The following is a 70,717-nucleotide window of genomic DNA, read 5'->3' as shown; positions in this document are numbered from 1 at the left end:
AGAAGGCGGAGACAGTACAGGTGCATCAAAGCTGGGACCGAGAGACTGAAAAACAGTCACCACTAGCCGGCCTCCGCCCAGTACCCTGCCCTGAACATTACTCACTGTTACTAACCAGACCACCCGGTACTCTACCCTGCACTCTACCCTGCCCTATGTACATAGAGTTTTGAACACTGGTCACTTTAATAATGTTTACATACTGTTTTACTCACTTTATATGTACACTGAGGAACACCTCCCCCCCCCCCCCCCCCCCCCCCCCACCCCCACCCTTTTGCCCATGTTGACTCCAATGCTTCCCACAGTTGTGTCAAGTTAGCTGGATGTCCTTTGGGTGGTGGACCATTCTTGATACACACGGGAAACTGTTGAAGGTGAAAAGCCCAGCAGCATTGCAGTTCTTGACACACTCTAACCAGTGCGCCTGGCACCTACTACCATACCCCGTTCAAAGGCACTTCCATCTTTTGTCTTGCCCATTCACACTCTGAACGGCACACATACACAATCCATGTCTCAATTGTCTCAAGGTTTAAAATCCTTCTTTAACCTTTCTCCTCCCCTTCATCTACACTGATTGAAGTGGATTTAACAAGTGACATCAATAAGGGATCATAGCTTTCACCTGGATTCACCTGGTCAGTCTATGTCCTGGAAAGAGCAGGTGTTCCTAATGTTTCAACTCTCAGAGAATATAATGTATTCTAGTCATGGCTCATCCTATATAACTGCTGCTGTACACACCTTGCAACAAGCTCTCTCAGTCTCACTGCAGAATTAGACGTTCATCCACGTTCTCCAAAACGTCACATTTCGAAGTTAAGGGTTAAGTTTAGGCATTCATTCCGAATGGTTAAGGTAAGGGTTAAGGTTTGGGATAGGATCGAACACACAACCTTCTAATCTAGAGGCATGGGATTACACCACCCCTGTCCAAGCCTGCTTAATGGTTATAACGCTCTGTGTTGCCCCTAGTGGCCGGTTTTTAAGGCATTTACCGACGTCCTCAGGACATTGATAGACGTCCAATTTCGACTTCAATCTAGAACGATCTCCCTGCACCTTTTCCATTCATATACTGTCCACACCGTTTTATATACAGTGCCTTCGGAAAGTATTCAGACACCTTGATGTTTTCCACATTTTGTTACGTTACAGCCTTATTCTAAAATGGCTTAAATTGTTTTTTTCCCTCATCAATCTACACAGAATATACCATAATGACAAAGCATAAACTGGTTTTTAGAAATTGTTGCTAATATATATAAAAATAAAAACTTAAATATCACATTTACATAAGTATTCAGACCCTTTACTCAGTACTTTGTTGAAGCACCTTTGGCAGCGATTACAGTCTTCTTGGGTATGACACCACAAGCTTGGCACACCTGTATTTGGGGAGTTTGAGGTCGAAGGAATTGTCCGTAGAGCTCCGAGACAGGATTGTGTCGAGACACAGATCTGGGAAGGGTACCAAAACATTTCTGCAGCATTGAATGTCCCCAAGAACACAGTGGCCTCCATCATTCTTAAATGGAACCAAGACTCTTCCTAGAGCTGGACGCCCGGCCAAACTGAGCAATCGGGGAGAAGGGCATTGGTCAGGGAGTTGACCAAGAACCCGATGGTCACTCTGACAGAGCTCTAGAGTTCATCAGTGGAGATGGGAGAACCTTCCAGAAGGACAACTATCTCTGCAGCACAACACCAATCAGGCCTTTATGGTAGAGTGGCCAGACGGAAGCCACTCCTCAGTAAAAGGCACATGACAGCCCGCTTGGAGTTTGCCAAAAGGAACCTAAAGACTCTCAGACCATGAGAAACAAGATCCTCTGGTCTGATGAAACCAAGATTGAACTCTTTGGTCAATGCCAAGCGTCACGTCTGGAGGAAACCTGGCACTATCCCTACGGTGAAGCATGGTGGTGGCAGCATCATGCTGTGGGGATGTTTTTCAGCGGCAGGGACTGGGAGACTCGTCAGGATCAAGGCAAAGATGAACGGAGCAAAGTACAGAGAGATCCTTGATGAAAACCTGCTCCAGACTGCTCAGGACCTCAGACTGGGGCGAAGGTTCACCTTCCAACAGGACAACGACCCTAAGCACACAGCCAAGACAATGCAGGAGTGGCTTCGGGACAAGTCTCTAAATGTCCTTGAGTGGCCCAGCCAGAGCCCGGACTTGAACCTGATTGAACATCTCTGTAGAGACCTGAAAATAGCTGTGCAGCAACGCTGACAGAGCTTGAGAGGATCTGCAGAGAAGAATGGGAGAAACTCCCCAAATACAGGTGTGCCAAGCTTGTAGCGTCAAACCCAAGAAGACTCAAGGATGTAATCGCTGCTAAAGGCGCTTCAACAAAGTACTGAGTAAAGGGTCTGAATACTTATGTAAATTTGATATTTAAGTTTTTATTTTTAATATATTAGCAACAATTTCTAAAAACCTGTTTTTTCTTTGTCATTATGGAGTATTGTGTGTAGATTGATGAGGGGAAAAAACAATTGAATCAATTTTAGAATAAGGCTTTAACGTAACAAAATGTGGAAAAAGTCAAGGGGTCTGAATACTTTCCGAAGGCACTGTATATATATATTCCGGACTCTGACATTGCTCATTCTGATATTTCTTAATTTATTTAATTTTTACTTTTTGGATTGTGTGTGTATTGTTTTGTATTTCTAGTTTTTTTTTACTGCACTTTTGGAGCTAGAAACACAAGCATGATATAGGTAGGGTGACTGAGTTTAAGTATTTGTGGTTTAAAGAGAGGTTTATGTGGAAGAGACATGTTGAGCATATTGAAATAAAGTGTAGGAAGGTGCTGAACCTCATGAGGCCAGTGGCAGTATACGATTGGGGTCGGAGAGACAAACACAGTTGTATATGTACCAGGCATTGATCAGGTCATCTTTGGATTATGGGTGCTTTGTAGATGGATCGGCAGCCAAAACGGTACTAGATACTAGGATACAGTCAAGGGCCCTGAGATGGTGTGTGGGATCCTTCAGGACAACACCTGTTGAGGCATTGCAGGTGGATAGTGGGGGAACTGCCACTGGGGATAAGGCAAAAAACGAAACGTGCATTAGCGTACTGGGTGAGGTTGAAAACGGAGTTCAGAAGGACATCCTGCGGTCACGGCAACTGGGGAATGCTGGGAGCAAGGAGTGGGTAAGTAGAGGGCGTGCGGGTGGACGATCGGGCAGAAGGGTGGGTAAGCAGAGGGCGTGCGGGTGGACAATCGGGCAGAAGGGTGGGTAAGCAGAGGGCGTGCGGGTGGACAATCGGGCAGAAGGGTGGGTAAGCAGAGGGCGTGCGGGTGGACAATCGGGCAGAAGGGTGGGTAAGCAGAGGGCGTGCGGGTGGACAATCGGGCAGAAGGGTGGGTAAGCAGAGGGCGTGCGGGTGGACAATCGGGCAGAAGGGTGGGTAAGCAGAGGGCGTGCGGGTGGACAATCGGGCAGAAGGGTGGGTAAGCAGAGGGCGTGCGGGTGGACAATCGGGCAGAAGGGTGGGTAAGCAGAGGGCGTGCGGGTGGACAATCGGGGAGAAGGGTGGGTAAGCAGAGGGCGTGCGGGTGGACAATCGGGCAGAAGGGTGGGTAAGCAGAGGGCGTGCGGGTGGACAATCGGGCAGAAGGTGGTAGAATGTGGACTGGGGGAGAGAGAGACGGGGCCGGCAATTGGATTGGAGAACGTTCCTCCGTGGCTGTTTTCCCGAAACCAAGTGTAGACGTGGATATGATTGAGGGCAGGAGAGAACGGGGTGAGGACATGAGACGGTGTGTGGAGAGATATATAGATAATCAGTTTTATTCGTTTTTAAGGCGATATATACAGATGGGTCAAAAGATCCAGTCAGTGGTAGGGTGGGGGCACGGGTGTATATCCCAGATGTTCAATGTTAGAGTATGTAAGCAGTTAACTGATTATGTGTCAGTGTTGATGGCCATGATTATAGGTTTGAGATGGGTGGAGGAGGAGGTGAAACCTCTCAGAGTGGTGACCTGCTCTGATTGGGCTGCAGTGTTGAGCAGTGTGGAGACGGACAGGTCGGATAGGGGAGACTTGTTAGTGGAGATGATGGTGCTGGATGATGGGATTGGAGAGGATGGGAGTGGTGGGAAACTTTTGCTGGGTTCCAGTCCATGTGGGTGTGGAGCAGTGGAGGCTGCTGAGGGGAGGACGGCTGATAATAATGGCTGGAACGGAGCACATGGAATGGCATCAAACACATGGAAACCATGGAAACCATGTTGGATGTATTTGATAGCGTTCCACTCATTGCGCTCCAGCCATTACGACGAGCCAATCCTCCCCAATTAAGGTACCACCAGCCTCCTGTGGTGTGGAGGGTAATGAGAAGGCTGATGTGGAGACTGAGAGTGCTGTGAGGAGAGAGGGGAGTAGATATTCAGGGTCCCACTGGGCCGCAGGGAAGTCAAGTCCTTTATCTGGGCAAAAGGGCTTGACCGTTGGCAGAGGGATGCAAGTAGTAAAGGGGAGGTACCGGTCAGTAGAGGAAGAGGAGGGGACTATGGGATGGAGGAGAGAGGAAGTTGTGTGGAGTAGACTACGGTTTGGGCACACAGGTTTGAATGCCACGTTGTGGATGATAGGAAGACATGAAACAGGTGTGTGACGAGTGTCCGGTGGAGGAAATGGTGGAACATGTGTTGATATTTTGTGAACTGTATGACATAGACAGGGAGAGCTTCTGTGAAAAGGTTAGAGAGACTGGACTGGGTTGGGGTTTGGGTGGTGTAGTGGTGGAGGGTTAGAGAGGCTGGATGGGGTTGGGGTTTGGGTGGTGTAGTGGGGGAGGGTTAGAGAGACTGGACTGGGTTGGGGTTTGGGTGGTGTAGTGGTGGAGGGTTAGAGAGACTGGACTGGGTTGGGGTTTGGGTGGTGTAGTGGTGGAGGGTTAGAGAGACTGGACTGGGTTGGGGTGAGGGTGGTGTAGTGGGGGGAGGGTTAGAGAGGCTGGATGGGGTTGGGGTTTGGGTGGTGTAGTGGGGGAGGGTTAGAGAGGCTGGATGGGGTTGGGGTTTGGGTGGTGTAGTGGGGGAGGGTTAGAGAGGCTGGATGGGGTTGGGGTTTGGGTGGTGTAGTGGGGGAGGGTTAGAGAGGCTGGATGGGGTTGGGGTGAGGGTGGTGTAGTGGGGGAGGGTTAGAGAGACTGGACTGGGTTGGGGTTTGGGTGGTGTAGTGGTGGAGGGTTAGAGAGACTGGACTGGGTTGGGGTGAGGGTGGTGTAGTGGGGGAGGGTTAGAGAGACTGGACTGGGTTGGGGTGAGGGTGGTGTAGTGGGGGAGGGTTAGAGAGACTGGATGGGGTTGGGGTTTGGGTGGTGTAGTGGGGGGAGGGTTAGAGAGGCTGGATGGGGTTGGGGTTTGGGTGGTGTAGTGGGGGGAGGGTTAGAGAGGCTGGATGGGGTTGGGGTGAGGGTGGTGTAGTGGGGGAGGGTTAGAGAGGCTGGATGGGGTTGGGGTTTGGGTGGTGTAGTGGGGGAGGGTTAGAGAGGCTGGATGGGGTTGGGGTGAGGGTGGTGTAGTGGTGGAGGGTTAGAGAGACTGGACGGGGTTGGGGTGAGGGTGGTGTAGTGGGGGAGGGTTAGAGAGGATGGACTGGGTTGGGGTTTGGGTGGTGTAGTGGGGGGAGGGTTAGAGAGACTGGACTGGGTTGGGGTTTGGGTGGTGTAGTGGGGGAGGGTTAGAGAGGCTGGATGGGGTTGGGGTGAGGGTGGTGTAGTGGGGGAGGGTTAGAGAGGCTGGATGGGGTTGGGGTGAGGGTGGTGTAGTGGGGGGAGGGTTAGAGAGGCTGGATGGGGTTGGGGTTTGGGTGGTGTAGTGGGGGGAGGGTTAGAGAGGCTGGATGGGGTTGGGGTGAGGGTGGTGTAGTGGGGGAGGGTTAGAGAGGCTGGATGGGGTTGGGGTGAGGGTGGTGTAGTGGGGGAGGGTTAGAGAGGATGGACTGGGTTGGGGTGAGGGTGGTGTAGTGGGGGGAGGGTTAGAGAGGCTGGATGGGGTTGGGGTGAGGGTGGTGTAGTGGGGGAGGGTTAGAGAGGCTGGATGGGGTTGGGGTTTGGGTGGTGTAGTGGGGGGAGGGTTAGAGAGGCTGGATGGGGTTGGGGTTTGGGTGGTGTAGTGGGGGAGGGTTAGAGAGGCTGGACGGGGTTGGGGTTTGGGTGGTGTAGTGGGGGAGGGTTAGAGAGGCTGGATGGGGTTGGGGTGAGGGTGGTGTAGTGGTGGAGGGTTAGAGAGACTGGACTGGGTTGGGGTGAGGGTGGTGTAGTGGGGGAGGGTTAGAGAGACTGGACTGGGTTGGGGTGAGGGTGGTGTAGTGGGGGAGGGTTAGAGAGGATGGACTGGGTTGGGGTTTGGGTGGTGTAGTGGGGGGAGGGTTAGAGAGACTGGACTGGGTTGGGGTTTGGGTGGTGTAGTGGGGGAGGGTTAGAGAGGCTGGATGGGGTTGGGGTGAGGGTGGTGTAGTGGGGGAGGGTTAGAGAGGCTGGATGGGGTTGGGGTGAGGGTGGTGTAGTGGGGGAGGGTTAGAGAGGATGGACTGGGTTGGGGTGAGGGTGGTGTAGTGGGGGGAGGGTTAGAGAGACTGGACTGGGTTGGGGTGAGGGTGGTGTAGTGGGGGAGGGTTAGAGAGACTGGATGGGGTTGGGGTTTGGGTGGTGTAGTGGGGGAGGGTTAGAGAGACTGGACTGGGTTGGGGTTTGGGTGGTGTAGTGGGGGAAGGTTAGAGAGGCTGGATGGGGTTGGGGTGAGGGTGGTGTAGTGGGGGGAGGGTTAGAGAGGCTGGATGGGGTTGGGGTTTGGGTGGTGTAGTGGGGGGAGGGTTAGAGAGGCTGGATGGGGTTGGGGTTTGGGTGGTGTAGTGGGGGAGGGTTAGAGAGACTGGACTGGGTTGGGGTTTGGGTGGTGTAGTGGGGGAGGGTTAGAGAGGCTGGACTGGGTTGGGTGAGGGTGGTGTAGTGGGGGAGGGTTAGAGAGACTGGGTTGGGGTGAGGGTGGTGTAGTGGGGGAGGGTTAGAGAGGCTGGACTGGGTTGGGGTTTGGGTGGTGTAGTGGGGGAGGGTTAGAGAGGCTGGATGGGGTTGGGGTTTGGGTGGTGTAGTGGGGGGAGGGTTAGAGAGGCTGGATGGGGTTGGGGTGAGGGTGGTGTAGTGGTGGAGGGTTAGAGAGGCTGGATGGGGTTGGGGTTTGGGTGGTGTAGTGGGGGGAGGGTTAGAGAGGCTGGATGGGGTTGGGGTGAGGGTGGTGTAGTGGGGGGAGGGTTAGAGAGGCTGGATGGGGTTGGGGTTTGGGTGGTGTAGTGGTGGAGGGTTAGAGAGGCTGGATGGGGTTGGGGTTTGGGTGGTGTAGTGGTGGAGGGTTAGAGAGGCTGGATGGGGTTGGGGTTTGGGTGGTGTAGTGGGGGGAGGGTTAGAGAGGCTGGATGGGGTTGGGGTTTGGGTGGTGTAGTGGGGGGAGGGTTAGAGAGGCTGGATGGGGTTGGGGTTTGGGTGGTGTAGTGGGGGGAGGGTTAGAGAGACTGGACTGGGTTGGGGTTTGGGTGGTGTAGTGGGGGAGGGTTAGAGAGGCTGGATGGGGTTGGGGTTTGGGTGGTGTAGTGGGGGAGGGTTAGAGAGGCTGGATGGGGTTGGGGTGAGGGTGAGGGTGGTGTAGTGGTGTAGTGGGGGAGGGTTAGAGAGGCTGGACGGGGTTGGGGTGAGGGTGGTGTAGTGGGGGAGATTAGAGAGGCTGGATGGGGTTGGGGTGAGGGTGGTGTAGTGGGGGAGGGTTAGAGAGACTGGATGGGGTTGGGGTTTGGGTGGTGTAGTGGGGGAGGGTTAGAGAGGCTGGATGGGGTTGGGGTTTGGGTGGTGTAGTGGGGGAGGGTTAGAGAGACTGGATGGGGTTGGGGTGAGGGTGGTGTAGTGGGGGAGGGTTAGAGAGGCTGGACGGGGTTGGGGTTTGGGTGGTGTAGTGGGGGAGGGTTAGAGAGACTGGACTGGGTTGGGGTGAGGGTGGTGTAGTGGGGGAGGGTTAGAGAGGCTGGATGGGGTTGGGGTTTGGGTGGTGTAGTGGGGGAGGGTTAGAGAGACTGGATGGGGTTGGGGTGAGGGTGGTGTAGTGGGGGAGGGTTAGAGAGGCTGGACGGGGTTGGGGTTTGGGTGGTGTAGTGGGGGAGGGTTAGAGAGACTGGACGGGGTTGGGGTTTGGGTGGTGTAGTGGGGGAGGGTTAGAGAGGCTGGACGGGGTTGGGGTGAGGGTGGTGTAGTGGGGGGAGGAAAGGGGAGGGTAGTGATGCCTAGGGCTCTGTTTCACTTTCTTAGAAGAACAGGACTAATGAAGATAATTTAATGCATGTAGGCCTTGACTGGCCTCACACTCCAGTACAGTAGGTGGCGGTATATGCACCTTAAAAGTTGGATGCGATCCGCCAACCCAATCTCAAAGAAGAAGAAGAAGAAGAAGAAGAAGAAGAAACACGAGCATTTCGGTGCGCCTGCAATAAACGTTGATCCGGTCGATAGTCTCCAAGGTGACAGAAACGATCCGCTCGAACGCGCCCTTTTGCTTTAGTGGTCACGTGACTTTTGTAAACACACGAGCGCACCGGAGGAGTAAGACCGGGTTTTTTTTGTTTGTTGCGGTTTGTTTCCTGTATCTACCAAAGTATTTACGTGGAACTCAAGCATACGGTTCTTTGTGATAGTTACGTAGCTATTTGAACAATAGTGAACATCTGAAAACAGCTGCTGTCCTTGGCCGATCCCGTCCAATCTGTCCCAGTGCTAATGCTAGCTAGCTAGCGCTGTGCTCTTATCTTTTGTAACGTTTCGGCTGCAGTCACTTTCTCCGACATGGCCTCGCCTGCACCCGGAGCGGGTAAGTCAAGAAAGGCAGGGTAGTATAGCTAGCAGGTAGCGCTGACCCAGGGCGTTTTGTGCTGCTTGCTGATGGCGAGTCTTCTTCAACAGCACTGCACGTCTGTAACATTACTTTGTTGATAATGTTTTTTTTCCCCCCTCTACTCAGGATTTCAGAACAAGAACCGTGTTGCCATTTTGGCTGAACTGGACAAGGAGAAGAGACGCTTGATACAAAACTCCTCCATGAATAACCCTGGAGCCAGGTATCTGGAAGCATCTTGCGCGTCAGTGATATAAACCTTGCTTGCGTCCCATAGAGTTAACTCCTTTTGACCAGAGGCCTATGTGCCCTGGTCAAAAGTACTGCATTTATATAGGGAATAGGATGCCGTTTGGGACATAGGCCCCAGTGTAGCCCCTGACCCATATCTCTCCATCCCTCTCTCCAACAGCATCCCTCTCTCCAGACCAGCCCTGAATAAAGACTTCAGAGACCACGCGGAGCAGCAGCACATCGCTGCCCAGCAGAAAGCAGCTCTGCAGGTGAGACCTCATTCTAACATTTCAGAAATGCACCCCTTCCTTCCTTGTTTCCTTGGACTAAGCATAGATCTGTAAGTGATTGGACGGGTGTGAGCGAGGTGACCACACTATTACTTAAACCAATCCAACCAATACAGATCTGGGATTTCTTCAAGGACAGTAGGATGAAAGGATGCATTTCGGAAGTTTTTCAAGAGGGTCATAGGTGGCTCCAGAGCCATTCTGCATGATCTCTATATATACAGTAAGGCAGGGTTCGGCAACATGCGAGTGATTTATTTTATTTTTTAAATAAAGACTGTAAAATTACTAGGAATTCAGCTAAAAATGAGTTTAATTTAGGAAATCTGTTCCCAAATATTCCCACGACAAAAAAATTAAGCGATGTGATCGTGTCAATGTAATCAAGACATCAAATGAATGTTATTTTCAAATACAATCTATTTTGGGGCTTACAGTGCCTTGCAAAAGTATTCAGACCCCTCTAAACATTTTATTGTTACAAAGTTACATTTTTATTATAAACAATTTGATAAATAAAATATAGTCGTTACATAAGTATTCAGCCCCTTTGTTTAGGCAAGCTGAAATTAGTTTAGGAGTAATGTTTGGCTTAACAAATCACATAAAGTTATATGGACTCACTCTGTGTGAAGTAATAGGGGTTGACATGATTTTTAAAACGACTCCCCCTTCCTCTGTCCCCCATACAAACAACATCTGTAAGGTCCCTCAGTCAAGTATTGAATTTCCAGCACAGATTCAACTTGAAGCTGGAGTCTTATGGCTTGGGGGTAGAAGCTGTTAAGGAGCCTTTTGGATCTAGACTTGGTGCTCCGGTACCGCTTACCGTGCGGTAGCAGAGCGAGAGAACAATCCATAACTTGGGTGGCTGGAGTCTGACCATTTTCAGGGCCTTCCTCTGACACCGCCTGGTATATAGGTCCTGAATGGCAGGAAGCTTGGCCCAAGTGATGTACTGGGCCGTACCGTCTGTAGTGCCTTGCGGTCGGAGGCAGAGCAGTTGCCATACCAGGCGGTGATGCAACCAGTCAGGATGCTCTCGATGGTGCAGCTGTATAATTATTTGAGGATCTGAGGACCCATGCCAAATCTTTTCAGTCTCCTGAGGGGGAATAGGCTTTGTCGTGCCCTCTTCACGACTGTCTTGGTGTGTTTGGACCATGATAGTTTGTTAGTGATGTGGACACCAAGGAACTTGACGCTCTCGACCCACTCCACTACAGCCCTGTCAATGTGAATGGGTGCGTGCTCGGCCCTCCTTTTCCTGTAGTCCACGATCAACTCCTTTGTCTTGCTCACGTTGAGTGAGAGGTTGTAGTCCTGGCACCACACGGACAGGTTTCTGACCTCCTCCCTATAGGCTGTCTCATCACCGTTGTGTAGTCAGCAAACTTAATGATGGTGTTGGAGTCGTGTGTGAACAGGGAGTACAGGAGGGGACTAAGCACGCACCACTGAGGGGCCCCCGGGAGGGAATGGCCGGAAGGGATGTAGCTCAGTTGGTAGAGCATGGCGTTTGCAACGCCAGGGTTGTGGGTTCGATTCCCACGGGGGGCCAGTATGAAAAAAAGAAAAAAGAATGTATGCACTCAATAATTTAAGTCGCTCTGGATAAGAGCGTCTGCTAAATGACTAAAATGTAAATGTAAATGTAAATGTTGTTGCCTACCCTTACCACCTGGGGGCGCCCTGTCAGGAAGTCCAGGATCCAGTTGCAGAGGGAGGTGTTTAGTCCCAGGGTCCGTAGCTTAGTGATGAGCTTTGAGGACACTAAGGTGTTGTTATGATGATTTGATATACAACATTCATTAATGAATGTGCAGCTCATAAGCTGTATGTGGACACAGGACAAGGACACACCATGTGTTAGTGGTGTCACGAGGGAGGAATAGAAGGTCAGTGAGCCAAGATAGATTGGGGGGCCACTGGTGCTAATCTTAGGATGGGTGCGTGATGGAATGGCCTGGCTAGGGTGCCACACTACACCAAGGAGGTAGATTATATGGTGGTGGATGAGTGACAATCAATAATGGGTAGCAACTGTGTATGGGATAAAAGTAGATACAAGCTCAATGCATATAGTTGATTTTATTAAAACAAATAGGGTGTGTCTATATATGGAAATATACACGTTTACATTTTTCTAGCAATCTATTGCTTGAAAGAACAGATGACTTTCGGTTGATGAACTTTTTTGTTGTTGTTGTCAGGGACAGCCCTAAGGTATTTACTTAAAAAGTAGCCACAAATATTATAATTTATTAAAACACTTCAAATAAATAGTTAACGGTATTGAAAAACCATCCCGTGGCTATTTCCAAATACCCCGGTATACGGTATACCGCCCAAGCCTATCCTAAAACTCTTTGCCATTCATAAATCAGCATGGTTATATGTCCACGGCATCTGGACACCAAAGGATTTCCTGGGTTTCCTTTCCTAGGATGTCGGGGCTTTGCAGAGAAGTGAGTGACTCTCGTCTCGTCAACCGAATCACATCGGTGAGGGAGATGTTCATTTGGTTCCCTAATTTTTACTACTGGTAGGCCTAGTCTTTACTACTGGTAGGCCTAGTCTTTTTGATAATACATCTATTATGTTATTAATTATCTGCAGATAAATCATGAAAACATTCAATGAAGATGGTGAATCATCACTGCAGGAACAATTGGTAGTGGAGAATGGGGGCGGCAGGTAGCTTAGTGGGTAAGAGCGTTGTGCCAGTAACCGAAAGGTCGCTGGTTCTAATCCCAGAGCCGACTAGGTGAAAAATCTGTCGATGTGCCCTTAAGCAAGGCCCTTAACCCTAATTGCTCCTGTAAGTCGCTCTGGATAAGAGCATCTGCTAAATGACTAAAATGTAAATGTAATGAGAATCTCATTCTGGTCCAAGTATTTAGGGCCCTCACGAAATCCAGACATTAAAATGGAATTCAACAATATTAAAATATGTATTTACCTTTAGTAGGGAATTAACTAAATGTGTTGAAAATGAATTAATTTGCCCAAGTTTATCATAAGACATGATCAGAATGCATCAGCCATTCACATTTCCTGAACTTTCTGAAGAGGCAACGAGAATGCCCCCCTCTGTGTGCGGTATGCCCCCCTCTGTGTGCGGTATGCCCCCCTCTGAGTGCGGTATGCCCCCCTCTGAGTGCGGTATGCCCCCCTCTGAGTGCGGTATGCCCCCCTCTGTGTGCGGTATGCCCCCCTCTGTGTGCGGTATGCCCCCCTCTGTGTGCTCTGAGTGCGGTATGCCCCCCTCTGAGTGCGGTATGCCCCCCTCTGTGTGCGGTATGCCCCCCTCTGTGTGCGGTATGCCCCCCTCTGTGTGCGGTATGCCCCCCTCTGTGTGCTCTGAGTGCGGTATGCCCCCCTCTGTGTGCGGTATGCCCCCCTCTGTGTGCGGTATGCCCCCCTCTGTGTGCTCTGTGTGCGGTATGCCCCCCTCTGTGTGCGGTATGCCCCCCTCTGAGTGCGGTATGCCCCCCTCTGTGTGCGGTATGCCCCCCTCTGTGTGCGGTATGCCCCCCTCTGTGTGCGGTATGCCCCCCTCTGTGTGCGGTATGCCCCCCTCTGTGTGCGGTATGCCCCCCTCTGTGTGCGGTATGCCCCCCTCTGAGTGCGGTATGCCCCCCTCTGTGTGCGGTATGCCCCCCTCTGTGTGCGGTATGCCCCCCTCTGTGTGCGGTATGCCCCCCTCTGTGTGCGGTATGCCCCCCTCTGTGTGCTCTGAGTGCGGTATACCCCCCTCTGAGTGCGGTATGCCCCCCTCTGAGTGCGGTATGCCCCCCTCTGTCTGCGGTATGCCCCCCTCTGAGTGCGGTATGCCCCCCTCTGTCTGCGGTATGCGCGTATGCCACTTCGTGTAGCCGTTAGCGATGATGCTAACAAAAACGGTCTTCTGGTCGATGGAAAGGCTTTCCCAAAAACCTTTTCAATTAAATGTTAACTACAAAGTGCCTATGCCTACCTGTTAGAATGTCATGATTATTTTCATCAATCCAGTGGGTATTTGTTTAGAAAATTCTACTAAACAGGTTAAACAACAGCTAGGTGTTGAATTAAAGGGGAACTACACCGCAAAATCAACATTTCTCAGATTTTCCCCAGACCTCAAAAGTGGTCTCCTGATGTGGTTTAAGCAAATGTGTGGACTTAGAACATCCAATGTTTTTCTATTTAAAAAAAAAAGGTGTGATTTGAGACAAGAAACCTGGAAGACAAAAAACAGAGATAATGGAATCGGGCAAAAAAAATAAAACAGATTTTATAGGGCCCTACTTAATGATATTTTTTGAAATTAATTTAGGCTATGTAAAATCAGAAATATCTAATAATTAAGACTGATAAGCTTTTTTATTTTTTCTATTTAACCTTTACATTTATTTTTCAAGTTAATGTGGGCTATTTACTTCATTTTTCTGTTTTAATAAAATACATAATTTGAAGAACAAACATCCTAGCAATTCATATCTTGCAGTAAAACTGTAAATAAGACTTTAATCTCAAGAGAAGACAGGTTAAATGTTTATTTTGATTTTTATGTGTGTCCCAGGTCTAAATCAGTCTCTGATTTAAGGGGTAACAGTTTTTTTTTAATGGAGTGGAACTGGCTTCGAGGTCCAGAGTTGAGTTTGAGGGACCTAGATGATATCCCAAACAACTAACACTGAATTTATACATTTTCAGTCATTTAAATTGTAAAGTCATGTCTTTCTACACAATACCACAACACATTTTTTCCAATCTGGGAGGTAAAGTTAAAAAAAAGTATTCAATAATTTCGCTGTGTATTTCGGATGGAATCAAGGCAAAAGGCCGCCACATTAGATCTTCTTTGGCAAACACAATCTAACCGTGGAGGCCACCCCCCTCCGGCACGGGGGGCGCCTGGCTGGCTACTTTTTCTATTTGGCTGGCTACTCTATGTACTGGTGGCTACTCTATGTACTGGTGGCTACCCTATGTACTGGTGGCTACTCTATGTACTGGTGGCTACTCTATGTACTGGTGGCTACTCTGTGTACTGGTGGCTACTCTATGTACTGGTGGAAAACACTGTGTAGCTAACCTTCCTGTTTCTGTTTCAGCATGCACATGCTCACTCTTCTGGATTCTTCATCACTCAAGACTCCTCCTTCGGGAACCTCATCCTCCCAGTGCTGCCACGACTAGACCCACCTCCTCCAGCAGAATAACAGAACCTTAGGAAGGAAACAGCAGAAAGAGCTAAAAGCAGCACCTGTTGGGTGTTGACGAATGGCAGCGGGCCACAGATCATCGGCCGTCATTTTCTGTTCATTTTCCAATTATTCTGTTGAATTGCCACCGTTCGTCCACACCTAGCAGGTAATTTACTGCGCGTGGCCGGCGTTCGTTCTGGTGTTTCCTCCCTAACAGACATAGTGACAATACAGAGACTCTTTGTTACGAGTTGCTCTCTAGGACTTTTTGAAGAAGGTCTCGGATTGTTTGTTGAAGCTGAGGGTCATATTATTTCTGTCTATTTTTGGTATGGTGCACCGTACATTATGTGGTTTTGAAAGAAGTCAGACAATGTCGTTTTTGTAACATTTTTTATAAATTAAGGCCTAATCAAATAAAGATGAAGTCAACAACAACATTTGGACCTTTTACTTGGGGATTGGCAAACCTAATATATTGTTATTATATATCGTTATACAAATATAACGTCTGGGTTTAATATAACATAGAAGGACCCAGGGTTGGGTAACTGATGACAAAACTAAATCAGTTACGTTACCAGCAAAAATATTGTAATCAGATTACAGATACTTTTGAAAAACTAAATGATTACTTCTTGGATTACTTTTAAATTCAAAAAGGATGTTTGTGAAAAAATACATTATGACACCTTTCTGTTTTCTCAATGACATTCAATTCAGCATTGAAGAAAGGTGCACGTTTAAGTTTGTTCCACCTGAGAGAGTCTGACCTCAGACACCACTATGATGACCACCAATCAGAGACCACTATGATGACCACCAATCAGAGACCACTATGATGACCACCAATCAGAGACCACTATGATGACCACCAATCAGAGACCACTATGATGACCACCAGTCAGAGACCACTATGATGACCACCAGTCAGAGACCACTATGATGACACACCAAATGATGACCACCAATCAGAGACCACTATGATGACACACCAAATGATGACCACCAATCAAAGACCACTATGATGACACACCAAATCCGTTTGATGGATCCTTTTTGTCTTATTCTAAGTAATCCGAAAGTAACAAGGTAATCAAATTACGTTACTGAGTTTGGGTAATCCCAAAATTACGTTACTTATTACAATTTTGGAGAAGTAACTGTAACGGATTATATTTATAAAGTAACCTACCCAACCCTGGAAGGAACTATGAACATAGCTTAGGTTATAATATTGAACTATATATACTGAACAAAAATATAAATGCATTCCAGGTGACTACCTCATGAAGCTGGTGGAGAGAATACCAAGCGTGTGCAAAGGTGTCATTAAGGCAAAGGGTGGCTACTTTGAATATATTTTGATTTGTTTAACACTTTTTTGGTTACTACATGATTCCATATGTGTTATTACATAGTTGATGTCTTCACTATTATTCTACAATGTAGAAAATAGTACAAATTAAGAAAAACCCTTGAATGAGTAGGTGTGTCCAAACTGACTGTACTGTACTCCAGACTAGTTTCCATATAGACTCTTCCTTAAATAGTTATTGCATAGTTTGGAGTTGTGCTTTGGGTCATTGTGTGGTCCTCTGTAACTCAATTGGTAGAGCATGGCGCTTGTAACGCCAGGGTAGTGGGTTTGATCCCCGGGACCACCCATACGTAAAGATGTATGCACACATGACTGTAAGTCGCTTTGGATAAAAGAGTCTGCTAAATGGCTTATTATTATTATTATTATTGTCCTGTTGTAGGAAGAAATTGGCTCCAATCAAGCACCGTCCACAGGGTATGGCATGGCGTTGCAAAATGGAGTGAAAGCCTTCCTTCTTCAAGATCCCTTTTACCCTGTACAAATCTCCCACTTTACCACCACCAAAGCACCCCCAGACCATCACATTGCCTCCACTATGCTTGACAGATGGCATCAAGCACTCCTCCAGCATCTTTTCATTTGGTCTGCCTCTCACAAATGTTCTTCTTTGTGATCCGAACACCTCAAACTTCGATTCGTCTGTCCATAACACTTTTTTCCAATCTTCCTCTGTCCAGTGTCTGTGTTCTTTTGCCCATCTTAATATTTTCTTTTTATTGGCCAGTCTGAGATATGGCTTTTTCTTTGAAACTCTGCTTAGGTCAGCATCCCGGAGTCGCCTCTTCACTGTTGACGTTGAGACTGGTGTTTTGTGGGTACTATTTAATGAAGCTGCCAATTGAGGACCTGTGAGGCGTCGGTTTCTCAAACTAGACACTAATGTATTTGTCCTCTTGCTCAGTTGTGCAACAGGGCCTCCCACTCTTCTTTCTATTCTGGTTAGAGACAGTTGCGCTGTTCTGTGAAGGGAGTAGTACACAGCGTTGTACGAGATCTTCAGTTTCTTTGCAATTTCTCAGAACAAGAATAGACTGACGAGTTTCAGAAGAAAGTGATTTGTTTCTGGCCATTTTGAGCCTGTAATCGAACCAATTGCTGATGCTCCAGATACTCAACTAGTCTCAAGAAGGCCAGTTTTATTGCTTCTTTAATCAGCACAACAGTTTTCAGCTGTGCTAACATAATTGCAAAAGGGTTTTCTAATGATCAATTAGCCTTTTAAAATGATAAACTTGGATTAGCAAACACAACGTGCCATTGGAACACAGGACTGATGGTTGCTGATAATGGGCCTCTGTACGCCTATGTAGATATTCCATTAAAAAAATCAGCCGTTTCCAGCTACAATAGCCATTTACAACATTAACAATGTCTACACTGTATTTCTGATCAATTTGATGTTATTTTAAATGTACAAAACAAATGCTTTTCTTTCGAAAACAAGGACATTTGTAAGTGACCCCAAACTTTTGAACGGTAAATTTGGACACCTACTCATTCAAGGGTTTTTCTTTATACAGTGAGGGAAAAAAGTATTTGATCCCCTGCTGATTTTGTACGTTTGCCCACTGACAAATAAATTATTAGTCTATAATTTTAATGGTAGGTTTATTTGAACAGTGAGAGACAGAATAACAACCAAAAAATCCAGAAAAACGCATGTCAAAAATTTTATAAATTGATTTGCATCATCAAGCTTTGATTATTTGAATCAGCTGGTGCTAGGGCAAAAACCAAAACTTGCGCCCAGGGGAAGTTGGCCAAGGACCGAGTTTGGGAAATACTGCTCTAGCGGGCCTGTATGTGGACTCGCTGCCAAGGCTCCTCTGGGAAGTCCCATGGGTGTAGTGGCGCTAGCTGAGGCATGTTCCTCATCTTCTGACATGCAGAACATGACTTGGCCTTGTCTTCGATAACTGCATCCATGCCTGGCCACCAAAAAGTAGCTGTGTGCAATCTCCTTCATTCGCACCACGCCACAATGCCCTGAATGGAGTTCTTCAAATCAGCTGCATTCTCAGTGGCGGCGGTATGATGACTTGAAAGCCCCATAGCAAGCATCCAGACTGAACTGTGAGCTCGTTTTCCCTCACCAGGTAAGGCTGTCCAACAGCTCTCCTCCTTTCCCACGAGTGACAACGTACACGACCTCAGACATCACTGGATCAGTGCGGGTGAACTTCTTGACATGGCCAGACGTAACTGGGGGCGTTCGTCACTTCCTTTAAAGTAGATTTCAGCCTGGGAGTGCTCTGTGTGCGACAGGTAAGGGAAGCCTTGAGAGGCAGTCTGCATTGCAGTGCTGCTCAGACCATCTGTACTGGTGAGCAGATAACAGTAAGGCCCATCGCTGGCTGCGAGCTGGCTGGGGGTCTATGACTATCTGTGCATAATTGCTCTCGGCTTTACTTAAGTTCCATAATGTGAAAGCAATTGGCCTTCATTCACCTGATGACATGATGTGTGAGACAACAGCGACACCATAAGGCGATGCATCACATGCCAACTGTAATGGCAAGTTGGGGTTGAAGTGGGTGAGGGCCTCTGACTGAGCTAATGCTGTTTTCACTTTCTTGAAGGCCTCCTCACATCTATCTGTCCACTTCCACTGTTTGGTTTTGTTAAGAAGTTCATGCAGTGGCTTTAGCATGTTAGCTAGGTTCGGCACACACTTTGCGTAGTAGGTCAGTAGTCCTAAGAATGATCTCAGCTGACTCGCGTTCTGTGGGGATGGAGCTTCCGCGACAGCCTTCACCTTTGACGGCGCCTTGTGGAGCCCCGAGCTGTCGATGACGTGGCCCGGGTACTCAACACATTTGTCCTTCCGGACCCTCGGACCGTACTCCTCCAGTCTGTCTAGTGTAGTGTCCAGGTTTCTCAGGTGCTCCTGCTCGTCTTTGCCGGTGATGAGAGTGTCAAGGTAACATTGGACCCCAGCGAGCCCGCTCAGTGTCTGGTCCATAGCTCTCTGAAACAAGGCCGGAGCTGAGGTGATTCCAAAAGGAAGCCTCCGGTAACTGTACAGTCCTTTTGTGAGTCACTGTGGTCAATAGTTCCTGTACGGTCCTTTGTGAGTCACTATGGTCAACAGTTCTTGTGACTCTTGGTCCGCATGCATCTGTAGATAGAATCTCACAGAATTTCTGTCCTCCAGCTAAACCAGAAAAGAGGTCGCCAATGAGGGGTAGTAGATATTTTTCAGCATTCCAAGACTGGGTTAACGGTGACTGGGTTAACGGTGACTGCGGGATCCATCTTTTTTCATGACTGGAACGACGGTTGTAGCCCATTCACTAACGTTCACTGGATCCAATACTCTGCTCTCGACTAGTCGGTCTAGCTCAGTTTCAACTTTTGGTTTTATGGCGTATGGGACAGGTCTAGCGTTGAAGCATTTTGGCTTGCTGTCTGGTTTCACGGTCCGTTTAACTGTTATGTCCTTCATACTGCCAAGTTCCCCATTGAACACATCCACCTGTTTCCTCAATATCCCTTGTAGGTTTGTGTCCTCTTTTGCAACCGTGTGAATTTCCTGCCAGTTTAATTTGATATTTTCCAGCCATGTGCATCCTAGCAATGCTGGATGGTTGCCTTTTTTTTTTTTTTTTTTTTGTCATTTAGCAGACGCTCTTATCCAGAGCGACTTACAGTTAGTGAATACATATTCTATTTTTTTCTTTTTTTTCTTACTGGTCCCCTGTGGGAATCGAACCCACAACCCTGGCGTTGCAAACGCCATGCTCTACCAACTGAGCTACATCCCTGCCGGCCATTCCTTCCCCTACCCTGGACAACGCTAGGCCAATTATGCGCCGCCCCATGGGTCTCCCGGTCGCGGCCGGCTACGACAGAGCCTGGATTCGAACCAGGATCTCTAGTGGCACAGCTAGCACTGAGTGGCGCAGTGGTCTAAGGCGCTGCATCGCAGTGCTAACTGTGCCACTAGAGATCCTGGTTCGAATCCAGGCTCTGCTGTAGCCGGCCGCGACCGGGAGACTCATGGGCGGCGCACAATTCGTCCAGGGTAGGGGAGGGAATGGCCGGCAGGGATGTAGCTCAGTTGATAGAGCATGGCGTTTGCAACGCCAGGGTTGTGGGTTCAATTCCCACGGGGGGCCAGTATTTAAAAAAATGTGTATTCACTAACTGTAAGTCGCTCTGGATAAGAGCGTCTGCTAAATGACTAAAATGTAATGTAAAATGTGATGCGCCTTAGACCACTGCGCCACTCAGCCTTTCACGATGTAGAGTGGTATCTTTACCTTCTGTTCGTTGAGCTCCACTGTAACAATCACGCTTCCTCTCACTGGAACAGTCTCACCAGAGTATGTTTTCAGCGTGTTCTTCGTGGCCTGTGCTGTGAGGTGATGTAGTTTCTCTGTGTAGACAGCCACAGACAGCAGAGATACGGCTGCTCCAGCGTCCACTTGCATCCATACTGCTTTAGATACGGCTGCTCCAGCGTCCACTTGCATCCATACTGCTTTTCCATCCAGTAGCAGTGTCACCCATTATGTGTCCATTGTCTGAAATGGACAAAACATGCTAAGATCCTTCAGCTTCAGACAGGGTATCACTTTGGTAATCCTTTGTGTGCTCCATTTTATGGACTTTTTGTACTTCCTGAAGTCGCTTTTCCTTTGTTCAGTACTTTGTTTGATTGTCTTTACGTGCACGTTCGATGTGACCATTTTTGCCACAACTTCTGCAGTCTAAGTCTTTGCACCAACACTCCTCTGCTTGGTGACCCGGTTTCCCACAGCGATAGCATGGCTTGGTGACCTGGTTTCCTACAGCGATAGCATGGCTTGGTGACCTGGTTTCCTACAGCGATAGCATGGCTTGGTGACCACAGCGACAGCATGGCTTGGTGACCTGGTTTCCTACAGCGATAGCATGGCTTGGTGACCTGGTTTCCTACAGCGACAGCATGGCTTGGTGACCTGGTTTCCTACAGCGACAGCATGGCTTGGTGACCACAGCGACAGCATGGCTTGGTGACCTGGTTTCCCACAGCGACAGCATGGCTTGGTGACCTGGTTTCCCACAGCGACAGCATGGCTTGGTGACCTGGTTTCCCACAGCGATAGCATGGCTTGGTGACCTGGTTTCCCACAGCGACAGCATGGCTTGGTGACCTGGTTTCTCACAGCGACAGCATGGCTTGGTGACCTGGTTTCTCACAGCGATAGCATGGCTTGGTGACCTGGTTTCCTACAGCGATAGCATGGCTTGGTGACCTGGTTTCTCACAACGACAGCATGGCTTGGTGACCACAGCGACAGCATGGCTTGGTGACCTGGTTTCCTACAGCGATAGCATGGCTTGGTGACCTGGTTTCCTACAGCGACAGCATGGCTTGGTGACCTGGTTTCCTACAGCAATAGCATGGCTTGGTGACCTGGTTTCCTACAGCGACAGCATGGCTTGGTGACCTGGTTTCCTACAGCGACAGCATGGCTTGGTGACCTGGTTTCCTACAGCGACAGCATGGCTTGGTGACCTGGTTTCCTACAGCGACAGCATGGCTTGGTGACCACAGCGACAGCATGGCTTGGTGACCTGGTTTCCTACAGCGACAGCATGGCTTGGTGACCTGGTTTCCCACAGCGACAGCATGGCTTGGTGACCTGGTTTCTCACAGCGATGGCATGGCGACCTGGTTTCCCACAGCGACAGCATGGCTTGGTGACCACAGCGACAGCATGGCTTGGTGACCTGGTTTCCCACAGCGACAGCATGGCTTGGTGACCTGGTTTCCCACAGCGACAGCATGGCTTGGTGACCACAGCGACAGCATGGCTTGGTGACCTGGTTTCCCACAGCGACAGCATGGCTTGGTGACCACAGCGACAGCATGGCTTGGTGACCTGGTTTCTCACAGCGATGGCATGGCGACCTGGTTTCCCACAGCGACAGCATGGCTTGGTGACCTGGTTTCCCACAGCGATAGCATGGCTTGGTGACCTGGTTTCCTACAGCGATAGCATGGCTTGGTGACCTGGTTTCTCACAGCGACAGCATGGCTTGGTGACCACAGCGACAGCATGGCTTGGTGACCTGGTTTCCTACAGCGACAGCATGGCTTGGTGACCTGGTTTCCTACAGCGACAGCATGGCTTGGTGACCACAGCGACAGCATGGCTTGGTGACCTGGTTTCCTACAGCGATAGCATGGCTTGGTGACCTGGTTTCCTACAGCGATAGCATGGCTTGGTGACCTGGTTTCCCACAGCGACAGCATGGCTTGGTGACCTGGTTTCCCACAGCGACAGCATGGCTTGGTGACCTGGTTTCCCACAGCGATAGCATGGCTTGGTGACCACAGCGACAGCATGGCTTGGTGACCTGGTTTCCTACAGCGACAGCATGGCTTGGTGACCTGGTTTCCCACAGCGATAGCATGGCTTGGTGACCTGGTTTCTCACAGCGACAGCATGGCTTGGTGACCTGGTTTCCCACAGCGATAGCATGGCTTGGTGACCTGGTTTCTCACAGCGATGGCATGGCGACCTGGTTTCCCACAGCGACAGCATGGCATGGCGACCTGGTTTCCCACAGCGACAGCATGGCTTGGTGACCTGGTTTCCCACAGCGACAGCATGGCTTGGTGACTCACTGCAGTGTCCATTTCCATTGATTCACTTCTATCACTCTGCAATGTTAAATTACTCTGTCAAAAGGCATTTCTGAATTGCCTTGCTGCGCATGCCACGCACTAACCTACCATGTATAGTCACTCAGTGATCACCCAAATTCAGCGTTCAGATACTGTTTTAATACAGCCACAAACTGTGAGATTGACTCGCCCTCCTCTTGTGCCCTAAAGGGACAAACTAGAATATCAATACACAACCTCTCATCCCAATTAGCCCTAAAATCCCTAGTTTGAAAGAGAGTGTTTTTCTGGAAGCTGTGCTGCGCCATTATCCTTACATTTTCCCCCACGTGAGCCAGCCCTCTAGCAGTTCAAGTTCTAGCCAATGAGCTTCAACTCTTCGCCATTTGGGTGACAGCTAGCAAGATGCACAAACAGCAGAGCGAGAGACGTGCGCACACGTGACGTAGAACGCAATTTTCGGGGAACCACTTTTGGCTCATGAGCACTACTTTCAGAACTACTGGCTAAAAAGTACCGGAGAATCCCTTTTAACAAAAATAAGATTCTTATTTGAATAGTATTTTCCAATGTTGTTCTCCACTACTAAAAAAACGTCAACGCTTTAACACATCATCCTACATCACATTACAGTAAATGATGAACAGCAAATCAAGCATGTATGTGCACGACAATGATTTTTAATGAGTCATGGTGCGTCATCATTGGTGGGTTAAGGTGATGGGGGTTGGACAGACAATATATGGAATGGAGCAATAAGAACATTTCACTTGTTTTGAAAATGGCAGTCGAGCATCACTGGGGATCAGAGGACAAGCCTGGTCCCAGACCTGTTTGTGCTGTCTTACCAACTTGGCATGACAGCACAAACAGACCTGGGACCAGGCTTTTATCATAAGGACAAGACAGACCGTACAGAGCAGGTGGCTGTCCTATCGATTCTGATCACAGAACGTCGGCCGTCATTTTCTGTTCATTTCCTGACGGTTCTACATGTTAAATTCCCATCGTTCGTAAAACACCGAGCAGGTAATTTACTGCACATGGTGTTGGTCGGTCTTCTCTTACAGGCATCATCACCTGTTGTGGCAAATTCGTCCTTATACTGATCAAAGAACCAAAGTATTTCCAGAGTTTTTGTAGAATTAAGATAGACTTTATTACAGTGGACAAAGCCGAGGTGGTCTGCAGAGCATCTGATTTTCCACCTCCCAGCTCTCAGTTTATATAGTCATTTTACATACATTTTAGCTTAACCCCTCCCTCTTTGGTTCCACCACCACTGTCTCCAGTTTCCACCTCTTGACCGCTCCGCCCACTTCCTTAGTTTATGATAGTGCCGAAATCGGACTTCTCCTCTATGTATTCAGTTTGGAAACAACGGTGGTGCGACCAATAAAACCTTGTCAAGCAAAATCATGTTCAGTTTGAACTCTGTTCAACCCCGGCTCACCCTGGCTTGACCTGGAGATTGATTGTCCACAATCAATCTCCCAAACATACCCAAGCCCAACCCCTCTCTCCCCTCCCATCATGCTGTAATTAATCAAGAAGACGCCCAAGGAGAGACAAAGGGTTTAGCCTGAACTCTGTTCAACCCCGGCTCGTTCCCTGGATATGCCACAGGGTCACAGTCTGGTTTCAGTCACTGATAAGATAAGACAACTGTAGAATCTGACCCGAACACAGGTTAGATGCCCATTTAACACACACACAAACCCAGTGAGCGGAACCGATTCAGTTCTTGCCCAGCAACAGCGATGTATCCATCTATCTATCTAAAAAAAAAAAAAAAATACATGAATGTAAAAATCCACATCACACCTTCCGTCTCTGGGATTATTTGCTGACTATAGGCAGCAGGTCTCCCTTGGTTTTCATGGTTTTGATCTTGGCTCTGATGGTGTCATCCATGGCCTGCCGGCAGCGGTGGGAATAGTGAGCCAGCGTCTCCTCCTTCTCGTCCCATGGCGGCAGGGCGTGGAACACCTAAGATAAAATAGTCCTTTATTAATCCCCCAAAAGGGGAAATTTGTTTGCACCAGCTAATACATACAACACCAATAAATACAATGAAATACTCAAATTATAAAACCTAGTCCCCAGACTAAAAAGTAAGCTCAATTGGAAGACTCCATTGAAAAACATTCCTGATTAAAATATCTGATAGCGGACGGTAAAAAAGGAATTACACACCTCTGGAGCGGCCAGGCTCAGCTCGGCGATGGCGGCCGTCCGCGAGATGGTGTTACGGTCAACGCCCACCCGGTCGAACGCCACCTTCATGGAGACACTGCGCCTGAACTCCTGCAGGGCCGCCATGTACCTGGCGATGACGCCAACCACGTTCTTCACTGAGGAGAGACAGGAGGACACGGCTACTTCATAGTAAAACAAATGCATTTTTGTTTAAATGCTGATTGCTCAACTCTTTATTTGACACGTTTCACTGTGGAGAGCTCATCCCCTATCTTTGCAACGGCATGGGCAGCGCCGTTAAGGGCCATCTCCAGACTTTGGTCCAAGTGTGCCCTCTATCCAACTCTATGGTATTGGGTGCAGTACGTACTCCTGACTCATCATACTGCATCATGTTATTACAGTACTGAACTCCTGACTCTGTTTAAGGGGTATCTACAGTACTGTACTCCTGACTCTGTTTAAGGGGTATCTACAGTACTGAACTCCTGACTCTGTTTAAGGGGTATCTACAGTACTGAACTCCTGACTCTGTTTAAGGACCATCTACAGTACTGAACTCCTGACTCTGTTTAAGGGGTATCTACAGTACTGTACTCCTGACTCTGTTTAAGGGGTATCTACAGTACTGAACTCCTGACTCTGTTTAAGGGGTATCTACAGTACTTACTCCTGACTCTGTTTAAGGGGTATCTACAGTACTGAACTCCTGACTCTGTTTAAGGGGTATCTACAGTACTGAACTCCTGACTCTGTTTAAGGGGTATCTACAGTACTGAACTCCTGACTCTGTTTAAGGGGTATCTACAGTACTTACTCCTGACTCGTGTGTTCTCTCCTTCTCTGCTCCTCTTGGAGCTCTTCATCACCCTGTGGAGCTCCACCTCCTCAAAGCTGTCGAACAGGGCGGGGTTCTCAAACGCCACAACCTCGTCAGGGAACCCCACCCCCATATGGGAGGAGCTACCCGTCCCCAGCTCCATCTGGCTGGACGAATGACCACGCCTCTTCTCTGAGGAAAATAAAAAAACATTAACTGATGGTCTCTGACCGAAACATCACGCAATCTTTTTAACTCTGGATTTGTAATAAATAATATATGTTTATAATGGAGTGTCCCGGCTCAACTTCTAATTATTATTTTTTATCTCAAGTGTCTGTCATTCTTTTTCCACATGCCTCCCCCCACCCTGATTATGATCAGGTACAGTTTGCAGACCAGGCCTCAGATTTGAGATTATATTTTTGTTTAGTGTAAAAAATAATTAAACGCAACATCTAAAGTGTTGGTCCCATGTTTCATGAGCTGAAATAAAAGATCCCAGACATTTTTCAGACGCACAAAAAGCTTATTTCTTGTTTACATCCCTGTTATTGAGCATTTCTACTTAATAATCCATCCACCTGACAGGTGTGGCATATCAAGAAGCTGATTAAACAGCATGACCATTACACAGGTGCACCTTGTGCTGGGGACAATAAAAGGCCACTCTAAAATGTGCAGTTTTGTCACACAACACAATGCCACAGATGTCTCAAGTTTTGAGGGAGCGTGCAATTGGCCTGCTGATTGCAGGAATGTCCACCAGAGCTGTTGCCAGAGAATTTAATGTTCATTTCTCCACCATAAGCCACCTTCAACGTCATTTTTGATAATTTGGCAATACGTCCAACCGGCCTCCAACCGCAGACCATGTGTATGGCGTCGTGTCGGCGAGCGGTTTGCTGATGTAAGCTTTGTGAACAGAGTGCCCCATGGTGACGGTGGGGTTATGGTAAGGTCAGGCATAAGCTACGGACAACGAACAAAATTAAATTTTATCAATGGCAATTTGAATGCACAGAGATACTTTGACGAGATCCTGAGGCCCATTGTGAGGCCCATTTTTTAAAGGCATCTGTGACCAACAGATGCATATCTATATTCCCAGTCATGTGAAATACATAGATTAGGGCATAATTTATTTATTTCAATTGACTGATTTCCTTATACGAACTGTAACTCAGTAAAATCTTAGAAATTGTTGCATTGTTGCGTTTATATTTCTGTTCAGTATATCTTAAGACTGTTTCCTAGGTCCTATGAAGTAAACAGTGTGCATATATTTGATTTAACCTTTATTTTAACAGGGAAGACCTAGGTCTCTTTTTCAAATGTGCCCTGTATCATAGAACATAAATACACTATATATACAAAAGTATGTGGACACCCCTTCAAAGTAGTGGATTTGGCTATTTCAGCTACACCCGTTTCTGACAGGTGTATAAAAATCGAGCACACAGCCATGCAATCTCCATAGACAAACATTGGCAGTAGAATGGCCCGTACTGAAGAGGAGCTCAGTGACTTTCTACGTGGCACCGTCATAGGATGCCACCTTTCCAACAAGTCAGTTTGTCAAATTTCCGCCCTGCTAGAGCTGCCCCGGGTAAACTGTAAGTGCTGTTATTGTGAATTGCAACACTCACTACCGAGTTCCAAACTGCCTTTGGAAGCAACGACAGCACAATAAATGTTAGTCGGGAGCTTCATGAAAGGGGTGTCCATGGCCGAGCAGCCGCACACAAGCCTAAGATCGCCATTCGCAATGCCAAGCGTCGGCTGGAGAGGTGTAAAGCTCACCGCCATTGGACTCTGGAGCAGTGGAAATGCATTCTCTGGAGTGATGAATCACGCTTCTTCACCATCTGGCAGTCCGACGGATGAATCTGGGTTTGGCGGATGCCATGGAACGTGAACCTTCAACCCAGTCTGAAGTCCTGAGCAGGTTTTCATCAAGGATCTCTCTGTACTTTGCTTCCTTCATCATTCCCTCGATCCTGACTAGTCTCCCAGTCCCTGCCGCTGAAAAACATCCCCACAGCATGATGCTGCCACCACCATGCTTCACCGTAGGGATGGTGCCAGGTTTCCTCCAGACGTGACGCTTGGCATTCAGGCCAAAGAGTTCAATCTTGGTTTCATCAGACCAGAGAATCTTGTTTCCCAAAAATAAGTCCCCAATCAATACTTTAAATTGCCCCAACGGCACCAGAACATCAAGATGAAATGTATTTTCAATTTTGTTTCAGCAATACGGTGCATTAAAACTAAAAGCAGATTTACCCAGCTCGGTGGAGACCCTAGGAACCTGAAGAGTTAACCAATCCTGTGAACGGGTTAGGCAACTCAGGAGATAACCAATCCTGTGAACGGGTTAGGCAACTCAGGAGATAACCAATCCTGTGAACAGGTTAGGCAACTAAGGAGATAACCAATCCTGTGAACGGGTTAGGCAGCTCAGGAGTTAACCAATCCTGTGAACGGGTTAGGCAGCTCAGGAGTTAACCAATCCTGTGAACGGGTTAGGCAGCTCAGGAGTTAACCAATCCTGTGAACGGGTTAGGCAGCTCAGGAGTTAACCAATCCTGTGAACGGGTTAGGCAGCTCAGGAGGTAACCAATCCTGTGAACGGGTTAGGCAGCTCAGGAGGTAACCAATCCTGTGAACGGGTTAGGCAGCTCAGGAGGTAACCAATCCTGTGAACGGGTTAGGCAGCTCAGGAGGTAACCAATCCTGTGAACGGGTTAGGCAGCTCAGGAGTTAACCAATCCTGTGAACGGGTTAGGCAGCTCAGGAGTTAACCAATCCTGTGAACGGGTTAGGCAGCTCAGGAGTTAACCAATCCTGTGAACGGGTTAGGCAGCTCAGGAGTTAACCAATCCTGTGAACGGGTTAGGCAGCTCAGGAGGTAACCAATCCTGTGAACGGGTTAGGCAGCTCAGGAGGTAACCAATCCTGTGAACGGGTTAGGCAGCTCAGGAGGTAACCAATCCTGTGAACGGGTTAGGAACCTCAGGAGTCTATACTTCAACAGCAAAGTTAGATAAGACGGACGTTTATGAAGTAGAGCCTTGTAAACAAAAAGGGGGTAATGTAGAGATCTTCGGGTCTAATCTGAAACATGCCTACGAGAGTTTAAAAACATGTATTTAGTTTTGCCCGTATTAAGCACAAGTTTTAAATCATCAAGGGATTCCTGCATAGCTGTAAAATCTGACTGTAGTTTTGACACAGCCAGATCAACAGTCGGGACAATAGCATACATAATAGTATCATCACATATAGATTAAGTTTATAATTTTTTTACAGATTGACCAATGTTTATATTAGTAGTGAAGAGAACAGGTCCCAAAATGAACCCCTGTGGTACACCTTTATGTACTTCAAGAAATTCAGCCTTAACCCCATCAATCACGATGGCCTGAGTTCTGTCACTAAGATAATCATGAAACCATGAACAGGCGTCAGAGCTCATGCCTATCCAGGCCAACTTATTCAATAAAATAGCATGATCAACAGTATCAAAAGCTTTTGACAGGTCCACAAACAAAGCAGCACATTTCATTTTAGTGTCTAAAGCATTGATAAGATCATTAACAACTAAAAGTGGTTGCTGTAAATAGTGCTATGGCCAGGCCTAAACCCTGATTGGTTTACATTCAAAATACATTTCTCAGATTTAAAAAGAGCAAAGCCGTACATTTACCGAAGATTCTAGAATCTTAGCTAGACAAGGAAGACTTGAAATGGAGCGATAATTATCAAGACCACTACTATCCCGCCCTTATGGAGTGGCAGCACAACTTTTGAAATATTTCCTGATAATGTTAAATAGAAAATGTGGGTTATTGAGCCAACAATGATGGGCGCTGCACACTTAAGCAGACCATGATCTAATTGGTCGGCTCCTGGGGATTTCTTGTTGTCTATTGCTATCAAAACATCCAGGACGTATTTTTCTGTAAATAGCTTAAAAGAAAAACTTTCACTATAATTTCTCAGATCATTCAGCAAGTTCCCCTACCAGCATCCAGCCCAGTATCATTGTGAATAGGCTTAGAAGTTTTTTTTAAAGAGATAGCCCGCTGAAATAAAATGGTGATTACATTATTACATTTTTTCCATAATGAGGCCAGTGTCTGAATGAAGTTGTTGTGGCAGAGAGGACGAAGTAGAATCCTTCAGGGATTTGACAGTTTTCCAGAATTTATCCGGGTTTCCATTACAATCCGAAAGAGCGGTTACATTATAATCAGATGTAGCCTTTCTGATTTGTCTTACGCAATGATTCCTCAGTTGCTGAAAAGCTTGCCAGTCCGGGCCTAAACCTGTGTTCCAAGCATCATCTCTGTTACGAATTACTTCTGATAATTCCGGAATGTACCAGGCATTCGATCTACCTTTTAACCCTTAGTGTTTTGAAGGAAGCATGATTATCCACAATAGTATTGAAGACATCTGCAAAAAGGCTAAAAGCTAAATCAGGTTCAGGGATAGCTGAAATACAATCAATATCATTTAAATAAACAAAATCATGTAAAAAAAAGCCTGTTCACTGAAGTTTTTAAAGTTCCTCTTTGTGACGACACGAGGCTTAGATGTTTGGATTCTCACACGTCTAACACAAACAACTGGGCAACGGTCACTAATGACTTGGGTGAAGACACCAGTGTAAACGTATTTCACTGGTGTATTCGTTAATAAGATCAATCAGAGTCGACTTTGAAGGATTTTTAGGGTTGGGCCGTGTGGGCTTAGATCATTACACGTCTTTTAGATTGTCTGAAGGCTGCATTTCCCAATCATAATTTAGGTCACCCAGGATTATTATTATTATTATTATTATTACTGCTTTGCTTTATCTTGGCCAGGTCGCAGTTGTAAATGAGAACTTGTTCTCAACTGGTTTACCTGGTTAAATAAAGGTGAAATAAAAAAATAAAAATTATAACTTCTGATTTAGTAGAAGACGACAAACTAGTTTAACTCCTCGAGTCCACAGCCGAAGGAGGCCGGTGGACCCCTATAACAGTTATGGATACATTTTTACCCAGACAAATAGACAGACAGTAGCTCAAACTTTTTGGCAAGGGAAATTGATTTTAGTAAAGATAAAAAAAATCATTTATCAAAAATGGCCACTCCACCACCTTGTCTGTCAGCGCCGAACACACAACCCTCAATATTAACATCCCATGACATAACATCCCATTGAGCTCATAGCGTACCTGGGCGGAATGAGAGGTGCCTACCTGGGCGTAGTAAGAGCGTACCTGGTCGTAGCTGGTCTTGCAGGAAGTCACAGATGAGCTCAGCCTTCTTGGTGAGTTCCTGCTGCAGCAGTTCCTTGTCCTGTTTCAGGCTAGAGATGGTCTCTCCCATCTGATGACTACGGCTCCGCTCCACACTCAGCAATGCCCGCAGACGCTCGATCTCACACAGCGCCGGGCCCACTGGTAACAAAACACAGGAAGGTTAGGGACAGGAACACTATACCTTTTCAATATGTACATAATAATAATAATAATAATAATAATAATTTTAACATGATATAATTTAACTTGTATAGCACTTTATTACAGAAATAATCTTAAAGTGCATTAAAAAAAAGCTAAACAAACTAACAGTAAGAGATGGAGCTGGGATAGTGTGTCTGGATGTTGGAGAAGGAGCTGGGATAGTGTGTCTGGATGTTGGAGAAGGAGCTGGGATAGTGTGTCTGGATGTTGGAGAAGGAGCTGGGATAGTGTGTCTGGATGTTGGAGATGGAGTTGGGATAGTGTGTCTGGATGTTGGAGAAGGAGCTGGGATAGTGTGTCTGGATGTTGGAGATGGAGCTGGGATAGTGTGTCTGGATGTTGGAGAAGGAGCTGGGATAGTGTGTCTGGATGTTGGAGATGGAGCTGGGATAGTGTGTCTGGATGTTGGAGAAGGAGCTGGGATAGTGTGTCTGGATGTTGGAGCTGGGATAGTGTGTCTGGATGTTGGAGAAGGAGCTGGGATATAGTGTGTCTGGATGTTGGAGAAGGAGCTGGGATAGTGTGTCTGGATGTTGGAGATGGAGTTGGGATAGTGTGTCTGGATGTTGGAGAAGGAGCTGGGATATAGTGTGTCTGGATGTTGGAGAAGGAGCTGGGATAGTGTGTCTGGATGTTGGAGAAGGAGTTGGGATAGTGTGTCTGGATGTTGGAGAAGGAGCTGGGATAGTGTGTCTGGATGTTGGAGCTGGGATAGTGTGTCTGGATGTTGGAGAAGGAGCTGGGATATAGTGTGTCTGGATGTTGGAGAAGGAGCTGGGATAGTGTGTCTGGATGTTGGAGATGGAGCTGGGATAGTGTGTCTGGATGTTGGAGAAGGAGCTGGGATAGTGTGTCTGGATGTTGGAGCTGGGATAGTGTGTCTGGATGTTGGAGAAGGAGCTGGGATAGTGTGTCTGGATGTTGGAGATGGAGCTGGGATAGTGTGTCTGGATGTTGGAGAAGGAGCTGGGATAGTGTGTCTGGATGTTGGAGAAGGAGCTGGGATAGTGTGTCTGGATGTTGGAGATGGAGTTGGGATAGTGTGTCTGGATGTTGGAGAAGGAGCTGGGATAGTGTGTCTGGATGTTGGAGATGGAGCTGGGATAGTGTGTCTGGATGTTGGAGAAGGAGCTGGGATAGTGTGTCTGGATGTTGGAGATGGAGTTGGGGCAGACATGGTCATAGTCTGACAGTGTTATTGTGTTGCCTACAGACTTTGTTCAGAGAACAAACAGAGTACGACCATGTCTGCCCCAACTGGCCACTTTCAAAAGAATGTACGCAGAAAATGGCGCAGTGGTCTAAGGCACCATGCATAACTCCTGAGTGGCGCAGTGGTCTAAGGCACCATGCATAACTCCTGAGTGGCGCAGTGGTCTAAGGCACCATGCATGACGGCCAAATAGAAAGAAATGCACAAGAGAACCTGGAACCTACCTGCTACTCAGAACAGGTGCAGTTAAAAATCTGTTGCAGTTTACTTAGTCATTTTTCCATTATGAGGGGAGTTTTTTTCACCAGCTTTAAAGCTTGATACAGTTAGCAGGCCTATATGTGTTTTAATAAATAACGTTTTTAAATAGCTATTAACTTTCTAGTACATAGCTAGTCTTCAACACTAATCACTAATACAAAACCGTGACAAATAATTCAGAATTGCTAAAAAGTTCAAGAGAAACATTTCAAACCCTTCCATGGCTGTGATCAAGGTTTAGTTGTCTTTTCTAAAATATCCATTCAATAATTTCTTGACACACCATTGCGGGGTATTGACCATTTATTTCAGTGCAACATACTGTCAACATTTCTCCTTCAGTCATTGGTCTAACATCGTTACAAACAACAAGAACTTAAGAAGTATTGCAGGAGAAATGGGAACTAAAAAGAACCCTGTGTTCCACCGGCGTGTTCCACCGGCGTGTTCCATTGGCGTGTTCCACCGGCGTGTTCCACCGGCGTGTTCCATTGGCGTGTTCCACCGGCGTGTTCCATTGGCGTGTCCCTCAAACCATGATTTTTCTCCTGACATGAGGTGTCTGAAATGGCTATCTAGTGCACTACTTGAGACCAGAGCCCTAGTCCCTATCTAGTGCACTACTTTAGACCAGAGCCCTAGTCCCTATCTAGTGCACTACTTTAGACCAGAGCCCTATTCCCTATATAGTGCACTACGTTTGACCAGAGCCCTAGTCCCTATCTAGTGCACTACGTTTGACCAGAGCCCTAGTCCCCATCTAGTGCACTACGTTTGACCAGAGCCCTAGTCCCTATCTAGTGCACTACGTTTGACCAGAGCCCTAGTCCCTATCTAGTGCACTACCTTTGACCAGAGCCCTAGTCCCTATCTAGTGCACTACCTTTGACCAGAGCCCTAGTCCCTATCTAGTGCACTACCTTTGACCAGAGCCCTAGTCCCTATCTAGTGCACTACCTTTGACCAGAGCCCTAGTCCCTATCTAGTGCACTACCTTTGACCAGAGCCCTAGTCCCTATCTAGTGCACTACGTTTGACCAGAGCCCTAGTCCCTATCTAGTGCACTACCTTTGACCAGAGCCCTAGTCCCTATCTAGTGCACTACTTTAGACCAGAGCCCTATTCCCTATCTAGTGCACTACCTTTGACCAGAGCCCTAGTCCCTATCTAGTGCACTACTTTAGACCAGAGCCCTATTCCCCATCTAGTGCACTACGTTTGACCAGAGCCCTAGTCCCTATCTAGTGCACTACCTTTGACCAGAGCCCATAGGGAATAGGGTACCATTTGGAACACAGACATGGTCTAATCTAATGTCTAACAACAAACAGGTAGACCGGTTCTAGAAGACATCAATGGTAGGGCCCTGTGTGAAGTCATCAGGACATGTAATAATGATTCTCCTCCATCTTTCTCCTCTGACACATCCTCAGCCTGCATTTATTGATGCATGCTTTCTTCAGTTTGGACGACTCCACCGATGTCCATCCATCCAGGGCGGAGCAGTGGAGGACGTACGCTGTAAAGCAGGCCATGATACAGTTAGTTATTAACATCCTGACATGTTGAGCTGTTGATATGATTCCACACACACACATGCCTAGAGTAGAAACACAAGTAACTGTTTGAGTCCTGTGGCCAGCAACCTATTCCCTATATAGTGCACTACTTTAGACCAGAGCCCTATTCCCTATGTAGTGCACTACTTTAGACCAGAGCCCTATTCCCTATGTAGTGCACTACTTTAGACCAGAGCCCTATTCCCTATATAGTGCACTACTTTAGACCAGAGCCCTATTCCCTATGTAGTGCACTACTTTAGACCAGAGCCCTATTCCCTATATAGTGCACTACTTTAGACCAGAGCCCTATTCCCTATATAGTGCACTACTTTAGACCAGAGCCCTATTCCCTATCTAGTGCACTACTTTAGACCAGAGCCCTATTCCCTATCTAGTGCACTACTTTAGACCAGAGCCCTATTCCCTATATAGTGCACTACTTTAGACCAGAGCCCTATTCCCTATGTAGTGCACTACTTTAGACCAGAGCCCTATTCCCTATATAGTGCACTACTTTAGACCAGAGCCCTATTCCCTATCTAGTGCACTACATTAGACCAGAGCCCTATTCCCTATGTAGTGCACTACTTTAGACCAGAGCCCTATTCCCTATCTAGTGCACTACATTAGACCAGAGCCCTATTCCCTATATAGTGCACTACTTTAGACCAGAGCCCTATTCCCTATATAGTGCACTACTTTAGACCAGAGCCCTATTCCCTATCTAGTGCACTACATTAGACCAGAGCCCTATTCCCTATGTAGTGCACTACTTTAGACCAGAGCCCTATTCCCTATCTAGTGCACTACATTAGACCAGAGCCCTATTCCCTATGTAGTGCACTACTTTAGACCAGAGCCCTATTCCCTATCTAGTGCACTACATTAGACCAGAGCCCTATTCCCTATATAGTGCACTACTTTAGACCAGAGCCCTATTCCCTATATAGTGCACTACTTTAGACCAGAGCCCTATTCCCTATGTAGTACACTACTTTAGACCAGAGTCCTATTCCCTATATAGTACACTATTTTTGACCAGAGCCCGAAACAATCTCCTACTCCTTCTCACCTATGATTGCATCCACCGTTCTGCGGTCAAGAATCTTCTTGCCATCGGCTACTTTTCCCCTCCTGCCGAAGGCCACCGCCCCTACGAGGTCTTCCTCGGTGAAAAAGTGTTCGAACAGGAGGTGGAAGAGTCTCATGCAGTTCCCTCTGGCCTCCTGGAACATGGCAGCCAACTGCAGGGAGGACAGGAGGACCCCTGAGCCGGGGTAGAGCTCCTGTTGACCCTGCAGCTGCTCCCTGTGACGGCCTCGCCAGCGCGTCGGCTCGGGCTGGGACTGGGGTTGAAGCTGCGGCTGGTGGGGTTGAAGCTGCGGCTGGTGGGGTTGAAGCTGCGGCTGGTGGGGTTGAAGCTGCGGCTGGTGGGGTTGAAGGTGCGGCTGGTGGGGTTGAAGGTGCGGCTGGTGGGGTTGAAGCTGCGGCTGGTGGGGTTGAAGGTGCGGCTGGTGGGGTTGAAGCTGCGGCTGGTGGGGTTGAAGGTGCGGCTGGTGGGGTTGAAGCTGCGGCTGGTGGGGTTGAAGCTGCGGCTGGTGGGGTTGAAGCTGCGGCTGGTACTGGGGGTGGCTCTGGGGCTGGGGATAATGACCCTGTCTGGGGGCTCCAGCTCCATGGAACTCCCCCCTCTCTGTTCTCCTCCTCTCCTCCCCTCTCTTCTCCTCCCCCCTCTCTGTTCTCCTCTCCTCCCCTCTCTTCTCCTCCCCCCTCTCTGTTCTCCTCTCCTCCCCTCTCTTCTCCTCCCCCCTCTCTGTTCTCCTCTCCTCCCCTCTCTCCGTTCTCCAATCCTCCCCTCTCTCAGTTTTCTTCTCACGGAAAGACAGAACCTGGTGGATGACTGTTTGAAGACTCTGTAGCTGGCCCAGATCTGTAGAGAACAATGGAGAGATTTACACAAAAACTAAACAAAAAGCCTAGGAGAAACCTTCAGCAAGTGTCATTTGAAAACTAGCTTAGTTAAAAAATTGTCTCACCTATACTAGCAACAAACTGTTCAACCCGCCTTCTCTCCTCTGTCGGTTCGCTGGTCAGGCAGTGACTTGAAGAGGTGGGCCAGAATAAGTCTGTAAAAAAAAAGGAGGAGAGGAATTAGATTAGGATTCGTTTTTTTTAAACAAATATTGTAATATTATGCCACTTTTTGGATGAGCCGACCAAATCCACATAGAAATATGAGTTATAGATCTGTCGTCCTCATTGAAAGCAGGTCTAAGAAGCGGTAGATCTGTTCTGTGTGCGGTATTTCTATGCTTCCTGTTCTTACGTTTTGGTTTTGTACACCAGCTTCAAACTACAATATGTTTAGTTATGGAAAATATATTTAAATGGTACAATGATTCTCCACACTATACTTGCTTGTTTTGTCACATTAACTGAAATTAGGCGAACTATTAGAATTTTAGCCACCAGGAAATGGCGGAGCGATTTCTGCATAGTGCAGCTTTAACTATATTCTTTATGAAACATAATGACAACACAGATTGGCTATACATTTTTTCATAACAGTTTATTTTACACAGTATTATTCACTGTACAAGTTTGAGGGGCATCACTGAACAATGTCTAATCACAGGTCCCCAACAGTCATTCTGATTCCCACGTCAAATTGCCTTTTGAGTGACTAAAATATCACCCATTATATTTGTTCGAAATTTGAGAAAGAAGTACTTTCTCTCACGGCTAACTACCAGGAAGTTTGAAAAGACAGACTGAGTGGGCGGGGAAGCTTACATTCATGAGCTCGCCTTGACTGACAGCTCTTTGAAACGCCTACGTCAAGCAACATGGGTGCAGTGAGCGGTGTTGCAGTAAATTCATCTCAAGCTAATTTGGTGATACACAAAGTAACTCAAACAACACTGAAATCAATGATGTCAAAAATGTTTTGTACATCTCCCGTTTTGCATGTCTCTTGCGACGCGGTTCACAGCAGCATTGACGATGTGTTGACATGACAACTGCAACTGAGTTTTGAACGACCCTTACCCCCCCCTTTTGTTCAATGCTGGCTGAATACCTAGCTAGCCAGATGAAAGGGTAAACGTAGAAGTATTTTTGCCATAGATGAATAGGGTTAACTTTTAATGATATTTGCTGACACTCTAGTCAGATTATGGACCCAGTACAGTAGCCTTCTCTGATGTTGGTTACAAGCACCTACTTATTTAAATTAGGTAAGAGAATATCATGTTACCATTGGTGTATTCAAATGAGAGAGTTAGGGTGATGTCGCCCTATCCCCTTAATAATCCCGCCTCCTGAATCCAAGTGTTTGACACGTGGGAGGGGACCAGTAACTTTATGATCAAACTTTAGCGATGTAGAAGCAAGTCATTTTCTCATACTTTGATCTGGTTTCATCCAAATATCATCTAATTCGAAGAAAAACATAATTTTTTTGATTTTTCATGACCTTTAAGAACATTTAATTGGAAATGTACACACAAATAACTAACCATTTCTCTCAAAGTAAAAAACAGCTCACTCCATCTTCTTGAAGCCGTCTGGTGGACCTCCTGTAAAATGGGATTGAACACTTGTTCATTCACTCTTTCACATGAAGAAAACATAGGCTTCATCCCAAACGGCACCCTATTCCCTCTAGGCTCTGGGCAAAAGCAGCGCACTATATAGGGAATAAGGTACCATTTGGGGCGCAGTCATACAGTCTCCTTAGTTATAGTGTATAGTTATATAGTATATTATTATAGTATAGTATAGTCATACAGTCTGTATAGTTATATAGTTATACAGGCAGTCTAATTAAAATTAAATCAGATTTGATGGAACTAAACTCAGCAAAAAAAAGAAACGTCCCCTTTTCAGGACCCTGTCTTTCAAAGATAATTAGTACAAATCAAAATAACTTCATTGTAAAGGGTTTAAACACTGTCTCCCATGCTTGTTCAATTAACCATAACCAATTAATGAACATGCACCTGTGGAACGGTCGTTAAGACACTAACAGCTTACAGACGGTAGGCAATTAAGGTCACAGTTATGAAAACTTAGGACACTAAAGAGGCCTTTCTACTGACTCTGAAAAACAACAAAAGAAAGATGCTCAGGGTCCCTGCTCATCTGCGTGAACGTGCCTTAGGCATGCTGCAAGGAGGCATGAGGACTGCAGATGTGGCCAGGACAATAAATTGCAATATCCGTGCGTGCTGTGAGACGCCTAAGACAGCGCTACAGGGAGACAGGACGGACAGCTGATCGTCCTCACAGTGGCAGACCACGTGTAACAACACCTGCACAGGATCGGTACATCCGAACATCACACCTGCGGGACAGGTACAGGATGGCAACAACAACTGCCCGAGTTACACCAGGAACGCACAATCCCTCCATCAGTGCTCAGACTGTCCGCAATAGGCTGAGAGAGGCTGGACTGAGGGCTTGTAGGCCTGTTGTAAGGCAGGTCCTCACCAGACATCACCGGCAACAACGTCGCCTATGGGCACAAACCCACCGTCGCTGGACCAGACAGGACCGGCAAAAAGTGCTCTTCACTGACGAGTCGCAGTTTTGTCTCACCAGGGGTGATGGTCGGATTCGCGTTTATCTTTGAAGGAATGAACGTTACACCGAGGCCTGTACTCTGGAGCGGGATCAATTTGGAGGTGGAGGGTCCGTCATGGTCTGGGGCGGTGTGTCACAGCATCATCGGACTGAGCTTGTTGTCATTGCAGGCAATCTCAACGCTGTGCGTTACAGGGAAGACATCCTCCTCCCTCATGTGGTACCCTTCTTGCAGGCTCATCCTGACATGACCCTCCAGCATGACAATACCACCAGCCATACTGCTTGTTCTGTGCGTGATTTCCTGCAAGACAGGAATGTCAGTGTTCTGCCATGGCCAGCGAAGAGCCCGGATCTCAATCCCATTGAGCACGTCTGGGACCTGTTGGATCGGAGGGTGAGGGCTAGGGCCATTCCCCCCAGAAATGTCCGGGAACTTGCAGGTGCCTTGGTGGAAGAGTGGGGTAACATCTCACAGCAAGAACTGGCAAATCTGGTGCAGTCCATGAGGAGGAGATGCACTGCAGTACTTAATGCAGCTGGTGGCCACACCAGATACTGACTGTTACTTTTGATTTTGACCCCCCCTTTGTTCAGGGACACAGCTTTCAATTTCTGTTAGTCACATGTCTGTGGAACTTGTTCAGTTTATGTCTCAGTTGTTGAATCTTGTTATGTTCATACAAATATTTACACATGTTAAGTTCGCTGAAAATAAACGCAGTTGACAGTGAGAGGACGTTTCTTTTTTTTTTTGCTGAGTTTACATCACAAAATCAGCTAGAATTATATGTGATCACTCAACAATGGAAATGTTTGCAAAAACAAGTTAGCAAGTGTTTTATAACTCACCTTATATTGAGATTAGTGGTGCGCGGGTCAGCCGTTTCTTCACCCGCCCGCAATTGTTAATAACCCATCCGCAACCTCCCGACTATGTGATAAAGTTGAAATTTGAGGCCCGCACCCGACTCACTAACATAGAAAATGCGCTGTACAGTCAGAGATGGCAGAACGATTTTTTGACAGGCCTTTTCCTATGTTTCTGCTTATAATTTCCGACATGTTGGTTGACTATTTGTTAGTCGTTGTCTATAATTAGATAGCTTCTCTTCTGTCATCACTTGTTGCCCCAAAATACTAAATAATCTCTTGCTCACCAGAATGTCATACAGTGCATTCGGAAAGTATTCAGACCCCTTCACTTGTCCCACATTCTGTTGCGTTATTCTAAAATGGATAAAATAAAATAAAATCCTCATCAAGTTATACTTTTTTTTTTACAAATGTATAAAAAATTAAAAACAGAAATACCTTATTTACATACAGTGAGGGAAGAAAGTATTTGATCCCCTGCTGATTTTGTACGTTTGCCCACTGACAAAGACATGATCAGTCTATAATTTTAATGGTAGGTTTATTTGAACAGTGAGAGACAGAATAACAACAACAAAATCCAGAAAAACACATGTCAAAAATTTTATAAATTGATTGGCATTTTAATGAGGGAAATAAGTATTTGACCCCTCTGCAAAACATGACATAGTACTTGGTGGCAAAACCCTTGTTGGCAATCACAGAGGTCAGACGTTTCTTGTAGTTGGCCACCAGGTTTGCACACATCTCAGGAGGGATTTTGTTCCACTCCTCTTTGCAGATCTTCTCCAAGTCATTAAGGTTTTGAGGCTGATGTTTGGCAACTCGAACCTTCAGCTCCCTCCACAGATTTTCTATGGGATTAAGGTCTGGAGACTGGCTAGGCCACTCCAGGACCATAATGTGCTTCTTCTTGAGCCACTCCTTTGTTGCCTTGGCCGTGTGTTTTGGGTCATTGTCATGCTGGAATACCCATCCACAACCCATTTTCAATGCCCTGGCTGAGGGAAGGAGGTTCTCACCCAAGATTTGAAAGTACATGGCCCCGTCCATCGTCCCTTTGATGCGGGGAAGTTGTCCTGTCCCCTTAGCAGAAAAACACCCCCAAAGCTTAATGTTTCCACCTCCATGTTTGACGGTGGGGATGGTGTTCTTTGGGTCCTAGGCAGCATTCCTCCTCCTTCAAACACAAGTTGAGTTGATGCCAAAGAGCTCCATTTTGGTCTCATCTGACCACAACATTTTCACCCAGTTCTCATCTGAATCATTCAGATGTTCATTGGCAAACTTCAGACGGGTCTGTATATGTGCTTTCTTGAGCAGGAGGACCTTGCAGGCGCTGCAGGATTTCAGTCCTTCACGGCGTAGTGTGTTACCTATTGTTTTCTTGGTGACTATGGTCCCAGCTGCCTTGAGATCATTGACAAGATCCTCCCGTGTAGTTCTGGGCCGATTCCTCCCCGTTCTCATGATCATTACAACTCCACGAGGTGAGATCTTGCATGGAGCCCCAGGCCGAGGGAGATTGACAGGTCTTCTGTGTTTCTTCCATTTGCGAATAATCGCACCAACTGTTGTCACCTTCTCACCAAGCTGCTTGGCGATGGTCTTGTAGCCCATTCCAGCCTTGTGTAGGTCTACAATCTTGTCCCTGACATCCTTGGAGAGCTCTTTGGTCTTGGCCCTGGTGGAGAGTTTGGAATCTGATTGATTGATTGCTTCTGTGGACAGGTGGCTTTTATAGAGGTAACAAACTGAGATTAGGAGCGCTCCCTTTAAGAGTGTGCTCCTAATCTCAGCTCGTTACCTGTATAAAAGACACCTGGGAGCCAGAAATTTTTCTGATTGAGAGAGGGTCAAATACTTATTTCCCTCATTAAAATGCAAATCAATTTATAACATTTTTGACATGCGTTTTTCTGGATTTTGTTGTTGTTATTCTGTCTCTCACTGTTAAAATAAACCTACCATTAAAATTATAGACTGATCATTTCTTTGTCAGTGGGCAAACGTACAAAATCAGCAGGGGATCAAATACTTTTTTCCCTCACTGTAAGTATTCAGACCCTTTGCTATGAGACTCGAAATTGAGCTCAGGTGCATCCTGTTTCGATTGATCATCCTTGAGATGTTTCTACAACTTGATTGGAGTCCACCTGTGGTAAATTCAATTGATTGGACATGATTTGGAAAGGCACACACCTGTCTATATAAGGTCTCAGAGTTGATAGTGCATGTCAGAGCAAAAACCAAGCCATGAGGTCGAAGGAATTGTCCGTAGAGCTCCGAGACAGGATTGTGTCGAGGTACAGATCTAGGGAAGGGACCCAAAAATGTCTGCAGCATTGAAGGTCCCCAAGAACACCAAATATTTTATATTTGAGATTCTTCAAAGTAGCCTCCATTTGCCTTGATGACAGCTTTGCACACTCTTGGCATTCTCTCAACCAGCTTCACCTGGAATGCTTTTCCAACAGTCTTGAAGGAGTTCCCACATATGCTGAGCACTTGTTGGCTGCTTTTTCATCACTCTGCGGTCCAACTCATCCCAAACCATCTCAATTGGGTTGAGGTCGGGTGATTGTGGAGGCCAGGTCATCTGATGCAGCACTCCACTCCTTCTTGGTCAAATAGCCCTTACACAGCCTGGAGCAATTGCAGCTTTGAGTCTTTCTGGGTAAGTCTCTAAGAGCTTTGCACAATATTTGCCCATTATTCTTTAAAAAAATGTGTTAAGCTATGTCAAGTCGGTTGTTGGTCATTGCTGGACAGCCATTTTCAAGTCTTGCAATAGATTTTCAAGCGGGTTTAAGTCAAAACGGTAACTAGGACACTCAGGAACATTCAATGTCGTCTTGGTAAGCAACTCCAGTGTATATTTGGCCTTGTGTTTTAGGTTATTGTCCTGCTGAAAGGTCAACTTGTCTCCCAGTGTTGGTGGAAAGCAGACTGAACCAGGTTTTCCTCTAGTCTCCCAGTGTTGGTGGAAAGCAGACTGAACCAGGTTTTCCTCTAGTCTCCCAGTGTTGGTGGAAAGCAGACTGGACCAGGTTTTCCTCTAGTCTCCCAGTGTTGGTGGAAAGCAGACTGAACCAGGATTTCCTCTAGTCTCCCAGTGTTGGTGGAAAGCAGACTGGACCAGGTTTTCCTCTAGTCTCCCAGTGTTGGTGGAAAGCAGACTGAACCAGGTTTTCCTCTAGTCTCCCAGTGTCTGGTGGACAGCAGACTGAACCAGGTTTTCCTCTAGTCTCCCAGTGTCTGGTGGAAAGCAGACTGGACCAGGTTTTCCTCTAGTCTCCCAGTGTTGGTGGAAAGCAGACTGAACCAGGTTTTCCTCTAGTCTCCCAGTGTCTGGTGGACAGCAGACTGGACCAGGTTTTCCTCTAGTCTCCCAGTGTCTGGTGGACAGCAGACTGAACCAGGTTTTCCTCTAGTCTCCCAGTGTCTGGTGGACAGCAGACTGGACCAGGTTTTCCTCTAGTCTCCCAGTGTCTGGTGGACAGCAGACTGAACCAGGTTTTCCTCTAGTCTCCCAGTGTCTGGTGGACAGCAGACTGAACCAGGCTTTCCTCTAGTCTCCCAGTGTTGGTGGAAAGCAGACTGAACCAGGTTTTCCTCTAGTCTCCCAGTGTTGGTGGAAAGCAGACTGAACCAGGTTTTCCTCGAGGATTTTGACTGTGCTTAGCTCCATTACTTTTCTTTTTATCCTACAAAAACTCTGTAGTTGCCGATGACAACCGATGAACGGTTTCCTTCCTCTCCAACAACTGAGTTAGGAAGGACGCCTGTATCTTTGTAGTGACTGTGTGTATTGATACACCATCCAAAGTGTAATTAATAACTTCACCACGCACAAAAGGATATTCTATGTCTTTTTTTACCCATCTACCAATAGGTGCCCTTCTTTGCGAACCATAGGAAAACCTCCCTGGTCTTTGTGGTTGAAATTCACTGCTCGACTTAGAGACCTTACAGATAATTGTATGTGTGGGGTGTGGTACAGAGATGGGGTAGTCATTTAAAAATCATGTTAAAACACTATTACTGCACACCGAGTGAATCCATGCAACTTATGTGATTTAAGTATAGGCTTGCCACAACAAAGGGGTTGAATACTTATTGACATTTCCGCTTTTAATTTTTAATTCATTTGTAAACATTTCTAAAAACTTAATTCCACTTTGACATTATGGGGTATTGTGTTTAGATCAGTGACAAAATCTAAATTTAGTCCATTTTAAATTCAGGCTGTAACAACAAAATGGGGAAAAAGTCAAGGGGTGTGAATACTCCCGATCAATTGAAAAAAGCATCAGCAGGCCGCACACCCTGGACCACAGCTACTATATGCTAATATTTTCCTAGCAAGTCTGATCTAAAACGAGGCTTCTTTGTCAGTTGAGGAGTAATGCCACACAGATCGTGACGCATTTTGTTCCACTACTGGACAGAGAGCATATAGGGTTTCACAAAGCAAGACAAGATGCAGGAAACGTCAGAGATCTGATTTATTTTGGGAGATTTGCAAAATATGAATTACAGAGCAGCTAGCTAGCTAAAAGCTAAGCTAGGTTGAAGTTACTGTACCCAGCGACCTTATCATAAAAAAAACAAAAAACGCCATTACCATCACAATGGTCCTCTGTAGCTCAATTGGTAGAGCATGGCGCTTGTAACGCCGGGGTAGTGGGTTCGATCCCCGGGACCACCCATACGTAAAAATGTATGCACACATGACTGTAAGTCACTTTGGATAAAACCGTCTGCTAAATGGCTTATTATTATACAATAAACTTGGAACATGAGGCAACAGTCCTATAATATAATTGGCTTAACAGCCATTGTGTATTATTGAACTTTACTAATAAAATAGTACTCATAGGAGTGGGTAATTATTTACAAGTTGCTAGCTATCCCATAAAGTATGAAAAATGTATGCACTCACTAACTGTAAGTCGCTCTGGATAAGAGCGTCTGCTAAATGATTAAAATGTAAATAAATCCATCTCCGAAAACCACATTTTCATCTTGTTCTGTGGTTTGGTAACGTCCTTTTCTATTGACGGACTCTGCTTACACTGAAGACGCAAAGTTTGGAAAAATTCTAAATATGCTGCATCAGTTTCACAACGGAGCCTTCAACCGCCAGGGGGCGCTGCGATACCATCAGTTTCACAACGGAGCCTTCAACCACCAGGGGGCGCTGCGATACCAGTCAGTTTCACAACGGAGCCTTCAACCGCCAGGGGGCGCTGCGATACCAGTCAGCTGCGGATGGTCTCCATTGAAATCAATGACATCCTGTGCAATGCAATGGACTGCTCTGATATGTGAATGAGGCTTAAGAATTTCTGGTTTAAATCGACCCCCACCACTCGCCATCGTACAGAACTAGTTCCCAGCTGCGCCTCACAAAAGGACAGTTTGAAATGCGCCAATTAAAATGTTTATTTTGATTACCGTGCACATAGGCTTTAGTTTTTTTAACGGAATAGCCTGGAAGTTTTTTCAGCTCAGATTTACAGAGGAACATACAACATAGTTTAGTCATAGGCCTTGAATTTTTATTTTGTACATATTTTTTTAAAAATGTATTAAAAGTTCACAGTGCGGACCGAACCGAGGTCCCCGTACCAAACGGTTCGGTCCCGTGTAGCTCAGTTGGTAGAGCATGGCGCTTGCAACGCCAGGATTGTGGGTTCGATTCCCACGGGGGGCCAGTATGAAAATGTATGCACTCACTAACAGTAAGTCGCTCTGGATAAGAGCGTCTGCTAAAATGACTAAAATGTAAAAAATATAAAAATGGTATGAAAAAAATATATGAAAAAAAAAAAATAACATTGTAAAGTGGTTATCCCACTGGCTATAAGGTGAATGCACCTATTTGTAAGTCGCTCTGGATAAGAGCGTCTGCTAAATGACGTAAATGTAAATGTATGAATATGTGTAGTTACACCCTTAAGAGTCCTACATGATTCACAAAGAAACTGTCAAGTCAGGTTTTCTAAAACCATAGCACATGGGGGATGGTACGGAGCATGCAGCAGTGTAAATATGATTGACTGTCTATTGAGGAACCATATTACAACAAGATACAGGAAAGACAGGGCTCTGAAATAAACAAAAACAAAACAGACAGAGAGAGAGAGAGAGACACCGACAGACAGACACACCTTTTCTATACCAGTGAAAACTTGCAACGGTACATTATATTCTAGATATATTCTAGATATCTCTTTAATTGGTAGGTGCTTACAGCTCTCAGGTCTACCACTCAGGAATGGTGAGGGGCCTTTTGGTGAGAATTGGTTGTGAGAGAAAGAGCGAGAGCAGTTAGAGAGAGCGAGAGCAGTTAGAGAGAGCGAGAGCAGTTAGAGAGAGCGAGAGCAGTTAGAGAGAGCAGTTAGAGAGAGCGAGAGCAGTTAGAGAGAGCGAGAGCAGTTAGAGAGAGCGAGAGCAGTTAGAGAGAGCGAGAGCAGTTAGAGAGAGAGCGAGAGCAGTTAGAGAGAGCGAGAGCAGTTAGAGAGAGCGAGAGCAGTTAGAGAGAGAGCGAGAGCAGTTAGAGAGAGCGAGAGCAGTTAGAGAGAGCGAGCGAGAGCAGTTAGAGAGAGAGCGAGAGCAGTTAGAGAGAGCGAGAGCAGTTAGAGAGAGCGAGCGAGAGCAGTTAGAGAGAGCGAGAGCAGTTAGAGAGAGCGAGAGAGCAGTTAGAGAGAGCGAGAGCAGTTAGAGAGAGCGAGAGCAGTTAGAGAGAGCGAGAGAGCAGTTAGAGAGAGCGAGAGCAGTTAGAGAGAGCGAGAGCAGTTAGAGAGAGCGAGCGAGAGCAGTTAGAGAGAGCGAGCGAGAGCAGTTAGAGAGAGCGAGCGAGAGCAGTTAGAGAGAGCGAGCGAGAGCAGTTAGAGAGAGCGAGCGAGAGCAGTTAGAGAGAGAGAGCGAGAGCAGTTAGAGAGAGAGAGCGAGAGCAGTTAGAGAGAGAGAGCGAGAGCAGTTAGAGAGAGAGAGCGAGAGCAGTTAGAGAGAGCGAGCGAGAGCAGTTAGAGAGAGCGAGCGAGAGCAGTTAGAGAGAGCGAGAGAGCAGTTAGAGAGAGCGAGAGAGCAGTTAGAGAGAGCGAGAGCAGTTAGAGAGAGCGAGAGAGCAGTTAGAGAGAGCGAGAGAGCAGTTAGAGAGAGCGAGAGCAGTTAGAGAGAGCGAGAGCAGTTAGAGAGAGCGAGAGCAGTTAGAGAGAGCGAGAGCAGTTAGAGCGAGGGAGAGCAGTTAGAGCGAGGGAGAGCAGTTAGAGCGAGGGAGAGCAGTTAGAGCGAGGGAGAGCAGTTAGAGCGAGGGAGAGCAGTTAGAGCGAGGGAGAGCAGTTAGAGAGAGAGAGAGCAGTTAGAGAGAGAGAGAGCAGTTAGAGAGAGCGAGAGCAGTTAGAGAGAGCAGTTAGAGAGAGCGAGAGCAGTTAGAGAGAGCGAGAGCAGTTAGAGAGAGCGAGAGCAGTTAGAGAGAGCGAGCGAGAGCAGTTAGAGAGAGCGAGCGAGAGCAGTTAGAGAGAGCGAGAGAGCAGTTAGAGAGCGAGAGAGCAGTTAGAGAGAGCGAGCGAGCAGTTAGAGAGAGCGAGCGAGAGCAGTTAGAGAGAGCGAGCGAGAGCAGTTAGAGAGAGCGAGCGAGAGCAGTTAGAGAGAGCGAGAGAGCAGTTAGAGAGAGCGAGAGAGCAGTTAGAGAGAGCGAGAGAGCAGTTAGAGAGAGCGAGCGAGAGCAGTTAGAGAGAGCGAGAGAGCAGTTAGAGAGAGCGAGAGAGCAGTTAGAGAGAGCGAGCGAGAGCAGTTAGAGAGAGCGAGCGAGAGCAGTTAGAGAGAGCGAGCGAGAGCAGTTAGAGAGAGCGAGAGAGCAGTTAGAGAGCGAGAGAGCAGTTAGAGAGAGCGAGCGAGCAGTTAGAGAGAGCGAGCGAGAGCAGTTAGAGAGAGCGAGCGAGAGCAGTTAGAGAGAGCGAGCGAGAGCAGTTAGAGAGAGCGAGAGAGCAGTTAGAGAGAGCGAGCGAGAGCAGTTAGAGAGAGCGAGAGCAGTTAGAGAGAGCGAGCGAGAGAGCGCAGTGAGAGAGAAAGAGCGCAGTGAGAGCGCAGTGAGAGAGAGCGCGCAGTGAGAGAGAGCGAGAGAGCGCAGTGAGAGAGAGCGAGAGAGCGCAGTGAGAGAGCGAGAGAGCGCAGTGAGAGAGAGCGAGAGAGCGCAGTGAGAGAGAGCGAGAGAGCGCAGTGAGAGAGAGCGAGAGAGCGCAGTGAGAGAGAGCGAGAGAGCGCAGTGAGAGAGAGCGAGAGAGAGAGCGAGAGAGAGAGCGAGAGAGCGAGCGAGAGAGCGAGCGCAGTGAGAGAGAGCGAGCAGTGAGAGAGAGCGAGCAGTGAGAGAGAGCGAGAGCAGTGAGAGAGAGCGAGCAGTGAGAGAGAGCGAGCAGTGAGAGCGAGCGAGAGCAGTTAGAGAGAGCGAGCGAGAGCAGTTAGAGAGAGCGAGCGAGAGCAGTTAGAGAGAGCGAGCGAGAGCAGTTAGAGAGAGCGAGCGAGAGCAGTTAGAGAGAGCGAGCGAGAGCAGTTAGAGAGAGCGAGCGAGAGCAGTTAGAGAGAGCGAGCGAGAGAGCGCAGTGAGAGAGAGAGCGCAGTGAGAGAGAGCGCAGTGAGAGAGAGCGAGAGAGCGCAGTGAGAGAGAGCGAGAGAGCGCAGTGAGAGAGAGCGAGAGAGCGAGAGAGCGAGAGAGCGAGCGAGAGCGAGCGCAGTGAGAGAGCGAGAGAGCGCAGTGAGAGAGCGAGAGAGCGCAGTGAGAGAGAGCGAGAGAGCGCGAGAGAGCGCAGTGAGAGAGAGCGAGAGAGAGCGAGAGAGCGCAGTGAGAGAGAGCGAGAGAGCGCAGTGAGAGAGAGCGAGAGAGCGCAGTGAGAGAGAGATCGCAGTGAGAGAGAGAGCGCAGTGAGAGAGAGTGCAGTGAGAGAGAGCGCAGTGAGAGAGAGAGCGCAGTGAGAGAGAGAGCGCAGTGAGAGAAAGAGCGCAGTGAGAGAGAGAGCACAGTGAGAGAGAGCGCAGTGAGAGAGCGAGCGAGAGAGCGCAGTGAGAGAGAGAGCGAGAGAGCGCAGGGAGAGAGAGAGCGAGAGAGCGCAGGGAGAGAGAGAGCGCAGTGAGAGAGAGAGCGAGAGAGCGCAGTGAGAGAGGGAGCGAGAGAGCGCAGTGAGAGAGGGAGCGAGAGAGCGCAGTGAGAGAGGGAGCGCGCAGTGAGAGAGAGCGCAGTGAGAGAGAGCGCAGTGAGAGAGAACAGTGAGAGAGAGCGAGAGAGCGCAGTGAGAGAGAGCGCAGTGAGAGAGAGAGCGAGAGAGCGCAGTGAGAGAGAGAGCGAGAGAGCGCAGTGAGAGAGAGAGCGCAGTGAGAGAGCGAGCGAGAGAGCGCAGTGAGAGAGAGCGAAGTGAGAGAGAGCGAGAGAGCGCAGTGAGAGAGCGCGAGAGAGCGCAGTGAGAGAGGGCGAGAGAGCGCAGTGAGAGAGAGAGCGAGAGAGCGCAGTGAGAGAGAGAGCGAGAGAGCGCAGTGAGAGAGAGAGCGAGAGCGCAGTGAGAGAGAGCGAGAGAGCGCAGTGAGCGAGAGCGAGCGAGCGCAGTGAGAGAGAGCAGTGAGAGAGAGAGCGAGAGAGCGCAGTGAGAGAGAGAGCGAGAGAGCGCAGTGAGAGAGATAGCGAGAGAGCGCAGTGAGAGAGAGCGAGAGAGCGCAGTGAGAGAGAGCGAGAGAGCGCAGTGAGAGTGCAGTGAGAGAGCGCAGTGAGAGAGAGCGCAGTGAGAGAGAGCGCAGTGAGAGAGAGCGCAGTGAGAGAGAGCGCAGTGAGAGAGAGCGCAGTGAGAGAGAGCGCAGTGAGAGAGAGCGAGAGAGCGCAGTGAGAGAGAGCGAGAGGGCGCAGTGAGAGCGCAGTGAGAGAGAGCAAGAGAGCGCAGTGAGAGAGCGAGAGAGCGCAGTGAGAGAGAGAGAGAGCGCAGTGAGAGAGAGCGAGAGATCGCAGTGAGAGAGAGAGCAGTGAGAGAGAGCACAGTGAGAGAGAGAGCACAGTGAGAGAGAGCGAGAGAGCGCAGTGAGAGAGAGAGCGAGAGAGCGCAGTGAGAGCGCAGTGAGAGCGCAGTGAGAGCGCAGTGAGAGAGAGAGAGAGAGAGCGAGAGAGCGCAGTGAGAGAGAGAGAGAGAGAGAGCGAGAGAGCGCAGTGAGAGAGAGAGAGAGAGCGCAGTGAGAGAGAGAGCGAGAGAGCGCAGTGAGAGAGAGCGAGAGAGCGCAGTGAGAGAGAGAGCGAGAGAGGGCAGTGAGAGAGCGCAGTGAGAGAGAGCGAGAGAGCGCAGTGAGAGAGCGAGAGAGCGCAGTGAGAGAGAGCGAGAGAGCGCAGTGAGAGAGAGCGAGAGAGCGCAGTGAGAGAGAGCGAGAGAGCGCAGTGAGAGAGAGCGAGAGAGCGCAGTGAGAGAGTGCAGTGAGAGAGAGCGCAGTGAGAGAGAGCGCAGTGAGAGAGCGCAGTGAGAGAGAGAGAGAGAGAGAGCGCAGTGAGAGAGAGAGAGCGAGCGCAGTGAGAGAGAGAGCGAGAGAGCGCAGTGAGAGAGAGCGAGAGATCGCAGTGAGAGAGAGAGCAGTGAGAGAGAGAGCACAGTGAGAGAGAGCGAGAGAGCGCAGTGAGAGAGAGAGCGAGAGAGCGAGAGAGCGCAGTGAGAGCGCAGTGAGAGCGCAGTGAGAGAGAGAGCGAGAGAGTGAGCGAGAGAGCGCAGTGAGAGCGCAGTGAGAGAGCGAGAGAGCGCAGTGAGAGAGAGAGCGCAGTGAGAGAGAGAGAGCGAAAGAGCGCAGTGAGAGAGAGCGCAGTGAGAGAGAGCGCAGTGAGAGAGAGAGAGGAAAGCTTTTACTATGTACAGGCTCAGTGAGCATAGCCTTGCTATTGAGAAAGGCCGCCTTAGCCTGTCTTCTCTTGAGAGCCAGGTCTGCCTATGTGCACACTGCCCACAAAATGAGGTGGAAACTGAGCTGCACTTCCTAACTTCCTGCCAAATGTATGACCATATTAGAGACACATATTTCCCTCAGATTACAGCGATCCACAAAGAATTAGAAAACAAACCCAATTTTGATAAACTCCCTTATCTACTGGGTGAAATACCACAGTGTACCATCACAGCAGCAAGATTTGTGACCTGTTGCCACAAGAAAAGGGCAACCAGTGAAGAACAAACACCATTGTAAATACAACCCATATTTATGTTGATTTATTTTCCCTTTGTACTTTAAGTATTTTCACATCATTACAACACTGTATATAGACATAATATGACATTTGAAACGTCTTTATTCTTTTGGAACTGTTGTAATGTTTACTGTTAATATTTATTAATTATTTCACTTTTGTTTATTATCTACTTCACTTGCTTTGGCAATGTTAACACACGTTTCCCATGCCAATAAAACCCTTAAATTGAATTGAATTTGAGAGAGAGAGGGATGGAGTGAGAGCGAGACAGAGATGGAGTGAAAGATGTTAGAGAGGGAGAGTGCCGTTAATGAGAGGGAGAGAGAGCAGTTAACAGAGGGAGGGAGAGCAGTTGGAGGGAGGGAGAGCAGTTGGAGGGAGAGAGAGCAGTTGGAGGGAGGGAGAGGGATGGAGAGAGAGAGACGTTACAGGGAGTTAGAAAGAGGGATGTTAACTGTACCTGTAGCCTCTCCTTTGGTCTCTGCTCCCAGGAGGTCCAGTTCAGCTTTCATCCCACTGGGGGAGGAGGGAGTCAGGTACCCAAACGGCCCCTCGGATCCTCCAGGCTTCAGCAGGTCCTCCGGGGCCAAACCCTCCATCAACTCACTACCTGCCCCAGGGAGGGTGCTCAGGGCCTGGGTCGACAACGAGGACGGGTCGTGGTGTCTGGGAGAACCAGTGCTCATCATGGGAGGTTTGGAGACAGAGCTGGAGAGAGGTTTTTGAGGAAAGGAGCGCCCTCCCAGCAGAGACGACGACACACCACCAACCAAAGTGTCCAGCTGGTAGGGTTTGTGTGGCAAGGCATGGTGGGAGTTATCAGGCTTTGGGGACTGGGAGACTGCTGGTGCTGCTGCTAGCTGGGCTATAGGCCCTGTGTCCTCAGCAGTCTCCTGCTTAATCCTCTTCACCGACTCAGACCCCCCAGGGGGACCCCTCTTCCTGGGTCTGTGATGAGGCTCGTAGTCCATGTCTCCATCCTCGTCCGTCGTGGCTGAGGACTCGCAGACGATATCGAACAGGTTGCTGTTATACTCCTCCGTGTTGTCGTCCGCCTCAGTGTTGTCGTCGCTGCAGTTGGAGAAGTCGCAGGAGTCCCGTGTCTGGCTGCTGTCGCCCCCCTTGGCCTTGGTGGATCGGCCCAGAAACCTATCTCCTCCTGGGCTGCTCTGGCGGGCCGAGGCCCCTCCCTGGACACTGAGGCTGTCGGAGTTGATGCTACGGCTGTCCTGGTAGCAGCCACCCCGCTCCTTTAGAATCAGAATCACCAAGTACATTTTACATGGACCAGGAATTTGACCTGGTGGAATGGCGCTGACAACAATTAACAGAATATACAGAGAATACAGTTTATTCTGAAAGTATTCAGACCCCTTGACTTTTTACACATTGTTATGTTACAGCCTTTCTCTAAAATTGATTAAATACATTTTTCCCCTCATCAATCTACACACAATACCCCATAATGACAAAGCAAAAACAGGTTTTTAGAAATGTTTGCAAATGTATTAAAAATAAAAAACAGATACTTATTTACATAAGTATTCAGACCCTTTGCTATGAGACTCGAAATTGAGCTCAGGTGCATCCTGTTTCCATTGAGCATCCTTGAGATGTTTCTACAACTTGGAGTCCACCTGTGGTAAATTCAATTGATTGGACATGATTTGGAAAAGGTACACACCTGTCTATATAAAGGTCCCACAGTTGACAGTGCATGTCAGAGCAAAAACCAAGCCATGAGGTCGAAGGAATTGTCCGTAGAGCTCCGAGACAGGATTGTGTTGAGGCACAGATCTGAGGAAGGGTATCAAAACATTCTGCAGCATTGAAGGTCCCCAAGAACACAGTGGCCTCCATCATTCTTAAATGAAAGAAGTTTGGAACCACCCAGACTCTTCCTAGAGCTGGCTACTCGGCCAAACTGAGCAATCGAGGGAGAAGGGCCTTGGTCAGGGAGGTGACCAAGAACCCGATGGTCACTCTGACAGAGCTCCAGAGTTCCTCTGTGGAGATGGGAGAACCTTCCAGAAGGACAACCATCTCTGCAGCACTCCACCATTCAGGCATTTATGGTAGAGTGGCCAGACGGAAGCCACTCTTCAGTAAAAAGGCACATGACAGCCCGCTTGGAGTTTGCCAAAAGGCACCTAAAGGACTCTGACCATGAGAAACAAGATTCTCTGGTCTGATGAAACCAAGATTGAACTCTTTGGCCTGAATGCCAAGCGTCACATCGGGAGACAACCTGGCACCATCCCTACGGTGAAGCATGGTGGTGGCAGCATCATGCTGTGGGGATGTTTTTCAGTGGCAGGGACTGGGAGACTGGTCAGGATCGAGGGAAAGGAACAGAGCAAAGAACAGAGAGATACTTAATGAAAACCTGCTCCAGAGCGCTCAGGACCTCAAACTGGGGCAAAGGTTCACCTTCCTACAGGACAACGACCCTAAGCACAAGACAACGCAGGAGTGGCTTCGGGACAAGTCTCTGAATGTCCTTGAGTGGCCCAGCCAGAGCCCAGACTTGAACCCGATCGAACATCTCTGGAGAGACCTGAAAATAGCTGTGCAGCGACGCTCCCCATCCAACCTGAGAGAGCTTGAGAGGATCTGCAGAGAAGAATGGGAAAAACTCCCCAAATACAGGTGTGCCAAGCTTGTAGCGTCCTACCCAAGAAGAATCGAGACTGTAAAGGCTGTAAATCGCTGCCAAAGGTGCTTCAACAAAGTAACGAGTAAAAGGTCTGAATACTTATGTAAATTTGATTTCAGTTTTTTTCTTTTTTTATATATAAATGTGCAAACATTTCTAAAAACCTGTTTTTGCTTTGTCATTATAGGGAAATGTAAGTCGCTCTGGATAAGAGCGTCTGCTAAATGACGTAAATGTAAATGTAATGTTTGTCGATTGATGAGGGGGAAAAAAAACGTTATCCATTTTAGAATAAGGCTGTAACGAAACAAAATGTGGAAAAAGTCGAGGGGTCTGAATACTTTCCGTACGCACGGTATATATGGTCTTTCTATAACCTAGGGCACCAGTGAGGATTTCCTTGACAACTTTTTAATGTCATTACATGAAGATGGGGGGGGATCATAATCAATAACATCATAGCTATCTATAATGAACAACATGATGATTTAAAACCTGTTTAACCCTTTATCATGGTTGGTGTCTTGACGGATTTGTCCAAAATCGTGTGACATAAAACATTACTTTTCTGACCTTGAATATTTGGCAGTGTAAATTGACGTTATATCATATTAAGAATTAAAATCAGCTTAAATTAGACATTGAACTTGATCCCTGTATCTAGCTGTTGGACAGTTTTTGTATAGAGATCTCAGAAATGCAGTGTAACATTTAGTGTTTTCTTATGTTAATACGGTTTTTATGGACACACAAATAAATGGAATGCTTCTAACGGCAAGAGTCACCTTACCTTGATCCTTAAAACCTACATCGATACTTTCATTAACGTGGGTTCTTCAATAATTATGCATAATACTTGTCGGATGTGCATTTGATGTCCAGCTGATTAATTACGCGGTGATATTTTCACACATCTGATTTCAGCAAGGAATTTTCCGAATGACAGTCAAATGACGAAGAGCTGATGTGATTGTGCATGCGAAGCAACAGGCCAAGCGCTGGAAAAAAGGGGTTTGAGGAACGTCAGGAATATTTTGGTGTCTCAATCTGTGCACACCCGGTGAAAACAGTTGTGCCTGGATCCACATTGGATCTAATATCCCTAGCGAATTGATGTTGATAATTTGGTGTTGTCTGCTCGATTTACAGCAGGATCTCGTTAGATTCAACAGAAAAAGCATCAAGGTCATGACTTCATGTTTTCATATGTTTTAGTGCCTCAGATTGGACACAGAGTCTACTGTGCATAACTGTGTAGGATAGACTATTGCTCAACACCCAACACTATTACTATTAAATATTCTGGATATAATGACAACAAATGACATAGCCTAGATGGCTTCTTCACAGTATGACCTGGTAATGAAATAACAGGACAATTTGTTTTCCATGTTACACCTACAATTTTAAAAACAATACAAGGAGCTTGAGAGATGTTTGTTTACCGTCGCTTCAATGGAAGGGCCTTGAGCTACTCTGTTGAAGGGCGTTGAGCTACTCTGTTGAAGGGCGTTGAGCTACTCTGTTGAAGGGCGTTGAGCTACTCTGTTGAAGGGCGTTGAGCTACTCTGTTGAGCTACTCTGTTGAAGGGCGTTGAGCTACTCTGTTGAAGGGCCTTGAGCTACTCTGTTGAAGGGCCTTGAGCTACTCTGTTGAAGGGCCTTGAGCTACTCTGTTGAAGGGCCTTGAGCTACTCTGTTGAAGGGCCTTGAGCTACTCTGTTGAAGGGCCTTGAGCTACTCTGTTGAAGGGCCTTGAGCTACTCTGTTGAAGGGCCTTGAGCTACTCTGTTGAAGGGCCTTGAGCTACTCTGTTGAAGGGCCTTGAGCTACTCTGTTGAAGGGCCTTGAGCTACTCTGTTGAAGGGCCTTGAGCTACTCTGTTGAAGGGCCTTGAGCTACTCTGTTGAAGGGCCTTGAGCTACTCTGTTGAAGGGCCTTGAGCTACTCTGTTGAAGGGCCTTGAGCTACTCTGTTGAAGGGCGTTGAGCTACTCTGTTGAAGGGCGTTGAGCTACTCTGTTGAAGGGCGTTGAGCTACTCTGTTGAAGGGCGTTGAGCTACTCTGTTGAAGGGCGTTGAGCTACTCTGTTGAAGGGCGTTGAGCTACTCTGTTGAAGGGCGTTGAGCTACTCTGTTGAGCTACTCTGTTGAAGGGCGTTGAGCTACTCTGTTGAAGGGCGTTGAGCTACTCTGTTGAAGGGCCTTGAGCTACTCTGTTGAAGGGCCTTGAGCTACTCTGTTGAAGGGCCTTGAGCTACTCTGTTGAAGGGCGTTGAGCTACTCTGTTGAAGGGCGTTGAGCTACTCTGTTGAAGGGCGTTGAGCTACTCTGTTGAAGGGCCTTGAGCTACTCTGTTGAAGGGCCTTGAGCTACTCTGTTGAAGGGCCTTGAGCTACTCTGTTGAAGGGCCTTGAGCTACTCTGTTGAGCTACTCTGTTGAAGGGCGTTGAGCTACTCTGTTGAAGGGCCTTGAGCTACTCTGTTGAGCTACTCTGTTGAAGGGCGTTGAGCTACTCTGTTGAAGGGCCTTGAGCTACTCTGTTGAAGGGCGTTGAGCTACTCTGTTGAAGGGCCTTGAGCTACTCTGTTGAAGGGCCTTGAGCTACTCTGTTGAAGGGCGTTGAGCTACTCTGTTGAAGGACGTTGAGCTACTCTGTTGAAGGGCGTTGAGCTACTCTGTTGAGCTACTCTGTTGAAGGGCGTTGAGCTACTCTGTTGAAGGGCCTTGAGCTACTCTGTTGAGCTACTCTGTTGAAGGGCGTTGAGCTACTCTGTTGAAGGGCCTTGAGCTACTCTGTTGAAGGGCGTTGAGCTACTCTGTTGAAGGGCCTTGAGCTACTCTGATGAGCTACTCTGTTGAAGGGCGTTGAGCTACTCTGTTGAAGGGCCTTGAGCTACTCTGTTGAAGGGCCTTGAGCTACTCTGTTGAAGGGCCTTGAGCTACTCTGTTGAAGGGCCTTGAGCTACTCTGTTGAAGGGCATTGAGCTACTCTGTTGAAGGGCCTTGAGCTACTCTGTTGAAGGGCCTTGAGCTACTCTGTTGAAGGGCCTTGAGCTACTCTGTTGAAGGGCCTTGAGCTACTCTGTTGAAGGGCCTTGAGCTACTCTGTTGAAGGGCCTTGAGCTACTCTGTTGAAGGGCCTTGAGCTACTCTGTTGAAGGGCCTTGAGCTACTCTGTTGAAGGGCGTTGAGCTACTCTGTTGAGCTACTCTGTTGAAGGGCGTTGAGCTACTCTGTTGAAGGGCGTTGAGCTACTCTGTTGAAGGGCCTTGAGCTACTCTGTTGAAGGGCCTTGAGCTACTCTGTTGAAGGGCCTTGAGCTACTCTGTTGAAGGGCCTTGAGCTACTCTGTTGAAGGGCCTTGAGCTACTCTGTTGAAGGGCCTTGAGCTACTCTGTTGAAGGGCCTTGAGCTACTCTGTTGAAGGGCCTTGAGCTACTCTGTTGAAGGGCGTTGAGCTACTCTGTTGAAGGGCGTTGAGCTACTCTGTTGAAGGGCGTTGAGCTACTCTGTTGAAGGGCGTTGAGCTACTCGTTTGAAGGGCGTTGAGCTACTCGTTTGAAGGGCGTTGAGCTACTCTGTTGAAGGGCGTTGAGCTACTCTGTTGAAGGGCGTTGAGCTACTCTGTTGAAGGGCGTTGAGCTACTCGGTTGAAGGGTATTGAGCTACTCTGTTGAAGGGCGTTGAGCTACTCTGTTGAAGGGCGTTGAGCTACTCGGTTGAAGGGTGTTGAGCTACTCTGTTGAAGGGCGTTGAGCTACTCTGTTGAAGGGCGTTGAGCTACTCGGTTGAAGGGTGTTGAGCTACTCTGTGGCGGTAAAACCATATGGTTATTCTGAGGACTAAAACATCTGTTGGCTTCAACTTGGCTTTCCATACAAATCCTTCCATTAAAAAAGGAACCTGTTTTTTGGTCACTTTCTCATTATCATAAAACAGCGATGGTGAGATTCAAGCTACATGGCTTTATTATGTGCCCCTACATCTGCATTGCTTGCTGTTTGGGGTTTTAGGCTGGGTTGTTGTTTAAGCACTTTGTGACATCTGCTGATGTAAAAAGGGCTTTTTAAATGCATTTGATTTGACATTGGCTACAGAACAATCGCCATGCATCCAATCTATTTATTCAGCCAATGTCCACATTATTCTCACATATTTTAGAATGTAATAATAATTTCAATATCAATGCATTGGCAAGGCCAAAAAAAGTCATTATTCTTAAAGTGATAATGACATACTTTTTTTCTACACTTTTTGCATGATTCTATATTAGGCCCTCTATGTACAGTTATATAAATTATACAATTGTATAACATTGGAGGTCCTTGAAAATTACAATGAAGTGCTTGAAAAAGTGCCTGAAAGTCCTTGAATTTGACTTGCCAATGTGTGTATGAGCCCTGCTTAAAGGATGTCTAGCCCTAGGGCTGTGTTGTTCTATAGGTGGAGGGATGGGACAATATTCCTCTGAGTTCACACGTGGAACTGCATGAAAATCATTTTTATTTTAGTTTCAAAGCATTTAGAAATGTTTCTCCCAATGTCAGACATTTGCCCCATTATTTATAGAAAGACACATACACTCAGGGGCCAGTTTATAGGTTCACTCTTATAGTACCGGGTCGGACCCCCCTTTGCCTCCAGAAAAGCCAGACTTCTTCGGGGCATGGAAGGTTGCTCAATTGGTATCAAGGGACATAACGTGTGCCAGGAAAACATCGTTATTTGCCTGTTCGTGGCCCTCCTTTTAGCTTGCACCATTCTTGCCATTCTCCTTCGACATCTCATCAAAGAGCTGTTTTTTGGCAACAGGACTGCCGCTGACCGGATGTTTTTTTGTTTGTCGCACCATTCTCAGTAAACCCTAGACACTGGCGTGTGTGAAAAACAAGCCCAGGAGGCCGTTTCTGAGATACTGGAACCAGTCCGCCTGGCACCGACGATCATACCACGCTCAAAGTCTCTTAGGTCACTTGTTCTGCCCATTCTAACTTCCAATTGAACAGTAACTGAATGCCTCGATGCCTGTCTGCTCTATATAGCAGGCCACAGCCACGTGACTCACTGTCTGTAGGAGCAAACCATTTTTGTGAACGGGGTGGTGTAAACTGGCCGCTGAGTGTATGCCTAGCCTGGGTTCCAGTCTGTTTCAACCCAAACACGTTCAGCTTGTCAATCACAAACACATCTGGGACTAAAAACACGCCCACCTTCTGGCCTGTCTTACAGGTGGTGGTGAGGGGCCAGTGGTAGGCGTGGCCAGCGCTGCACCCCCACATAGCGGTCAGGTTCCCATGGGAACCCTCAGTAAGCAGGTGTTTGAGGTTCGGGATGAGAGCACAGATGGTGCCGTGACTGTGGGCCCATCGGACCAACTTAGACAGGTTCTCTGAAGAGGTGTGCAAGCAGTCTTCCATCATGAGTTGGAGCCGTTTCCCCTATGGAAAAATGTATATTAGAAGCTTTGGTTAGGTACACTATTATAATAATAATAATAATAATAATATACCATTTAGCAGACGCTTTTATCCAAAGCGACTTACAGTCATGTGCGCATACATTTTTACGTATGGGTGGTCCCGGGGATCGAACCCACTACCCTGGCGTTACAAGCGCCGTGCTCTACCAGCTGAGCTACAGAGGACCACAGTGGGTCCTGGGTCTGGATAGCTAAACAACAGTGCTATATGTAGGAGTATAGTCTACGTTAATGTAGACCTGTCTATACATTACACAATCATTTAAACAGTAAAGCTAGTTCAAACCCCAACACACATTATCCTGGTGATTGGAGGTATTGGTGTGGAGTAACCCATGTCCTGTAACATTGAGCCACCTGGAGGCCAGAGACAGTGGAGCTCTGGTCTAGATCTATAACATTGAGCCACCTGGAGGCCAGAGACAGTGGAGCTCTGGTCTAGATCTATAACATTGAGCCACCTGGAGGCCAGAGACAGTGGAGCTCTGGTCTAGCTCTATAACATTGAGCCACCTGGAGGCCAGAGACAGTGGAGCTCTGGTCTAGATCTATAACATTAAGCCACCTGGAGGCCAGAGACAGTGGAGCTCTGGTCCAGCTCTATAACATTAAGCCACCTGGAGGCCAGAGACAGTGGAGCTCTGGTCTAGATCTATAACATTAAGCCACCTGGAGGCCAGAGACAGTGGAGCTCTGGTCCAGCTCTATAACATTAAGCCACCTGGAGGCCAGAGACAGTGGAGCTCTGGTCTAGATCTATAACATTAAGCCACCTGGAGGCCAGAGACAGTGGAGCTCTGGTCCAGCTCTATAACATTAAGCCACCTGGAGGCCAGAGACAGTGGAGCTCTGGTCTAGATCTATAACATTAAGCCACCTGGAGGCCAGAGACAGTGGAGCTCTGGTCTAGATCTATAACATTGAGCCATTTTGCGAGACATGTGACGACCCGTACCTGTGCGGCGACGCTGTTCCCACGACGGAGGTTATATCTGTGGTCGGTGGACGGTTCTGATTTAAAAAGGTTGTTGTTTGCGTTTCCGAGCAGTGCACAGTAAAGAACCACATTAAATCGTTAGATGCTACCATCCCCCTCCAAATCAAAACCAAACATAGATTCCATGTTGTGTCTCGCTTAGCGTGCACACGTGTGTTTCACACCCGTTTGTCTAGCTCAGGGAACCAATTCAACATGGCCCGCAAGGTGGTTTGACTTCAGTTTTTTTATTTAAAATCGACATTGAAATGACTAAAACCTAAAATCGAAGCTGTGTAAAAAATTATAAAATGGACCTACATTTATAGTCCAGCTTGCTAACAGTCAAGGGAGTCACGGATTCCAACAGCGATGAAGAGGACAATGTTTTGAACATTTTCACCGTGAGGAAATACAACCGATTTTAAGAGCAGCCCTACAGACCTCGATGAATGCGGCCCGCGGGAGAAAAAAAAATTACTTTGACACTCCTGGTCTAACTAATCAGCCTCGCTATTGGGTGACATCATGCCGCAGAACACTGACATCCATGTTTGGCTTTGATTTGGTGGAGGGGGTTGGTAGCATTCTAACGATTGGATTCAAGCCTTACCTGGGCTCCGCTCGGTAATGCAAACAATGACCTTTTAAAATCAGAACCGTCTACACTATATAGAAGCTGGGCTAGGTGTGGAAGTGAATTATGAAACCAGCCAGTGCCTCCAAAGTGTCTGCAGCCTGAAGAAAACCGTCAAGACGGGCCCAACCACGCAGACAAAGATAGCCCAGAACTCCGCGTCGGAGTTGAGCAGCGACGAGTGTGGCCGGACTGCACCTCCGACTACATCGAGTCACTGTCAGTCCACACTTTAACGCCTACCTTGTACATATGTTTGTCCTGTGTAACTGCATACATTTTATTGCGCTCCGTAGTTTTGGATAAGTAACGTTTTAAGTGACGTCTGTCAAACTGCGCCCCGTAATCCACTGTTATGGAGTAGAAAGACTTGAAGTGTGTACTACCACTTGACACTTTAAATCCATTATTGAATGCTTACTGTATGTGTCCTGATTGTTATAGAGTTGGCAGTTGGATTTGGAATCCATAGTTTTTCCCCAAAAAAAATAGCATTCAGGTATTTTTCTGCCATTGTAATCCTAGGGCGGGCCACCTAAGCATTTTTCCGGTTGCTTAAGTCCTTTTTTATTATTAAAACATTTCAGGATGGAAAAACACTTAAGTGTATACGAGAACGGCTAAAACCAGATATAAAGTATGTAGAAAAGCTTACAATTGCAAAAACAAATTGTCAGCTCCATGGAGAAATTAGTATAATTGCAGGAAATTAGCTTAAACATTTTTACATTCCTCTACAGCGCCAAGATGGGGGCCTCTAAAATGTAGCCACGCGGACGGCCGACCGAGCACATTACCACGCCCCCTGCCACGCCCAACACCTAAACCCCTTTTTGATCCAGAACAACTCTGGTTCTATGCTCCCCTGCCAAAACTGATTAAATCAATGAAGGGCTACTCCTTCTGCATTAACAAACAATCTCTCAAGCACAAGCCCTTCTGCTAGTGAGTAGCCAGCTAATCTTTCTATTTAAAGTCGAACCAACATGATCTATTTGCTTGCTAACATTTATCCACCTGGGGGCGGCAGGTAGCTTAGTGGTTAAGAGCGTTGTGCCAGTAACCGAAAGGTTGCTGGTTCTAATCCCCGAGCCGACTAGGTGAAAAATCTGTCGATGTGCCCTTGAGCAAGGCACTTAACCCTAATTACTCCTGTAAATCACTCTGGATAAGAGCGTCTGCTAAATGACTAAAATGTAGAACAGTTATGTATACAGCCTCCTGTCCATCTTGAAATGTTGAAATCAAGAGGCCTACCTGGATAAAAGATGCTCATTTCTCAGAACGAGTTGCTAATTCCTTATATAAAATGCTAGTATAATGGTCTTTGGCTAAAATGCTGCTCGCGGTACGTGGTACCGTAATGCTGCGCGCAACAAGAAACGGAGTATTAACTTTCCATAACATCTTCATTGATACTCTCATTTTATTAGGGTCTGTTCTGTTCGACATGTTGGGAGTTGAGACATTAAAAGGGCATCGTTACAAAGGGTAAGTTCTCCTCTAGTACAGTAAAATAGTGTCTCAATGTGTTTCGGTGTCCATGAAAACCTAAAATGCAAAAATAGCGAGTTGAAAATGCTTGTTGTCATAGAGGAAGAAGATGATCTTTCGTGTGGCACGGGGAGGGGCTTTGCGTCTGTGTGAGTGGCACGGGGAGGGGCTTATTGTGAGTGGCACAGGGAGGGGCTTGTTGTGAGGGGCTTGTTGTGAGTGGCACAGGGAGGGGCTTGTTGTGAGTGGCACAGGGAGGGGCTTGTTGTGAGGGGCTTGTTGTGAGTGGCACAGGGAGGGGCTTGTTGTGAGGGGCTTGTTGTGAGTGGCACAGGGAGGGGCTTGTTGTGAGTGGCAAAGGGAGGGGCTTGTTGTGAGTGGCAGGGGGAGGGGCTTGGTGTCTGTGAAGAGACCAAAAAGACAAACACTCATTAAAAACGGAAGCAGTGAAAGCATCATTTTCAATTTAAGTTAAGAATATAAAATTGAATTTTTAACATTAATTTCCAATGGTATTGTACTTCATCTGGTAAAATCTGCTGTATGTGTCCAAAAACATGGTGTGATTTATTTATTTTGATGATCTACCAGAAATGAACACCCGGTTTGCCCTGCCTTCTATCCTGTAAATGGCTAACGGAGCACCACATTAGCCCGTTACAATCTGATAGCTAAAGTCCGCTCACACTCATCGCTGCTCAACTCCATCGTAAGTCGTAGAGTTGAGTTTAAGGCCTTTGCAGACTGTACGTCGGATTCAGTCTTTTACGATTATCACGTCACACTGTGCGATGTTAATTCAAACCTATCAACCTGGTTAAACGGTACTATTATATTATTCGGACTAATTGTGTGCATACTCGGTGCCGGCCGCGTTCCTATTGGTCAGTCACCGGGATCGGCCGCGTTCCTATTGGTCAGTCACCGGGATCGGCCGCGTTCCTATTGGTCAGTCACCGGGATCGGCCGCGTTCCTATTGGTCAGTCACCGGGATCGGCTCGTAACACCAGACACTGCCAGAACTTAGTCGGAGCCTACGACTGCATTCAGCATGTGATACCAAAACAATACGACTGCACGTAGTGGTACTTAAATCGGCAGACCTAGACCCTGTCACACTGAACGAGCCAAGACGTCCAACAGTCGTTTACGACCTAAGAATTTGCCCACAACGTGGAAACGTCTGAGACGGCTAAATCGTGACATAAGACAGCTAAAATGGTACAGTCTGTAGAGGGCTTAATGCCGGGCATATACAACACGATTTCGCCATGTTTTTGCCGTCCCAGACTAATTTTAATGATCGGGGTGAAATCCTATGAACGTGGGCTAGGATCATTACGTCGAGAATCGCACCAATGATGGCTGTTCCGTTCTCCAGACCCCTGTCGGATGTCCTGATAATTTTCTGACATGTCCTAAATTTTGGTTGTGCATTTTATAGTATGAGCAGTGCTACGACGTGATTGGGCAAGGAATGCTGCCAACAGACGTTGAGCATTCAGCATGTGAGACCAAAACAACGGGTGATTCGATTATGCTGAGACTGGGGCACCAGGCCTATGCCTGTCATATCTGGATAAAACGGGGAGGGAGGCGAGCCCTTCTCAAATGGAACAGTAATCTGCACTGCTCTGTCATTTTGTCAACAAGGCAGCATGGTGCATCATCCATAAACATACATCTCTTTTCCATAAAATAAATGTTTGCATTTTCTAATTCGTTTTCATTGCGGAGGCAGATAAAGCGTTTTTTTTTTTTTTTTTTTTATCAAAAGCAATGCCTTCTGCAAGACAGAACACCGAATCCTTGGTACAGAATCCTTGGAAAAACCTCCACTCACCCGGGGCAACAGGCCATGCAAAACGAACCATTATTACATCTGCGTTACATGACAGAAATCTAAAAGATAATTTAATATCATATTAAATCAATATTCTGCGCCTCTGACTTTTTTTGATGTTTCTGCACATAATAATGTGCACACTAATACAACATTTGTTTTCCTTCGACAACCAAGAAACGCAGGCAGGATCAACTAGGGAATCAAAGTGTAATGTGAGGATGGACTGAATGAAAGATTTGTGACAAGGACATGGGGAAATGTGACCAGTTGTTAAGATTTTAGAAGTCGTGTAGTGTTTGCCCAGCATAAGTCAGCTAAGGCAAAGAACGGCCTACTGTTACAGTTGTTGGATATTTAGCATCCAAATATTGTTCATAGTTCATTTCGTTATCAGTGGCTAGTCCCGTATAGCTCAGTTGGTAGAGCATGGCGCTTGCAACGCCAGGGTTGTGGGTTTGATTCCCACGGGGGGCCAGTATGAAAAATGAATGCACTCACTAACTGTAAGTCGCTCTGGATAAGAGTGTCTGCTAAATGACTAAAATCTCAAATGTAGCACGTTTATATAACGTTAATTCTGGGCTGGCTAGTCATTCCAACCATTCTGCAGTTCATTATCTAGCTGGGCCGTTGGTAACATAACACACCCGAGCTAGTTAGTTATCTTGCTAGCTATCCAGTTATTTCAAATAAATAGTAACCCGAATATGAAGTTAGCGTTCGTCTACGGCTAGCAAGCTAACGTTAGCTAGCTACGTTCGTTAGTACGATCAGACTCATACATAGAACAAAGAGACGCCTCTCTCTCTGTCTTGTCAGAAACACTTACCTTTACACCGGAGACACTTCATATAGCTATTTCTTCTAGCATAAAGGAAGGAGTTGTTTGGGCTAATATTACTAACAATCATGTGGGTCAAAGCAAGCGATAGACCACTCCGACTAGCCAAACTGAATAGTGCGAGATGTTTTTTTCTTCTCCAAAACATATAAATAAAATATGTTGAAATAACACTAGGCCTCTTCCTGCCTGACCGGAAACACGTGATCCGGATATGTAGCTACGTCATTGTGTGGTTATGAGAGATGAAATTATCATCTTATTCATAAGAAATACAAATACATGTCAATTTGTAACATATACAAAATGGAAGAATGAGAAAATTGAGGACAATGCATGGGTTGCTGTTATGTTCATTGTATACTTATATTTGCTATTTATAAAGGAGGGCTGTTTTACAAAGCAGGAAAGTTTTTTTAACAATTGTTTTTGTTGTTTAACTTTTTATATTCATTAATTAAATCAATACGGAGAATTCAAAAATTAACTCGCAATAGCTGTTCTTTTTTTTTTCTCCATTTGTAGAAAATGTAGATGGCTTTAGTCTGTTGATAAGAACCCTCCACCAGTAATGTAGTGATTGGGTGTAATGTTATCAAATGCTAACATTTGCAAACATTTCAAAAAAACAGTTAAAAATAATAATAATATTTAATCCATTTTAGAATAAGGCTGTAATGTAACAACATGTGGAAAAAGGGAAGGGGTCTGAATACTTTCCGAATGCGCTGTACAAAGCAAGCGATTGAACCATTTTTGGTTCTATAATTTTTTTTTAAATCTAAGAGTGTAAGCTAGTTAAGAAGAGGCCTACTAGAGTATCACATAGGATTTATTAACTACAAAAACTGGTACTTTTTTTGGTTAGAACCGGTTCATAACTTTATTTTGCTGGTCGGAACAGTAACCACGTTTCCATCCACAGTTTTTATGCAAGTAAAGTCATACCGTATAAAAAACAAAATCGCGACAGCTGTAGAAATAGGAAGTGTCGGTATAGTTTTATAAATGCCAAGAGATAATTTGCTCATTCTACATGGTGGGATCTTTTTGTTTCTGTAAAATGTATTATGCGAAAAATGGAGGTGAAAACGCCTTTATGTGCAAATATAGCTGTACAGCAACGCTCCCTATCCAACCTGACAGAGCTTGAGAGGATCTGCAGAGAAGAATGGGAGAAACTCCCCAAATAGAGGTGTGCCAAGCTTGTAGCGTCATACCCAAGAAGACTTGAGGCTGTAATCGCTGCCAAAGGTGCTTCAGCAAAGTACTGAGTGAAGGGTCTGAATACTTATGTAAATGTGATATTTCAGTTTTTTATATTTAAAACATTTACTAAAATTTCTAAACCTGTATTTGCTTAGTTATTATGGGGTATTGTGTGTAGATTGATGAGGGGGAAAAACTATTTAATCAATTTTAGAATAAGGCTGTAACATAACAAAATGTGGAAAAAGTCAAGGGGTCTGAATACTTTCCGAATGCACTGTACATACCTCCTCTCAGTCAGCAACAGTCTTCTAATGGCTTCATGAAACATACCTTCAGAACGTACTCACACCCCTTGACTTTTTCCACATTTTATTGTCTTACAGGCTGAGTTTAAAATGGATTAAATAGAGATATTGTGTCACTGGCCTACACAGTGGAATTATGTTTTTAGACATTTGTACAAATTAATAAAAAATGAAAAGCTGAAATGTCTTGAGTCAATAAGTATTCAACCCCTTTGTTATGGCAAGCCTAAATAAGTTCAGGAGTAAACATTTGCTTAACACGTCACATAATAAGTTGCATGGACTCACTCTGTGTCCAATCATAGTGTTTAACATTATTTTTGAATGACTACCTCATCGCTGTACCCCACACATCCAAATATCTGGAAGGTCCCTCAGTTGAGCAGTCAATTTCTAACACAGATTCAACCACAAAGACAAGGGAGGTTTTCCAATGCCTCGCAAAGAAGGGCACCTATTGGTAGATATGGGGCGAAGTTATTAAATTACACTTTGGATTGTGTATCAATACACCCAGTCACTACAAAGATACAGGCGTCCTTCCTAACTCAGTTGGTGGAGAGGAAGGAAACTGCTCAGGGATTTCACCATGAGGCCAATGGTGACTTTAAAACAGTTACAGAGTTTAATGGCTGTGACAGGAGAAAACTGAGGATGGCTCAACAACATTGCAGTTACTCCACAATACTAACCTAATTGACAGAGTGAAAAGAAGGAAGCCTGTACAGAAAGTCACTTATCTGGTATGTCGTGATTCAAACCGGGTCATGTTACCGACGGACCTTCTCACTAGGTTCTTACATCGCCACTATAATGTAGCTCAAAGTTTAATTTTCCTTAACTTTTCCTATTAATTCTCTATGGTAACGCCTTGATCACACCGACAGTATCATTGCATCAATGCTGCATAACATTTTGTGCAACTACGCAACAATACTGAATGCAGGTATCTACACACGTGTTGCAGACAGTCACATGTGGTTGTTGGACACATGGAGGAGAGAATCATTTCCAATGTATCCTCAAAACCAACTGCTGACAGCTACAGGGACATAAACTAAAAAAAATGCTGCTTGGAGACAAGTGTTCACGATAGTAGGATTGGCAGGTCAGTTTAGTAGTGAGCTTGGTTCTAGATGTGGCTTGGAGACGACTGTTCACGATAGTAGGATTGCCAGGTCAGTTTAGTAGTGAGCTTGGTTCTAGATGTGGCTTGGAGACGAGTGTTCACGATAGTAGGATTGGCAGGTCAGTTTAGTAGTGAGCTTGGTTCTAGATGTGGCTTGGAGACGAGTGTTCACGATAGTAGGATTGCCAGGTCAGTTTAGTAGTGAGCTTGGTTCTAGATGTGGCTTGGAGACGAGTGTTCACGATAGTAGGATTGCCAGGTCAGTTTAGTAGTGAGCTTGGTTCTAGATGTGGCTTGGAGACGAGTGTACACGATAGTAGGATTGGCAGGTCAGTTTAGTAGTGAGCTTGGTTCTAGATGTGGCTTGGAGACGAGTGTTCACGATAGTAGGATTGGCAGGTCAGTTTAGTAGTGAGCTTGGTTCTAGATTTTTAATTATAATTAATTTAATTATTAATTATATGCCATTTAGCAGACGCTTTTATCCAAAGCGACTTACAGTCATGCATGCATACATTTTTATGTATGGGTGGTCCCGGGGATCGAACCCACTACCTTGGCGTTACAAGCGCCGTGCTCTACCAGCTGAGCTACAGAGGACCACATGTGGCTAGCTAGCAAACCTAACTAGCTGGCTTGCTAACATAGCCAATGAAGTGTGTGAGTGAGTGAGTGAGTGAGTGAGTGAGTGAGTGAGAGAAATAGTAATATAAATGATGCTAGTTACTACCCCTGATCATTTTGTCAGATAACTGTGTGTACTGTAGGTGACATGTCCATGATAGTTATCTAATAACTATAGTTATGCTAGGTGATGGTTTGGCTTATTTTTCATGAGTAGTACACAGTAAGAATTACCAACAGTGAAAGCTCTTGAATGAGATGGTGGAACACCCCTGCCTGCTTTAGGGACTTCAACCATCCCTGGACCCACTCAGCCCTGCGCTTTCAGCGGTCCAACAGCGCGATCAAGACCTCAACGTTGGTCTCATTTGTCAAGGCGTGCTGTAGGTGCAGTGGCGGAATCAAATGCAGGACGCAGACGGATAATCCAATAGACTTGTATTGGGCCGAAACACGGCAAACGGACAACACTTGCCCGAAGGCGAAATACGCACGAAGGCGAAATGGCAACAAACAGCGCACAAACAGGTGCGTAAACTCCAGCGCAGTGGAGAGAAGCTCAACCGAGCGAAAACACGTCTGACACAAACAATAATACACAACACCTGACACACACAACGGGAACTAAATAGGACACTAATGACACTAACTGAAAACAGGTGTGACAACACTCAGACAAAAGCAAACGAACATGAAACATACAACGGTGGCAGCTAGTACTCCGGAGACAACGAACGCCGAAGCCTGCCCGAACAAGGGAGAGAGGCAGCCTCGGCCGAAACCGTGACATCATTGTTGAAATAGCCTACTCTCTACTATTTTTACTATTTATTATTGCATCATTTTGGAGGGAAATTATATTATAGGCTGTCACAATACATTCGTAGATGTCATCGAATAAATAATATTTATGCTACTCTATTCTAAGAAATTCAGCAGTATAGCTTTTCTTTAATGATGTAATTCCACTATTTATTTAGTGGATATGTGTGTAACAACAGTTCAACATTCATATTTTGCTACTTTCTGTCAAGCCCAAGCATACAATTTGATGCATACGTTAGATAAATCCAAGGTATGCACCACACTCTGCAACGCAATGCTGCAAGGCAAGCTTCCTGCCATCCAGGACCTCTATACCAGGCGGTGTCAGAGGAAGGCCCTCAAAATTGTCAAAGACTCCAGCCACCCTAGTCATAGACTGTTCTCTCTGCTACCGCATGGCAAACGGTACCGGAGCACCAAGTCTAGGTCCAAAAGGCTTCTCAACAGCTTCTACCCCCAAACCATAAGACTCCTGAACAGCTAATCATGGCTAGCCGGACTGTTTGCACTGCCCCCCCACCCCATCTTTTTACGCTGCTGCTACTCTGTTAATTATTTATGCATAGTCACTTTAACTCTACCCACATGTACATATTACTTCAACTACCTCAACTAGCCGGTGCCCCCGCACATTGACTCTGCACCGGTACCCCCCTGTATATATAGCCTCCCTACTGTTATTTTATTTTACTTCTGCTCTTTTTTTCTCAACACTTTTTTTGTTGAAAATAAATGCACTGTTGGTTAAGGGCTGTAAGTAAGCATTTCACTGTAATGTCTGCACCTGTTGTATTCGGCGCATGTGGCCAATAACATTTGATTTGATTTGATTTGATACACAGCGTTCCATTGGAAATGAATGTACTTCTAGTGTATTACACCGTCAGTGATAAGACCGCCTCGATCACACCAAAACGCAAATGATGCTGTCGGTGTGATCGAGGCGGTCTTATCAGTATGGGTGTAATATATTTCTGGACACTGGTTGTTTTTGTGGTGTTGTTCCACACCCCATTGTAGAAAGAAGGAGCGAACAACCATCAATGTAGACACAGATCTCTGTTATTTAAAGTTAGTTATTACAGACCGATCTGGCATTTCTCCATCTGGAAATTACTTCTTACAACACAACTGCAATTATTTATCTCATTTATGTCCAAGATAGCTAGCTATAAAGCTAACTAGCTAGCTAACTTTAGCTGCCTCTAGATCCAGTTGGTCAGCAGAGCAGCCAAAAAGACAGCTAAGTCACTTTTGCTTTTAGAACTTTCTAATCATCTCTAAAGTTGTTTGGCATGCGGTCAAACTAGCTACATATATTTAGCTAAAAAGACTGTTGATGAAATGTATTGTTTTCTTTGTAGCTAACTATCTAGCTTGGTTGTAGGCTACAGTTGGCTAGTACAGTAAACGTTAGTAGCTAGCTACTATACTGAATACCTTTACTGAATGACAACAATGTAGCCTGAACACTGTTCTGTCTAGCTGGTTGGGCTTAGAAATTGATAAATGAACATATGGAGAGATCACAAATTCATGCAGCTGTGGTGTCACTTGTTTAGCTAATTATCTGCTTTAAAAATAGTGAAAATACTCAAGCCTTTATCCATACCAGAAGGTCTCCCATAAAACGTGATGTTGACTTCATATGGGACAACCAGGTGGCATCCTGGCCGTCCAAATTTCCTCATCTGCTGGCCTTCCTATCCAAATTTCCTCATCTGCTGGCCGTCCTATCCAAATTTCCTCATCTGCTGGCCATCCTATCCAAAGTTCCTCATCCGCTTGCATGCCCCTCCCCTATATCAAGGT

General features: G+C 46.8%; 2 protein-coding genes across 4 annotated transcripts; one reads left to right on the top strand and one right to left on the bottom strand.

Annotated features, from left to right (window-relative positions):
• Positions 1–8,475: 8,475 nt before the first annotated feature.
• Positions 8,476–15,058, top strand: LOC311127632 (SOSS complex subunit C). The gene is made up of 4 exons (XM_084159458.1): positions 8,476–8,888; positions 9,039–9,135; positions 9,325–9,415; positions 14,536–15,058. Exons 1-4 carry the CDS (start codon positions 8,864–8,866, stop codon positions 14,641–14,643), a joined length of 321 nt encoding a protein of 106 aa, XP_084015584.1. The 5' UTR covers positions 8,476–8,863; the 3' UTR covers positions 14,644–15,058.
• Positions 15,059–23,291: 8,233 nt separating this feature from the next.
• On the bottom strand, positions 23,292–65,001 carry LOC311128468 (uncharacterized protein). 3 transcript variants are annotated; one of them, XM_084160626.1, is made up of 8 exons: positions 64,799–65,000; positions 58,747–58,974; positions 51,338–52,127; positions 30,906–31,106; positions 25,648–25,842; positions 24,828–24,985; positions 23,581–24,620; positions 23,292–23,461 (listed from the first exon to the last, which is right to left on the bottom strand). In XM_084160626.1, exons 2-7 carry the CDS (start codon positions 58,954–58,956, stop codon positions 24,471–24,473), a joined length of 1,704 nt encoding a protein of 567 aa, XP_084016752.1. In that variant the 5' UTR covers positions 58,957–58,974; positions 64,799–65,000; the 3' UTR covers positions 23,292–23,461; positions 23,581–24,470. The 3 variants fall into 3 exon arrangements, with proteins under 3 accessions (XP_084016752.1, XP_084016753.1, XP_084016751.1); XM_084160627.1 differs by having other exon boundaries at positions 30,927–31,106; positions 64,799–64,997; XM_084160625.1 differs by lacking the exons at positions 23,292–23,461; positions 23,581–24,620; positions 24,828–24,985; positions 25,648–25,842; positions 30,906–31,106 and adding exons at positions 32,932–34,165; positions 35,281–36,138; positions 36,245–36,334 and having other exon boundaries at positions 64,799–65,001.
• Positions 65,002–70,717: the final 5,716 nt, after the last annotated feature.

This window comes from Coregonus lavaretus (assembly GCF_964263955.1).
Source record: "Coregonus lavaretus genome assembly, chromosome: 4".
Classification (NCBI taxonomy): Eukaryota; Metazoa; Chordata; class Actinopteri; order Salmoniformes; family Salmonidae; genus Coregonus; species Coregonus lavaretus.
Note: the sequence above shows the minus strand (reverse complement) of the source record. Positions and strands in the feature narration are given on the sequence as shown.

What these genes read in the sequence shown, in the direction of transcription:
- LOC311127632 (XM_084159458.1), top strand. Translation starts at nt 8,864, where the DNA reads ATGGCCTCGCCTGCACCCGGAGCGG. An exon ending in CTCGCCTGCACCCGGAGCGG is followed by an intron (nt 8,889 to 9,038) that starts GTAAGTCAAGAA and finishes CCCTCTACTCAG; the next exon opens with GATTTCAGAACAAGAACCGT. An exon ending in AGCAGAAAGCAGCTCTGCAG is followed by an intron (nt 9,416 to 14,535) that starts GTGAGACCTCAT and finishes TTTCTGTTTCAG; the next exon opens with CATGCACATGCTCACTCTTC.
- LOC311128468 (XM_084160625.1), bottom strand. Translation starts at nt 58,956, where the DNA reads ATGATGGAAGACTGCTTGCACACCTCTTCAGAGAACCTGTCTAAGTTG. An exon ending in CCTGTAAGACAGGCCAGAAG is followed by an intron (nt 52,128 to 58,746) that starts GTGGGCGTGTTT and finishes CTGATTCTAAAG; the next exon opens with GAGCGGGGTGGCTGCTACCA. An exon ending in ACAGTTTGTTGCTAGTATAG is followed by an intron (nt 36,139 to 36,244) that starts GTGAGACAATTT and finishes TGTTCTCTACAG; the next exon opens with ATCTGGGCCAGCTACAGAGT.